General features: G+C 44.4%; 6 protein-coding genes across 11 annotated transcripts in view; 2 read left to right on the top strand and 4 right to left on the bottom strand.

Annotated features, from left to right (window-relative positions):
• Positions 1 to 603, bottom strand: part of LOC106604383 (uncharacterized) — a 9973-nt gene extending 9370 nt beyond the window's left edge. Inside the window, exon 1 of the mRNA XM_014198953.1 lies at positions 1 to 603. This exon is cut by the window's left edge and continues 975 nt beyond it. The gene's annotated coding sequence lies outside the window, so the exon portion shown is untranslated.
• A 1845-nt stretch (positions 604 to 2448) lies between these two features.
• Positions 2449 to 4591, top strand: map1lc3cl (microtubule-associated protein 1 light chain 3 gamma, like). The gene is made up of 4 exons (XM_014198957.2): positions 2449 to 2661; positions 2896 to 2951; positions 3042 to 3148; positions 3319 to 4591. Exons 1-4 carry the CDS (start codon positions 2604 to 2606, stop codon positions 3503 to 3505), a joined length of 408 nt encoding a protein of 135 aa, XP_014054432.2. The 5' UTR covers positions 2449 to 2603; the 3' UTR covers positions 3506 to 4591.
• A 6652-nt stretch (positions 4592 to 11243) lies between these two features.
• LOC106604384 (EH domain-containing protein 1) lies at positions 11244 to 23511 on the bottom strand. Of its 2 annotated transcripts, XM_014198954.2 has the most exons (7): positions 23346 to 23511; positions 22595 to 23027; positions 18292 to 18389; positions 15370 to 15611; positions 12879 to 13049; positions 12468 to 12632; positions 11244 to 12225 (listed from the first exon to the last, which is right to left on the bottom strand). In XM_014198954.2, the coding sequence occupies exons 2-7, from the start codon at positions 22981 to 22983 to the stop codon at positions 11686 to 11688; spliced, it is 1605 nt and encodes a 534-aa protein (XP_014054429.1). In that variant the 5' UTR covers positions 22984 to 23027; positions 23346 to 23511; the 3' UTR covers positions 11244 to 11685. The 2 variants fall into 2 exon arrangements, with proteins under 2 accessions (XP_014054429.1, XP_014054430.1); XM_014198955.2 differs by lacking the exon at positions 23346 to 23511 and having other exon boundaries at positions 22595 to 23229.
• A 4404-nt stretch (positions 23512 to 27915) lies between these two features.
• On the top strand, positions 27916 to 31612 carry saks1 (SAPK substrate protein 1). Of its 2 annotated transcripts, none has more exons than XM_014198907.2 (10): positions 27916 to 28000; positions 28624 to 28682; positions 28764 to 28817; positions 28960 to 29099; positions 29259 to 29343; positions 29595 to 29786; positions 30157 to 30208; positions 30321 to 30440; positions 30586 to 30769; positions 30991 to 31612. In XM_014198907.2, exons 2-10 carry the CDS (start codon positions 28624 to 28626, stop codon positions 31029 to 31031), a joined length of 927 nt encoding a protein of 308 aa, XP_014054382.1. In that variant the 5' UTR covers positions 27916 to 28000; the 3' UTR covers positions 31032 to 31612.
• si:ch211-114c17.1 (pre-mRNA-processing factor 39) lies at positions 31545 to 46175 on the bottom strand. Of its 2 annotated transcripts, XM_014198952.2 has the most exons (15): positions 46061 to 46175; positions 38375 to 38625; positions 38089 to 38214; positions 37799 to 37917; positions 37413 to 37580; positions 36614 to 36776; positions 36306 to 36410; positions 34808 to 35089; positions 34588 to 34714; positions 34192 to 34463; positions 33547 to 33731; positions 33246 to 33320; positions 32898 to 33075; positions 32680 to 32705; positions 31545 to 32535 (listed from the first exon to the last, which is right to left on the bottom strand). In XM_014198952.2, exons 1-14 carry the CDS (start codon positions 46122 to 46124, stop codon positions 32694 to 32696), a joined length of 2127 nt encoding a protein of 708 aa, XP_014054427.1. In that variant the 5' UTR covers positions 46125 to 46175; the 3' UTR covers positions 31545 to 32535; positions 32680 to 32693. The 2 variants fall into 2 exon arrangements, with proteins under 2 accessions (XP_014054427.1, XP_014054425.1); XM_014198950.2 differs by lacking the exon at positions 32680 to 32705.
• Positions 46176 to 46409: 234 nt separating this feature from the next.
• LOC106604381 (neutral alpha-glucosidase AB) lies at positions 46410 to 67933 on the bottom strand. Of its 3 annotated transcripts, none has more exons than XM_014198947.2 (22): positions 67650 to 67933; positions 66497 to 66598; positions 64591 to 64699; positions 64324 to 64451; positions 61775 to 61954; positions 57155 to 57266; positions 56875 to 56938; positions 56576 to 56672; positions 56164 to 56344; positions 55865 to 56018; positions 55492 to 55727; positions 53877 to 54003; positions 53705 to 53784; positions 50913 to 51053; positions 50553 to 50751; positions 50000 to 50308; positions 49790 to 49866; positions 49602 to 49676; positions 49323 to 49436; positions 49096 to 49208; positions 48903 to 49003; positions 46410 to 47947 (listed from the first exon to the last, which is right to left on the bottom strand). In XM_014198947.2, the coding sequence occupies exons 1-22, from the start codon at positions 67667 to 67669 to the stop codon at positions 47838 to 47840; spliced, it is 2829 nt and encodes a 942-aa protein (XP_014054422.1). In that variant the 5' UTR covers positions 67670 to 67933; the 3' UTR covers positions 46410 to 47837. The 3 variants fall into 3 exon arrangements, with proteins under 3 accessions (XP_014054422.1, XP_014054424.1, XP_014054423.1); XM_014198949.2 differs by having other exon boundaries at positions 57197 to 57266; positions 67650 to 67932; XM_014198948.2 differs by lacking the exon at positions 67650 to 67933 and adding an exon at positions 67528 to 67546.
• Between the last annotated feature and the right edge of the window lie 1552 nt (positions 67934 to 69485).

Raw genomic sequence — 69485 nt, 5'->3', positions numbered from 1 at the left:
ACAGTTGCATCAATCACCTATTTGGGTTGTATGGATAAGTTCTGCCCTTTTGGATTCGGACAGGTGCACCTCCCCCATCTCTACCCCTTGCTCTGTTATGTCAACCTTCAACCAGCAGAGAGCAGCCTTGTGACAACACCAGGTTCATTCCCAGAACAGTTTTGGTTTTGGCCTAGAGTAGTTTATTTGATCTCTAGATCTATTCTATAATTCATGTTTTCTCACAGCAAAACAAACCTGAGAGTATTTCAAAGGGGATTGTTCAAACTCTAATTATGTAAGTGGGGCAACATTCTCCCACCTAGAGAGCAAGATACACTAATCCATAAAGCCCCCTGTTTTTCAAAGTGCATACAATCCAAAGGGAGAGGGATAAAGCACCGCATAAAGATAACTAGAGCCCGACCGATGCATCGGTTGACTGATACTAGCCTTTCACATAAATATTTGTATCGGTCTTTATTCCACAGATAAAGCGCCGATATTATATACATATAATAAACAAATAACTCTGTTCTTTTGCGATCATTTTTTGACATTTTCAATGGTTGCCTGAAGAACTGAACATCATCCAGCCCTAGGTCACAACAGGATTGGTTTGACAGGTGAGTAGCTTGCCGTAGCCAGCGTATTTGAATAAGTAAATAATCAAAAGTCGACTTAACCAAGCAAGCAGCCCTGTCCTCATCACATTCTCACTTAGTTAACGTTAGCTGGCCAGCGAGATAGTTAGCTTAGCTATCTAGCCAGGAAGGTAGTTGTTACCTTAGCTCGCTAGCTAGCAGTCTGTGCTATTTATGTGCTAACACTGCCAAAGTGAACGCTCTTCGATACAAAAATAACGCTGTTATTGTCTCGGCCTATTTTTCCTATGTTTGCTGGTGGGCTTATTTGTTTAGTTTTCCGAAATATGCAATCGGCAAAAAGCAAAACATTTGGCGCAGATCTATCATTTCAGGCCCTGTGCTTGCATTCATGATGAGATAAGTAACGTTAGCAAGCTAAATGTGGTGTGCCTAAAACCAGTGGCAAGCATTTCCCTGCATAAAGTTTTCAGCCATCAGCACATGCCATTTGCAGTTAGTGTATAGCCAATACATTTAGAATTGATGGTTTCTGTAAGAAAACATTGTTGTAATGAACTTATGTAATGTAATGAGTTTATGCCCTTCATAGGTTGCCATTATTAATGGGATTGTTTGTTTACATTACCTTTTGTAAATCTACTCAAGACAAATGCTAGTGGTGACATTACGAACGGCATTTGTGAACTTGTCAACGCTTATTTGTGAATTTGTGAACAGTGCAGTTTCAGATTGACTTTGAGACCAATTTTATTTAATTCAACCAGCCACCCCTTGTGGTGGTTTAGCACAAAAACCTTTGCATACTTCTAATCCATTGCCATAGATAGGTACAACTTAAAGACGTGTCTAATTTAGCAGGCCGTCATTGTAAATAAGAATTTGTAAATAAGAACGGACTTGCCTAGTTAAATAAAGGTAAAATAAATAAAGCTCAACTAAACAAGTTTTGTATTTACTGTCGTATTTATAGAGGATATATAGATGCTTTTCGGTGAAAATCCTGTAAACAACAAATAAAATGTTTTTAAAGGTTCATTTTAATATTTTGTTAATAAATCATTAAGAATATTTGTTCATTCTTGTAATTCTTGTGTAAAAAAAAAAAGATTTTCATTCAACCTCTATAAAAACTATATATTGGCAGATATATCGCTAATCGGTGACTTTTGCCTCCCATCGGGCTCTAACGATAATGCACAAGATACTGCACAGACAATCCATGCCGGAATGAAGCATGTAACCTGACAACCAGCATTATGGGAATACTCTATTCAGGCCTTTGTTCCCTAATGGTCACGTGTGTGGTCAGATGGACCTGGCTATCAGTCCAACCAAGGGTCAAAGGTGTGTGTGTGTGTGTGTGTGTGTGTGTGTGTGTGTGTGTGAAAGAGAGAGGGAGGGAGAGAGAGAGAGATAAGGTGAAAGAGCGAGATCTAAAAGTTTTCACCACAACCCTTTGTAACAGAACTCTTGCAGACAACCCCTGGGGATTTGACAATATGGTGTAGGTATCCCATTCTCTAACTCTAAAATGATTGATTCTTTAAGAGTAAGTAGATAGTATAACATTTCATTATTCCTGTTAAAACCACAAAATAATCAAATATCAAAACTATTGGCTACAGTTTGAGGTTTACATCCTCTGGAGTTGTTTGTTATTGTTCAACAGTGAGCCCTTATGACACCAACGTCTGAGATATGCTGTAAGTGGTCTGAGATAACCAGTCTGTGTGAAGTGGATCTGAACCAATCATGAGGCCAGGGCCAATACACAACATATCATTAGGACGAGGAGCGGGTCCAAGCTTTGTTCATGTAAGCATTCCCATAGCTTAGCCACGTATCGACCCCTCCCAGGGTAGCCCGCCTCCCTATAAAAGCCAGCGGTGAACAGTGAAGTGTTGGGGTTTGTGCAAACTTCCACCTGAGGGGACTATTACCGTCAGCCTGGGTCAAGGACCGCCACCGGCACAACAAGCAGCCACAGCAAGAAGCAACACCACCCCAAGAAGAAAAATGCCTCCCTTCGAGAAATCTATGGAGCTGATGTCTTTCAAGCAAAGAAAATGCCTTGGTTGGTGCTTCTATTCTCGTCGATTGTTATATTCTGTAGTCATTCTTTATGATAGCTCTAGTCTTCCTGATCAATTATAATTATGGTGATTAAGATGATCATAGCCTGTCATTGAAGAGTGCATGATACATTTTGGTTGACTCACCTGGTGTTTTAGTCCATTCTACACCCTATATTATAACTTCTGGTGGTCTATAATAAAGTAGTAATGTTCTTCTGTTGTGCTTTTTCTAGCAACAAGAAAACATGAAGTGTGCAGTATTCGTACCAAATTCCCAAACAAGTTACCCGTGAGTAATTTTGCATTTTGGTAAATGATTGCCTTCAATCAAATGCAAGGAATGCTAACAGTTGTCTATCTGTGTTCTCTAACTGTGAAGGTGATCGTAGAGCGTTGCCTCCGTGAGAAAACCCTTCCCCTATTGGACAAGACCAAATTCCTGGTTCCATTCGAGCTGACCTTGGGTCAGTTCCTCTGTCTACTCAGGTGAGCACTGGTTGTGGGTGTGTGAAAAAGGATTTGTATTATGATAAAATCTAAGTAGATTTGCTGACAGTCTGTGTGTGTTTAGTGTGTGTGTGTGTGCATATGGTATTGACCATGTCTTCACAGGACCCATGTGATAACCCCTCTTCCTATCCTCTACCTCTCCTCAGGAGTAAGATTGACCTGGAGTCCACCCAGGCTCTGTACTTGTTGGTGTCGGAGAGGAGCATGTCCTGCATGTCGTCCAGTATGGGAGACGTCTACTCCCAGTACAGCGACGCGGATGGCTTCCTTTACATCACCTATGCCTCACAGGACATGTTCGGAGGGGATGTGGACGCTACCCCTCCCTGCTGAGCTCAAACAATGGGCTCATTCTCAATTTTCTGAAAGATCTGTCTTCTCCTCACTTCCTCTCTTTCACTGCACTGATCTGGCAGAAATGGCCAGGTGAAAGCCAGTCCAAGTAATGATGAGCTTCCACCATATTGTTTTCACCTGTCAAGTCTTTGACGATGAAGTGACAGTGAACAGGAGGAAACGGGGAGAGGTTAGATTTTCAAGCTCTTGAGATTGAGCTATTCTCCCGCCCTTCTGTTCTCCCGCCCTTCTACCTCACAAATGGACTGCGAATCACTGTACTGCACCTTCGTCCTTCTCTTGGTTCGTTTCTGACCACTTCCAGCTCTGCCAGAGCTGGACTGAGATGATTGGACTCTATTTCATTTATCAATGTATTCAATGAGATTTAAGAGATAGAAAGAAACCTCTCTAATAACTCTTTAATAATTTAGTAAAATATCTGTAGAGATCATTGTCGTAACACCAGAGAGAAATGGGTTGGCGAAGGAAGCCCTACATTGTGGGTACTCACCCTGACAAGTGAAATTCCTTCCTGTTGGGATATTGTATCACTTCCAGGAACCACTGAGGTCTGTTGGGTGCTCTGGGGTCTCCCCCAAGGGCCTATATCTCCTCTGTTACCTCCTCCGCCCCTCAAAATAAATATGTTGAAACTGAGGAAAATAAGGTCAGTGGGAAGATCTCAATTGCGTACTCCTCACGTTCTCTCTCCTCGTCTCCTCCTCAAAACCCATTGGAGGAGAAGACCAGAGGGGAGGGACCTCGAGCTTTCAAATCGAATGGGTTTTGAGATGGAGAGGAGAGGAGAGAGGAGTCTGCTGGTCTTACTTCTTAGTACTTTAAGCTCTCCTTTCTGTCTTCCTCATGAAACATAATTTCCACAAAATGTGAATTTGTGACCTTCAGGCACAGTGTTATTACACACAATGTTACAAGTCAGAAAGTGTTAGGCGTGTTATTTGGACTGTTTACACTCAATGAAGACTTAGATATGTTCATGTTGTATATCTAACAATGCCGTGCTCTGTAAAATCAAATGTAATCGACATTCCCAAATAAACTCCCTGTCCTTTTAATGTATAATATGGTTTGATTTTTGGCGAGTCAAACATTCTTGTAACTTACCATTCCCCATAGCATCATATAACCATCATAACAGCATGTATTTTCTGTTCACGGACAAAGTCATGAATGCATGACTTCACATGCATCACCCAAGTTCCAGTAACTTCAGAGAGTCATGAGTTACACTAGTCATGTATGATTACTGGAGTCAGACCTGTGCCCCATACAGACATACAGGCATGCCATGACACACACACACACACACACACACACACACACACACACTGTACTTTCACACAAAGCTGCCATGCTACTTCCCACCTCTGTCTTAGATGTGACACCCTTCTACACATAGTTGTGTTACAGAACCCCCTGGCTGCATTTAACAGTACGGGTCAGGAGGGGTCAGTGTGTCACAGGGCCATCAGGGGGGTGAGGAGGGGTCAGTGTGTCACAGGGCCATCAGGGGGGTGAGGAGGGGTCAGTGTGTCACAGGGCCATCAGGGGGAACAGGGGGTCAGGAGGGGTCAGTGTGTCACAGGGCCATCAGGGGGAACAGGGGGTCAGGAGGGGTCAGTGTGTCACAGGGCCATCAGGGGGGTGAGGAGGGGTCAGTGTGTCACAGGGCCATCAGGGGGGTGACGAGGGGTCAGTGTGTCACAGGGCCATCAGGGGGAACAGGGGGGTCAGGAGGGGTCAGTGTGTCACAGGGCCATCAGGGGGGTGAGGAGGGGTCAGTGTGTCACAGGGCCATCAGGGGGGTGACGAGGGGTCAGTGTGTCACAGGGCCATCAGGGGGAACAGGGGGGTCAGGAGGGGTCAGTGTGTCACAGGGCCATCAGGGGGGAACAGGGGGGTCAGGAGGGGTCAGTGTGTCACAGGGCCATCAGGGGGGAACAGGGGGGTCAGGAGGGGTCAGTGTGTCACAGGGCCATCAGGGGGGTGAGGAGGGGTCAGTGTGTCACAGGGCCATCAGGGGGGTGACGAGGGGTCAGTGTGTCACAGGGCCATCAGGGGGAACAGGGGGTCAGGAGGGGTCAGTGTGTCACAGGGCCATCAGGGGGAACAGGGGGGTCAGGAGGGGTCAGTGTGTCACAGGGGCCATCAGGGGGTCAGGAGGGGTCAGTGTGTCACAGGGCGATCAGGGGGGTGAGGAGGGGTCAGTGTGTCACAGGGCCATCAGGGGGAACAGGTGAGGAGGGGTCAGTGTGTCACAGGGCCATCAGGGGGGTGAGGAGGGGTCAGTGTGTCACAGGGCCATCAGGGGGAAGGGTGAGGAGGGGTCAGTGTGTCACAGGGCCATCAGGGGGGTGAGGAGGGGTCAGTGTGTCACAGGGCGATCAGGGGGAAGGGGGTGAGGAGGGGTCAGTGTGTCACAGGGGCATCAGGGGGAACAGGGGGGTCAGGAGGGGTCAGTGTGTCACAGGGCCATCAGGGGGGTGAGGAGGGGTCAGTGTGTCACAGGGCCATCAGGGGGGTGAGGAGGGGTCAGTGTGTCACAGGGCCATCAGGGGGAAGGTGAGAAGGGGTCAGTGTGTCACAGGGCCATCAGGGGGGAACAGGGGGTGAGGAGGGGTCAGTGTGTCACAGGGCCATCAGGGGGTCAGGAGGGGTCAGTGTGTCACAGGGCCATCAGGGGGGTGAGGAGGGGTCAGTGTGTCACAGGGCCATCAGGGGGGTGAGGAGGGGTCAGTGTGTCACAGGGCCATCAGGGGGAACAGGGGGGTGACGAGGGGTCAGTGTGTCACAGGGCCATCAGGGGGAACAGGGGGGTGACGAGGGGTGCGAGCATAGACATAGAGGACTCTAGTGCCCCAAACAAATGGATTTAACATAAAAGTCCTGTAACTTTGACATGGAAGACCATATTTATGTGATCGATACCTTGGCGTTTTACCTGTTCAAACTAAACACACTAGGTGGCAGTGTGCACCCCTTCACTTTATTTGCCAACTCATGGTAGAAGAAAACTGACTACTTCAAAATGGAGATGGCCTCAATGGCACTGTCCATGCTCTCACAAACGCCATAATGGGACAGATACAATGATGTGATGTCAAAGTCTATGGGGCCAAGGTATTTTCAGAGAATGACAGAATGACAGTGACCCAGAAATGGACTGATGGAGGTAGAGAGAAAGAGATGGAGACAGCTTCACAAACAGGTTTAGAGACATGTATACAAACAGACAAGGGGAGAGAGACAGGGGAAGAGAGGCAGTGGGAGTATAAGGGTTGAGTTAAGAGGGTATGCATACCCACTCACTTCACACCATCGTGGCCATTCTAGCACCCTTTGCACATGTTCTAGAACTGGTACTGCTGTTGAAGAGTGGTTTAAACCGGACAACTGGGTGGGTCTCTCTTGGTGGAGTCAATGTTACGAGTGGCAAGGTGCTCTATTTAATCACGTGTGTGAAGAACACAGAGATGGTAAGGAAGACTTGTGAAATGGCTCATTAGTGTCGTGTCACGGGGATTACATAATGTGTCGTTGGTTTACCTTAGGGTACTGATAGCATGATGCTTTCCCATCTGCCTTATACTACTACTGATATTATGAAGACTTTGAAGCATGTAAGCAAGATCATTTGAGCTGGAAACAGATTGTACAGTACACCAGAACAGATACTTTCAACACAGACATAGTCGTGGCCAAAAGTTTTAAGAATGACACAAATATTGATTTCCACAAAGTTAGCTGCTTCAGTGTCTTTAGATATTTTTGTCAGATGTTACTATGGAATACTGATGTATAATTACAAGCATTTCATAAGTGTCAAAGGCTTTTATTGACAATTACATGAAGTTGATGCAAAGAGTCAATATTTGCAGTGTTGACCCTTCTTTTTCAAGACCTCTGCAATCCGCCCTGGCATGCTGTCATTTAACTTCTGGGCCACATCCTGACTGATGGCAACCCATTCTTGCATAATCAATGCTTGGAGTTTGTCCGAATTTGTGGGTTTTTGTTTGTCCACCCGCCTCTTGAGGATTGACCACAAGTTCTCAATGGGATTAAGGTCTGGGGAGTTTCCTGGCCATGGACCCAAAATATCGATGTTTTGTTCCCCGAGCCACTTAGTTATCACTTTTGCCTTATGGCAAGGTGCTCCATCATGCTGGAAAAGGCACTGTTCGTCACCAAACTGTTCCTGGATGGTTGGGAGAAGTTGCTCTCGGAGAATGTGTTGGTACCGTTCTTTATTCATGGCTGTGTTCTGAGGCAAAATTGTGAGTGAGCCCACTCCCTAGGCTGAGATGCAACCCCACACATGAATGGTCTCAGGATGCTTTACTGTTGGCATGACACAGGACTGATGGTAGCGCTCACCTTGTCTTCTCCGGACAAGCTTTTTTTCCCCCAGATGCCCCAAACAATCGGAAAGGGGATTCATCAGAGAAAATGACTTTACCCCAGTCCTCAGCAGTCCAATCCCTGTACCTTTTGCAGAATATCAGTCTGTCCCTGATGGTTTTCCTGGAGAGAAGTGGTTTATTTGCTGCCCTTCTTGACACCAGGCCATCCTCCAAAAGTCTTTGCCTCACTGTGCGTGCAGATGCACTCACACCTGCCTGCTGCCATTCCTGAGAAAGCTCTGTACTGGTGGTGCCCCGATCCCGCAGCTGAATCAACTTTAGGAGACGGTCCTGGCGCTTGCTGGACTTTCTTGGGCGCCCTGAAGCCTTCTTCACAACAATTGAACCGCTCTCCTTGAAGTTCTTGATGAGCCGAATAAATGGTTGATTTAGGTGCGATCTTACTGGCAGCACTATCCTTGCCTTTTTGTGCAAAGCAATGATGACGGCACGTGTTTCCTTGCAGGCAACCATGGTTGACAGAGGAAGAACAATGATTCCAAGCACCACCCTCCTTTTGAAGCTTCCAGTCTGTTATTCAAACTCAATCAGCATGACAGAGTGATCTCCAGCCTTGTCCTTGTCAACACTCACACCTGTGTTAACGAGAGAATCACTGACATGATATCAGCTGGTCCTTTTGTGGCAGGGCTGAAATGTAGTGGAAATGTTTTTTGGGGGATTCAGTTCATTTGCATGGAAAATAGGGACTTTGCAATTAATTGCAATTCATCTGACCCCTCTTCATAACATTCTGGAGTATATGCAAATTGCCATCATACAAACTGAAGCAGCAGACTGAAAATTAATATTTGTGTCATTCAAAACTTTTGGCCACGACTGTACAGTACCCTAGCACAAAGACGCCAAACAAGCACTGTATTAGTCGTACAGTATCTCATCCATATCCATTACAACAGGAACTATATCATTTACAGGGCAGTGATTACTCTGTCAATAGAACAGTAACATGTATTGTATATAGTAATAACTAAAGACAAGAGATGGCTATGGTCCCAATCAAAATGAAAACCGGTGTAAACCGGTCTCAAACCTAAACCAGTCACACTAAGACATGTTGCGGGGGGATCATGTGGAACTGGGTCAGAACATGACAGAGTATCACACAGTCTGAGTTTCATGCTGGGCCCATAGGTGAGGGCTTGACATGAGGAAAAACGTGTGTCTGTCACAGGAGGTTGGTGGCACATTCATTTGGGAGGACGGGCCCATGGTAACGGCTGGAGAGGAATGGATGGAATGGTTTCCATGTGTTTGATGCCAATCCATTTGCGTAGTTCTAAAGGATGCAGAATGTTGTTTCTGTCACAGAGACGCAAAGGAAACATATAAAGAAGAAAACAGCCACAGTAGGTATAACCTTCATTGTATGTAGTGGGCATCAAGTTCAAATAGGTCACAGTAGGTATAACCTTCATTGTATGTAGTGGGCATCAAGTTCAAATAGGTCACAGTAGGTATAACCTTCATTGTATGTAGTGGGCATCAAGTTCAAATAGGTCACAGTAGGTATAACCTTCATTGTATGTAGTGGGCATCAAGTTCAAATAGGTCACAGTAGGTATAACCTTCATTGTATGTAGTGGGCATCAAGTTCAAATAGGTCACAGTAGGTATAACCTTCATTGTATGTAGTGGGCATCAAGTTCAAATAGGTCACAGTAGGTATAACCTTCATTGTATGTAGTGGGCATCAAGTTCAAATAGGTCACAGTAGGTATAACCTTCATTGTATGTAGTGGGCATCAAGTTAAAATAGTAAAAGGTGCAACACAAAGCACAAAAACAAGCTTCAAGGTGTAAACACACAGCTGCTTCTACAGATGTAAAACAACCCACCTGCTGCATTCAAACAGCACATGAGCCTGTTATACAGTGAACATGCCAACACACAGAAGACCAGACCAGGGAGCCTCTGCATAACTCACATTCCTGTCCCATTCGCTACGAGATAGATGTCATTTGAGTGCCATGTATGAAGAAAAATATCTATGATTACCATAGAGACAAGGCATTGTGGGCAAAACAACTAGGCAGGGTTGGGGGGGTAGCATGTCACAGTGATGGTATGTGAGTTGTGAAAAAGTAAACATTGTCAATTGCAATCAATCAAGTAAATAGTTTGAGTGTAAACATATGGTTACTCTTGTACTCTGTTTGAATCAAATATATGGAAGTAAGAGCATTTGAAATGGTGCAAAACAGGCACATCTAGACTTGCCAGTTTAGTTGTTTAAAACTTGTTTTTGAAAGCTTCAATGGTTTCAACTTTCAACTAAAAATGTCCGTCTCTGTCCGTTTATGATTTGTGTTAACATTCTGGAACTTTTTCAACTGTCCTTCCAGCATTGTAAATGATCTCCACATGTTCACTGTGAATGTGTTCCAGAATCTCATAATCCCTTCCTTCTCGCTCACGCTCTGTCAGTATCTTCAGTTGATCAATAGGCCTACAGCTGTATCTCTCCACCCTTGTTCAAAACATATTTCATAAGCAGTGTCCTGTCATCAGGTGTTTGCTTCCAGCCCAGCCGACTGTGACCAGTTCTCACCTACAGGGGGCACTTATGTATTCAATTCAATACAGTTTGACATTTCTAAATAACACTATGACCAAACCGTCTGCACATGTATAATCGTGCGTACATTGAGTTTGTCTAATCCCCACCAGATGCGATCAGGATATGCCGGTTGAAATATCAAAACTCTGAACCTACTATATTAAGTTGGGGACAGGTCAAAACACACATCAAACATCCAAAGCCATTTAGCTAGCTAGCTTGCTGTCGCTAGCTAATTTGTCCTGGGATATTAACATTGGGTTGTTATTTCACCTGAAATGTACAAGGTCCCTTTTTTCATGGATCTTTGTAGAATTCTGACCCATTTTGAGTCACACAAAATTGTGTGTTCTCTACTCCGACAATTAATCCACAGATAAAGGGGAAACCTAGGTAGTTTCTAATAATCTCTCCTCGTTCAGTCTTCTGTGGATTTTATATGGCAGTTGGCAACCAACTTTAAGGTGCATTACCACCACCAACAGGACTGGAGTGTGGACTTCATCTGTCAATCACCCACGTGGGTATACGCTCCTAAACACCAATGAGTAGATGGGAGAAGCAGGACTTTCAGCGCGTCAAGTGTCTAAAATAGAACCATGTTAAATTTTAGCGCCTGGCTACGCAGATGCTCGCGAGCAGTTTGGATGAAATTATTGAGCGTGTAAATTGCAACGCGGCCAGTATGTAAAAGTTTTCCAACATAGTAAATACTAGACTACCTTCTTGGGATAAATATTTCCTTTTAATTCATCTGAAAAAAATAATAAAATGGAAGCATTTGAATGCATCTCATAGTAAACAGACAGGAAATACAAAAATATAGATAAAATATTCTAATTTAGAATTGTTTTTTCTTCAAAAAGGATGAGTTAATTATGTCTCTTTTGGATCAACATATGGACAGTATATTTTTTGGATCTGATATATTTGGAAAACATTTATTTAGCAAGTTTCCCCATCCCATTCCCTCATGCAGAAATCAACCCATTCCGTTCCGTTAATGTCCATTCATAAGTACCAACTCTCCACCCGCCCAACCCTCCCTCAGCTAATCTTCAGAAACATCTTCCCCCACGCCTCAAAACAACCCCTCCTTAACCCAGCCCTCCCCAGTCTCTCCCTGGCTCATTAGATTGTGGTTTTCCCCCTTCCTCCCAGTCCCACATCACTCTCCCATGTCAATCTCCTGGTGGCGTTTAGAAGGTGGCACTAGGTGTTCCGGAAGCTTCCCCGGCAGCTCATGCCCCTCCAGCTTCACCTTGATCAGGTGATTGGCCAACGCAAACTCCTCGTCGTCCAGGTAACCATCCTTATCCACGTCGGCCAGCTTCCAGATCTTGCCCAGGACCGTGTTGGGCAGCTTGGACTTCACCATCTCCTTCTTGGCTGCCGCGCCCGACACTTTACCATTGATCGGCGACAGCGTGTAGAAAATCTCATCGTATGAGGGTTTGTCCCTGCCCACCACCCACTCCAGCTCGTCGATGCCTTCCCCGGCTCCCTCTCCGTAGCCGTGGCCGAAGGGGCCGGACATGGTGCCCTCGAAGGCACCTCCGTGGACAGCCTGGCTGGGCATGGCGGCTTCCTCCTGGCGGACCAGGATCATGAGGCGGGCGATGTCGTTGGCCAACATGTCCTCCACAGCCTCTAGCAGCTTGGGCTTCATGGTAGAGAACTTAGAGAAGTCGTGGCCAGCCAGGAGCTCCTACAGAGACGATGGAGAGGGGAGATGTGTTATATTTCTGAGGTCATTAACAAAGAATATGTTCATCATTGGATGGTCTTCATTTCTTCAACAACATAATATGGAGGACAGGATAACACTTCAGTTTGTAGAGTGACATTGATTAACCTCTGGTGTGGACGTGTGTACGGAAACTATACCATCAACTTTTTTCTGAGGAAACAAAGGCTAAACTATATATGGATTCAGATGCTCCATCTCACCTGCATCTTCTGGAGTTTAGGGAAGTCTCCAGGGGAGATCTGATGTTCCCTCTCTATCTTCAGGTACGTCTCTCCCAGGTTGGCGATCAGCTCCTTCTTCTTGTTCTCCTTCCCAAACACACTGGGCATCTCCTTCTTCAGAGAGCTGATGATGTAGGCATGGACCTGGACAAGGGTTCAAAGGTCACACAACCTTTAGAAACAAACTATTGACCAGACTGATATTCTGCCATAATAAACCTAAAGATGTAGGCATGGACAAGGGTTCAAATATCCTTTAGAAACTACCTGTTGACCCACAACAAAATACTACTAACTTTAACTCTGCTCCTCTCTGCTTAAGTGCCCTCTTGGATATTCCCTCACACCTTCCCTACACCCATCTGGGAACCCTCCCCCATCCCGTCTCACCTTAGCCAGCCGTGCCCTCTTGATGAGGTCATTGAGTTTCCGTATCGCTGCATTCCGGGGAAGCCCCTGGATGTCCTGGAACAAGTCCTGTTCCTCAGCCTCAAACAGCTTCCTGTTGTCAGGGATCAGGAGAGGCTGGGCCCAGAATGACCCGATGTACACCCTCACCACCTGAGGACCACAATACACTCACAAACTCAGCAAAAAAGGAAACGGCCTCTCACTGTCAACTGCGTTTATTTTCAGCAAACTTAACATGTGTAAATATTTGTATGAACATAACAAGATTCAACAACTGAGACAAACTGAACAAGTTCCACAGACATGTGACTAACAGAAATGGAATAATGTGTCCCTGAACAAAGTAACAGTCAGTATATGGTGTTGTCACCAGCTGCATTAAGTACTGCAGTGCATCTCCTCCTCATGGACTGTACCAGATTTGCCCGTTCCTGCTGTGAGATGTTACCCCACTCTTCCACCAAGGCACCTGCAAGTTCCCAGACATTTCTGGGGGGGGGAATAGCCCTAGCCGTCACCCTCCGATCCAACAGGTCCCAGACGAGCTCAATGGGATTGAGATCCGGGCTCTTCACTGGCCATGGCAGAACACTGACATTCCTGTCTTGCAGGAAATCACGCAGAGAACGAGCAGTATGGCTGGTGGCATTGTCATGCTGGAGGGTCATGTCAGGATGAGCCTGCAGGAAGGGTGCCACATGAGGGAGGAGGATGTCTTCCCTGTAACGCACAGCGTTGAGATTGTCTGCAATGACAACAAGCTCAGTCCGATGATGCTGTGACACACCGCCCCAGACCATGACGGACCCTCCACCTCCAAATCGATCCCGCTCCAGAGTACAGGCCTCGGTTTAACGCTCATTCCTTCGACAATAAACGCAAGTCCGACCATCACCCCTGGTGAGACAAAACCGCGACTCGTCAGTGAAGAGCACTTTTTGCCAGTCCTGTCTGGTCCAGCGACGGTGGGTTTGTGCCCACAGGCACTTTCTTTTGGTGTTGTTCAGAGTCAGTAGAAAGGCCTCTTTAGTGTCCTATGTTTTCATAACTGTGACTTTAATTGCCTACCGTCTGTAAGCTGTTAGTGTCTTAACGACCGTTCCACAGGTGCATGTTCATTAATTGTTTATGGTTCATTGAACAAGCATGGGAAACAAGTGTTTAAACCCTTTACAATGAAAATCTGTGAAGTTATTTGGATTTTTACAAATTATCTTTGGAAGACAGAGTCCTGAAAAAGAGACGTTTCTTTTTTTGCTGAGTTTATGTATATACACATACCCATACACAAAACCGTTCAAAAGTTGGGGTCACTTAGAAATGTCCTTGTTTTTGAAAGAAAAGCTCATTTTTTGTCCAGTAAAATAACATCAAATTGATCAGAAATACAGTGTAGACATTGTTAATGTTGTAAATGACTATTGTAGCTGGAAACAGCTGATTTTTGATAGAGTATCTACATAAGCGTACAGAGGCCCATTATCAGCAACCATCACTCCTGTGTTCCAATGGCACGTTGTGTTAGCTAATCCAAGTTTATCATTTAAAAAAAGGCTAATTGATCATTAGAAAACCCTTTTGCAACTTCGTTAGCACAGCTGAAAACTGTTGTTCTAATTAAAGAAGCAATACAACTGGCCTTCTTTAGACTAGTTGAGTATCTGGAGCATCAGCATTTGTGGGTTTGATTACAGGCTCAAAATGGCCAGAAACAAAGAACTTTCTTCTGAAACTCGTCAGTCTATTCTTGTTCTGAGAAATGAAGGCTATTCCATGTGAGAAATTGCCAAGAAACTGAAGATCTCATACAACGCTGTGTTCTACTCCCTTCACAGAACAGCGCAAACTGTCTCTAACCAGAATAGAAAGAGGAGTGGGAGGCCCCGGTGCACAACTGAGCAAGAGAACAAGTACATTAGATTGTCTAGTTTGAGAAACAGACGCCTCACAGGTCCTCAACTGGCAGCTTCATTAAATAGTACCCGCAAAACACCAATCTCAACAGTGAAGAGGTGACTCTGGGATGCTGGCCTTCTAGGCAGAGTTGCAAAGAAAAAGCCATATCTCAGACTGGCCAATAAAAATAAAAGATTCTCCAGTGTCACCTCTTCACAAGGACATTTCTAAGTGACCCCAAACTTTTGAACAGTATTCCATTTAGCACACCGTGGTCAAAAGCGAGTTACAGTAGTGTGGCTGACCCCAGAGAGAACACAATGGAAATAAGTTGTTAGACTTTACTGTTTCGTTTAACCTTAAATGTTGTTTTGTTGTCGTCCGACAGCTAAGGCAACTCTATATGTATTTAAAAATATCTGCATCTGATATGGCACCCTACTCCCAATATAGAGTTACTTTTGATTGTGGGAAAGTAGTGTAACATATAGGGAAAGTAGTGTAGTGAACTATATAGGGAATAGGGTGCGATTTCAGACACATCTTTATTGAAATAAATCAAATAATAAGTCACCTCGGGTGTGTTGATGATCTTCCCCAGCGACCACATGAGGGCGCCGTAGACTCTCATCAGCTGCTGTGTGTTGATCTGGTCAGCCTTGTTCAGCACCACGCGCATCTTGTCCTCGTGGTTCTTCAGGGCGCGGATCACCTCAGAGAACTCGTCTGAGATGTCCAGCTTGTGGGCGTCAAACAGGAGGATGATGCGGTCCACACGCTCCGCAAACCACTCCAGTACCGCTGCAAAGTCATACCCTGTAGAACGGCAAGGCGAGTTACGCTGGATTCACAGTCTGGACTGTGTCTATCAGCAAGACTTATGTTGAGGAGGAACCCCAAATGAGATTGTGGGGAGAAAGATGAGAAGACAAAATGAATAGGAAAAGTGGGTATTGGGTTGAGGGTTGTGGTGTATTGTGGCTAACATGACCCTATAATGGACAACACTACTGGTCGACATACTGAAAGTATAGACCCTATGCAGCATGTTTCAAAACGTCTCTGATAATGTCCAAATATTCAAACGTGTTCAGTGCCGTCCTCTTTAGCCTATTTAAAAAAACAACAGGAAACAGAGGAGTCTGAAAAGCAATAGGAACAGAGAGGCTTTTCCTTTTCTGAACAGAAGCCTGTGGAATCTGGCGCAGCGAGGCTCTTTAAAAAGACAAAGGAAGAGAAATAGAGGGGGAATTATGGTTTTGATTAGTGCCTGTCATCTGATCGGAGAAGAATGCAGTCAGTCAGTCTAAAAAGCTAATCTACGCAGCTGGCAACACAATCAGCACCAGATCTGCTGCACACGCATTCCAGGGGTAGGCTTTGTGCATGTGTGTGTCAGGGGGGTGGGAGAGGCAGTGGAAAGAGTGAGTGGGAGAGAACAAATGCGAGCAAGAGAAAGTGAGTCAAAGAGACAGAATCACAGACAGAGGAGAGAAAGGGAAATCATAACACTAGCATATCAAGACAGGAGAGACAGAGAGAGAGATGGGGGAGACAGAGAGAGAGAATGATAAGGGAATCTGAAAGTCAGAGGCCTGTGGGATTTAGAGGACATTCTTTTCATCAAATGGATAGTTTGAAACAACTGTCCCCACACAATGACTACTGCACCACTCTCTCCAGTCTACCAACAACTGTTGCTTCTAACACACACACACAACAGCAGCCCCCGGCACTGTCATACCCCCGATGAACAATACAGTCAGGTGTGTGTGTGTGTGTGTAATCATAGTGGTCTGAGGTATGCATGTGGTTTTGAAGTACGGCGTTTCCCCCAAGGCTAAATAGGGTCATCTTGACACACATAGATGTATGCATTTACACACACTTTCCCTCTGCTCCTCATCTCATAGCTCTTAGCTATGTTTCTCTCATATTTTCCCTCATCTCATAGCTCTTAGATATGTTTATCTCTCATACTTTCCCCATCTCTTAGCTATGTTTCTCTCATACTTTCCCCTCATCTCATAGCTCTTAGCTATGTTTCTCTCATACTTTCCCCTCCTCTCATAGCTCTTAGCTATGTTTCCCTCATACTTTCTCTCTGCTCCTCATCTCATAGCTGTTTATCTCTCATACTTTCCCCTCATCTCATAGCTCTTAGCTATGTTTATCTCTCATACTTTCCCCTCCTCTCATAGCTATGTTTCTCTCATACTTTCCCCTCCTCTCATAGCTCTATGTTTCTCTCATACTTTCCCCTCCTCTCATAGCTCTTAGCTATGTTTCTCTCATACTTTCCCCTCCTCTCATAGCTCTTAGCTATGTTTCTCTCATACTTTCCCCTCCTCTCATAGCTCTTAGCTATGTTTCTCTCATACTTTCCCCTCCTCTCATAGCTCTTAGCTATGTTTCTCTCATACTTTCTCTCTGCTCCTCATCTCATAGCTCTTAGCTATGTTTATCTCTCATACTTTCTCTCTGCTCCTCATCTCATAGCTCTTAGCTGTTTCTCTCTATCATACTTATCCATTTTGTCCCTTCTTTCCTTGTCTCTACTCTCTTGGGATCTCTCCCCAGCTCTCTAGCAGTCTTGTTTAACAGTCTTTTTGCTTGAGGGTAGATTCTGTTCATGTCTGGAACCAACAGAAACATGAACAGCTTCTACACCCAAGCCATAAGACTGCTAAATAGCTAATCCGAGTGCCTGCATTGACTTTTCTTTTAACCCACACACTCCGGACTCTACCCACACATACTTATAATGACACATACACATAACACGGGCACACATGCATACTGACGCCACACAGACACCATACACACTGCTGCTGTCGATCATGGATCCTGTTGCCTAGTCACTTTAACACTACCCATATCTACTCTACCTGGAACTCCTTGTATACAGCAATGTTCTTTTTTTACTCGTTATTCACTGTGTATTTACTTCTGGTGTCACCATTTCTTTAAAAAAAAGATATATATATATATACACTCTGCATTGTTGGAAAAGGACCTGTAAGTAAGCATTTCACTGTTAGGCTACACTTGTTGCTTATGAAGCATGTGACAAATACAATTTGATCTCTCAACCTTTCACTTGTAGTGGGAAAAAATGACCCAATAAGAAATGATATTACCAAATAGTATTAGCAGAATGAGCCAATAAGATAAGATATTGGCTGAGCATTATCAGAAAAATGTGCAACATAGGGATTGTGGGGAAACTCACAGTCATCTCAGTTCTACTCAGCTTCCCTTCCTAGGACCCCAAATGACATAAGAGTCTGTTGCATTAGTTGTACTTCTCTTAACAGAAAAGAGAAGTATTGCATACTATTCTCTCATCTTTGGTGAGGTTTAACTTGCCTGTGTTACCTCTGACACACTTAGTGGTTGACACAGTCAGGCTTGACACCTTCATAGAGATAACTGTGATAAATGACTGTGGAAAAAAACATAAAAGCAAGTGTTTTTGCGTGGGTGTGAGGCTGACCTCTGCTTATCCTCTGTTTCTCTCCTGACAGGATTCCAGGGGTATCAATGATACTGATGCTCTCCAGGACCGGGTTGGACATCTGAGCACACGTAAATCTGCAAGGAGATGGAGTAGAGATGGAGTAGAGCGAGAGAGAGAGACATTAACAACCAGTTCGGTGAGGATGTTGAAACAAAGACAGGAATTAATCTATGTCTAAACGATGCTTACAATCAACCTGTCACGGCTTGAAATGGGAATTTAATGGTTTGCCTGGAAGTGGAAGAAAACAAAATTCAAAAACAAGTTTGTGAGAGTTGAATGCTGCATCATTTATTCAATTGTCCAAAGAATAACTTATGAATAACCTTGACTCACTGGCAAGCCTAAACTATAGTCGTGCATTAGTCAGCCCAAACATAATGTTTTTCAGCCTAAAACTTCAAGTGGATAAGTGTATAATTGGGAGCAAATCATGACACACAGAAAACAACATGTTTTGTATCTGGAGAGAGAGGGCTAGGTCGGTCAAACAGAAGACTGCAGTTTCCTCAAGCAGGAACAACGATTGTTACGTTTGACCACTTATTTTCCTTCTCATCCCAGAACTCCGCTGCCCCACCGCGCGCCCTCAGAACTCCGCTGCCCCACCGCGCCCTTATGCTACAGGCATTAGGTCACAAGACTAGTAGAACTAAGCTCTTAGCTTACATTATCACACAAACACTCATAAGAGGAAATTTAAGGCCAAACAAGAAGTAAAAGAAACAGGGGGGTGAAATGTCCTGTGGTAGAGTAGTATCATATCACAATGGGAATATTTGCCAAATATACAACGTCTCCCCACAATGACCACATGTACAAATCCCAACCAGAAGCTATTGATTACAGGCAACATCTGCACTGAGCTAAAGGCTGGAGCTGCCGCTTTCAAAGAGCGGAACACTAATCGTGACACTTAAGAAATCCTGCTACGACCTCCGACGAGGAATCAAACAGGCAAAGAGTCAATCCAGGACTAAGATGGAATCCTACTACGCTGGCTCTGATGCTCATCGGATATGGCAGGGCCTGGAAACTATCACAGATTACAAAGGGAAAACCAGCCGCGGGAGGTCAGAGACCTGGCAGTGTGGTGCCAGGACAACAACATCTCCCTCACTGTCAGCAAGACAAAGGAGCTGATCATGGACTACAGGAAACAGAGGGCTGAACACGCCCCCATTCACATTGACAGGGCTGGAGTGGATGGACAGCTTCGAGTTCCTCAGGGTCCACATCACTAAGGAATTAACATGGTCCACACACACACACCAACACAGTCATTGAGAAGGCACAACACCTCTTCCCCCTCAGGAGACTGAAGATTTGTCATGGGCCCTCAGATCCTCAGAGTTCTACATCAAGACATAGACCAAGTCTGGAACCAACATCACCCCCAACAGCCATAAGATTTCTAAATAATTAACGAAATAGCCTCCTGGACTATCTGCAATACCCCCCCAACACACTAGATTGTTTGACTCATCACATAAACAGTAGCAGCAGTGTATCTATCCTGTTGCCTTGTGACTTCACCCCCGTCTACATATCGTCACTCACTGTGTATTTGTTCCTTGTGTTATTATCTTTCTATTATTTCTCAATGTTTCTCTCTGCATTGTTGGGAAGGGCCTGCAAGTAAGCATTTCACTGTCAGTCTACACCTGTTGTTGACGAATGTGATTTGAAAGTCCAAGCCTTCCCGTTTATTTAACATTTTCCACACAAAGCTCAGCACAACTGTGGTAACCTCAGAATCTCTCCTGCTCCACCAGACACTAATCAAACAGTAACTCCCATCCCTTCTTCCCCCTTCCTCTATGAACACTCCCTCTCTGAACAAGACACTACTCCAACAGTAACCCCCATCCCTTCTTCCCCCTCCCTCTCTGAACCCGTCATCAGGCAGACCCACAACTCCCCGAAGTGAAGAAATACTATGAGGCTTGAGGACATTGTGTGCCAGACAGGTAGGCCTAAGTTCTTAACACATTTCCCTTTGGGATGTTACTGGAAGACCCCATGCAGTAATGTGCAGAGTCAGTCAGTGTCCTGAAATAACAGGCTGGGTTCAGTAAAACGGAACCCCATCCCGCTGACTCTTACTACACCCATTGTGGACACACACACACACACACACACACACACACACACACACACACACACACACACACACAGAGAGCGGCCGATGGCTGGTTGTGGTAATTAAAGGCCAACGCTATGGTTATAGATCTAGAATCATCTCACCGTCTGTGCTGCTCCCTCAGACTAGTCAGTCTGGTTGTGAAACAGCCCTGTCTAATGGGCCTTGACGCCTTGTTCATCTCGTCAATTAGCCTCTAAGCGAGGCTAATTATCAATTGACCCTCATTGACTTTCTCTGCTATGAGCCAACAGAAATCAATTGTACAGATGCATCCTGGGCAATGTAGTACCCCAGAACAGGCGTGAGCAGCAGTGTAGTCCAGTATCAGTGGTGACCCATGTGTGTTGAATCAGCATATGGCGGTGTGCGAAGCACCACAGATAATCTGAGGGTGAGGAAATTACCTATTGCCAGGCTGAGCACATGACTTCCTGTAAAACCTGTCCAGTCAGTCTGTAGCACAGAGAGAGACAAGGCCAGGTTTATCTGACCATTAGTTTTGTGGTGCCAGCCAAGCTCTCACAGAGAGGAGATATCCATTAGTAAGAAGGCCTACTTCAGAAAAAGGACACTACAATAAACCAACCTTGAGGGATTCTGTGTTTAAAGTAGTGATGGGGGAAGAAAATAAAAAGTTACATATCGGGATAATATTTGACGATATTTCATATAGTATTGTTTTTGACACTTGTTGGCTGTACTGTACCTGCACCAAAACTCCACTATTTTCCCTTCATAGTTTGTTCTCCATCTTCTTCTTAAATAGGGAGCCAATTTGTTTTCAGCACTTTTATTTCCATGATCGATCAAAACTTGTTTTCTCATGGCTCTCGTCCCTCTGCAGCAGACGTATGGTGAGCAATATGTTTGTAACATTAAATCGCAATAAAAATCACAACATCGAATCTTAATACATGTAGAAAACGGGGAAAATCGCAATAGCCTACATATCCTATTGCACCTCAGTATTGTGATCATTTGGTTTATTTAGAGATTGGATATGATTGGGATCCCCATTAGCCAATGCATATCGTGAGGTCCCTGGCAATTCCCAGCCCTAGTTTGAAGTCTGAAAGAAAACAGAACACACATAAAGCCCCAGAACAGACAAACTCCCATTGATTGAACGTCATAATGCCATATAGAACAGACTAGAACAACTGACTGTGGTGTCAGAATGTGCCATAGAGCAGTCTGGATCACTGAATCACTTTGATTGGTCATGATAATGAGTCATTGAACACACAAGAAGGCCAGATGAGTACTGACTAGTCAACTGCGTTTAGACAGGCAGCCCAATTATGTGGCAAAATATCAGAATTAGGCTGCCTGCAACCATTATAGCCTAGATGCTGCCTGACTACTGTCACACTACCATAAAGAACATACCAGCACTGCACTTCCACTTTGCCTCATAGCAGGCAGAAACCACAGTGGGAGTTGGCCAGCTGTTCCTACTGATGTGGCAGCTGTAGCCTGCCCTGGGATGTCCATTCAACTAAGAGGAAGACATAACTCACTGTGTTGCCTGGCTACTGGAAACACAGTCATTCATATTTTGTTCATTTACCTTAAAGTGACATGAGCCCAAATCAATCTGCTGCAGTGTTGCCAAACTAGGATGTGACTCATCTGGTTCAGGCTAGGTGTTGTTACACACTGTTCAAATAGCCAAGGGGAAAAGGTTGTCTCTACTTGGCAAGGTGACTTTTCCAGGTGGGTTAACAAACAGGTGTTTGCAACAGAGACTACAATCTGTTGTGGTGATGAAATGAAGGTTAAACACCTTGGGCTAAATAACTGGAGGAATATGATGCAACAGTAGAGATTTTGTTTCAGAGTCCCTACATGGAGAGGCTTGTGCAGGAGGTAGTATATGGAATGCTGGGAGTGGTGTCACTGTCAATGACATTATGACTGTCACCTCATCAGATCAGGTGATCAACAATCAAGTAACAATGTGTCCTTGTAGTAACTTTAGTGGCATGTACAGTAACTAGTTATTCTTTCAAGTTATGAAATGAGCTGCTGGATATTAGTCCTACGTATGAGGTATAGCCTTTTTGCATACTGTACTTTACAAAAGGCATACGCTCTCCTACTGGTGCGTGGAAACTTGGAATGAGTATTTACCTGTTGAGGAACGCGTTACCAAATGCGTTGAGTTTGCGGAAGGGTTTTTTGGGGTCGACAACCAAGGCGTTACCAGGTATCATCCCTTCCTGGTCACCGTGCATCACAGCTATGAAAGAGTCTGTCGTCGGCTCGGGCCCTATCCTCATACCGGGGAAGTCTTGCTCCATCAGGTGCCGAATAAAGGTCGTTTTCCCGGTCGAGTACTGACCGACCAAGAGAACCATGGGTTTGTTGTCGAAGTCCGCATCCTCAAGCGCCGGTGAGTGGAAGTCGTGGAATTGGTAGCTGTCCTCCAGGGGAAAGAGTTTAGTCCGGTAAAGTTTCTTCAAACCTTGCGAAACATCCTGGAACGGTTCTGGCGTTTTTTTATCCCTTGAGCGGAACATGGTGGGCTGTTGAGCTGGTTTGACACAGCAGTGTCGCTTTGGATCTGAAAACAGCAGAGAGAGTTGGCGATGTGGCCAAGTTGTTAGTGCAACTCTTATCACAGATCACAGTAGTAGAGTAACGTTAGCTAAAGTAGGCGAGGTGTTGATTGTCCCTCCCTCCTGACTAGCCAAATACGCCCCAACTAGTTTGTACTACTAGTCAATCACGCACCAAGCACAATCCCTCTCCAGTAACTTGAGAATTAATGTATCTAGCCATCTACTGGCAATCTTTTATAGAAGTCGAGAGCGTAATTTCTCTTAAACGTTTGATAATAAACACACACTATCCTTTAAAAGGAGGAAAACATTACTTTTACCTGTCCTTTTGAGTTATGTGACCGCGTTCACCTGCTGGCTGACACTTGTGTGTGTGACACGCAGAAAGCGGAAGTGGAATGTGAACTTCAAAATAAAAGTCCCACCGAATGAATGAATGAAGTACGTAGGCCTATCATCGCTCAAAATGATGAAGGTAAGGAATGAGGATGAAGAAATACGCAATTGACTCCTCGTCATCTCACCCAGTCTTGTGACAGCTGCAGCACATTACTGGTTTGGCCTCACTATCCGGCAATTCCTTAAAAGTTGGACAGCTCTATAATGCCCTGTCTGATAAAAATGTGTGTGTGTTCATTGCTGGCCCAAATATGTGGTAGGCTGTGATAAAGACCAGACACACTAAACAAGAGAAACAATTACAGTAAATGCCAGTATCTTTATTGTGAAAAGAAACACTGACAAGAAACACTATATAAATACACTAGTATTAAAAGGCCTACTCAAGTACAGTACATACAAGTGCACAGACAACGTCACATTCAGTAGATTTAGGTCTACACAGTGCATCCAGGGTGACGACCAGAGGTGCCTCTCCGCCCATAACAGCAGCTCCACTGGAACCCTGAGCTATTCCATATGGAGTTGCTGTTACAGCCAGCGGACACCAGACACTGGAGTTATAGCGCACTTTATCACACAGCTGTAAAGCCACATGATTAATAGTAAACCATTTACGTACTCTTATCACAAGTCTCAAATTGTCTTGTCATATAGCGCGAGATTAGACTGCCCCCTGTTGGTGAAAGAGAATTACAACACTGTGACATAAATCTGAACATGTGATGACAATGCATAAAAAGCATGTGATAATGGAGCTAAGACACCATTAAGAATGATACATACTTTATTTTATTATTACCTTTGATCTACCTTATTGCTAATTTACAATTCAGATTGTGTATCACTCAATTGTAGCAATAAAATCATGGTGATTGTGCCCACCAGGGCAATGTTCTCAAAGGGTTGGTCCCGTTCAGCACATACAGGAGGCTGTCTGGTTGTCCTGTAAAGGGGGTCAGTTATTCAACTTCAATCAATGAAATACTTTTATATGGATTCATGATTATATTTCAATTACATTTGTTGAATTCAGAGGATATCAAACTGTATTGAACTTACTATGATAAAACAGTTTTTATTTGTTAACCCTTTATTTCCAGAATCCTAGGCCTTCTCTAGTTCCAAAATCCTAGGCCTCCTCTAGTTCCAGAATCTTAGGCCTCCTCTAGTTCCAGAATCCTAGGCCTCCTCTAGTTCCAGAATCTTGGGCCTCCTCTAGTTCCAGAATCCTAGGCCTCCTCTAGTTCCAGAATCCTAGGCCTCCTCTAGTTCCAGAATCCTAGGCCTCCTCTAGTTCCAGAATCCTAGGCCTCCTCTAGTTCCAGAATCTTAGGCCTCCTCTAGTTCCAGAATCCTAGGGCTCCTCTAGTTCCAGAATCTTAGGCCTCCTCTAGTTCCAGAATCTTAGGCCTCCTCTAGTTCCAGAATCCTAGGGCTCCTCTAGTTCCAGAATCTTAGGCCTCCTCTAGTTCCAGAATCTTAGGCCTCCTCTAGTTCCAGAATCTTAGGCCTCCTCTAGTTCCAGAATCCTAGGGCTCCTCTAGTTCCAGAATCTTAGGCCTCCTCTAGTTCCAGAATCTTAGGCCTCCTCTAGTTCCAGAATCCTAGGCCTCCTCTAGTTCCAGAATCCTAGGGCTCCTCTAGTTCCAGAATCTTAGGCCTTCTCTTTCTCGCTATCCTTCCCAGAATCTCTATAGACTTTGACTTACTGATCTTTACCTCACACCCTTCCAGCTTTGCAAAACAAAACAATAAAACAATTCACGAGAGAGTGACTTTGGCCCCTTATTTCCTCCTTCAACTTTGTTCACCTTTCTGTCTTACATGTTGCACTCTTTCTATGTTTTTTAATTCATTTAAGTTTCTTTCTCTGATCAGGGAATTCACACATCACTAAAGATAATCATTGAATCACTTATCAGCTGACTTTCTTTGTGCCTGCCAGTTACAAGAAGAGGAAACCGCAAGATGAAAGGCTACCAGTGTCCTAAATAAAACTGACTATGGATGGAATGATCTATTACAATTTATTACATTTCTTCATCTCATCCAATGGGATCTCATAATGTAGGCAGGTTGAGATTTAAACATAACAATTTAAAAACAAACTGAACCTACTCACCCTCAGGAACTGAAGTTCAGTAAAGTACTAGTCAAGGAAGTGAGCGAGGGCTGCTTAAGACCGTGAGAGGGAGAGAGAAATTAATCATTATACATACAGTAAATATGTAACAGGCCCTGTTCATAAACTTTGCATCCTGTTTGAACATCCATAGCCATGCAGTAAGACATTCGCAAGCACACAAAGCCGACACACATGTACACCACAGCAGGTTGGTGGCACCTTCATTTGGGAGGACGGGCTTGTGGTAATGGCTGAAGTGGAATGGTATCAAATACATCAAATACATGGTTTCCATGTGTTTGATGCCATTTAATTTGCTCCGTTCCAGCCATTATTATGAGCTGTCTTCCCCTCAGCAGACTCCGCTGACGTACACACAATACACACGTACACACATACACACATACCCGCACACACACACAAACACACACACACACAGTTTTGTACTGCTATCCTTGTGGGGACCAAAGATTTAGTTCCCATCCAAATTCCTATTTTTCCTCACCCCAACCCTAAATCAAACCCTAACCCTAACCTTAACCCTTAACCATAACCTTAACCTTAACCCTAAGTCTAACCTTAACCTTAACCCCAAACCCCTAACCCTGAAAGTATATCTAACCCTAACTCCTAACCCTAATCTTAACCATAACCCTTAACCCTAAACCTTACCATAATTATAATCCTAACCCGTATTCTAACCCTAACCCTAAACCTAACCCCTAAGCCTAAAATAGCATTTTTCCTTGTGAGGACCGACAAGGATAGTTAAACAAAAATATACACACTCAGACACACACTAAACCCAAATAGTAAAAGTAAACGCATGCTAGGGAATCAGATATACCTATAGATACAAAACAAACTACAAACAGAAGTGGAGCTTAATAATTACAACAAGGCAAAAGTAAACATGTTGTCCCCCACAAAGGATGCAGCGCCACCCTTGGGCCAATCAGTGTCATTTTGTAAATGACCGATGGATCTCTATGGCAAGAACCATCATTCACCCAAGTTTCGTCAAAATCGTCCCAGGGGTGTCTGAGATATTGCGTGGGTTAGCTAGACTCATATCCCTGAGCATGTGTGCCAAATTTCATCACTTTGAGTCAACAGATCAAGAGATATAAACATGTGCCCGTTATAGTGCCACCGTGAGGTCGATATGAATGTTTTTGCATATGTTGAGTCTTGACAGTGTTTGCAACATGTGTGCCAAATGTTGTTATAATATGAATATGCATTTATGTGATTCATATGCATTTATGTGCCAGACCACGCCGGACTGAACGTTTATTGCTCAATAACAGCCATGTTGTTTTAGGTACTAGTCTGGAAAATATTGCTTTGAGAGACCTTTGACCATAGATATCACATATCAAGTTTGGTGCAGATCGGTCATTAGGTGCCAAAAGAGTTGCATCAAAGATATTTATAGGTTTCCCCTTCTGTTTCCCCTTCTGTCGTTTTTTCACAAAATTCAAAATGTCAGAAAATCCATCATGAAAGACGTGTCCCAGAGGCAAATGTGTTTCTAGTGAGGGGAGGGGCCGTTCTTTATATACCTGAGGGACCTACAGTTTATACGAATTTCATGACTTTAGGTCAAACAGGGTGAGGGGCGTATCTTATTATTGCGTCACCATCTGCCCAATGAGTAACAATTTTGTAAATGCCGGATCTGTATGGCAAGACGCGTCATTCACTTAAGTTTAGTCAAAATCGGGCCAGTGCTGTCTGATATATCAAGTGTGAATAACGTAGGAAAGAACATCCTAACGGACGGAGACAGACCCACAGTCCCCTCCCAGATTTTATCTTCGGGGACGAGCAATAATGTATACAAACCCTGGATTGCTGTTGCAATGTATTGGCTATTGAGAGTCTTTGAAGCCACCGGTTGGTCATATTGGAACTCCAGTAGGAGCAGTCCTCCACAGGAATGAATGGAATTCTACAGTACTTCAATTAAATGTTTCTAGGACAAAATTACATGTATTTAAGTATTTTGTGTTGTAGTGGGGAAAGTAACATTAGTACAACAACTAAAAAAATACTTAAAGGAAAATGTTTTAATATATTTTTTATTTGTGTGTTTAGCTCACATAATGTAATTTAAAAATATGCATTAAGGTTTTCTGTAATATAATAAACATGTCAAAAACGAATCTAGACATGAATAAATGCATTTATATAGCTTCCCAGATGGCTGCGCGGTGGCTTCATTACAGCACCCCCTGTCAGTCATCCAGGGTTTATACACATGACTGGAGACAACTATAATGCAAACTGTTATACGGATACTGCTGGTGTAAGGTCCACTAGATGGCAGAAATGTGCTGTGAATGAGAATGTTTGGAAAATGCGGTCATTTTGTATCCTATTGGGCCTCCATACATGCTCGCATGTGACTAGATTGGAAGCGGTGTTTGTTGACTGATTCCGAATGTGAGTTGCTAATGTTGCTCAAACAAATAATGCTATTTAGTAAAATAACGTTTATGAAATGGTTGATCTCTATCATTTTCGCAAGTATAATGCAATAGTCGCCCTAGCTATATTGTACAGAGCATCATCAATTTACTTTGTAAACAGTTTTTCTTGTTACAGCTAGCAGAAGAGGCTAACTGAAATGAGCCATCTCATTCGTGCATCAAGCTAACGTTAGTTAGCTGGCTAACAAAGCTAGCTATATGTAAACATAGATAATACGGCAAAGTTACTGGGCAATTCTTTGGTTTATGAATGATATTCATGTGGTGGTCTGTGTAGATATTAAATGTTTCCTGCGGGACGTTACCTAAGGGATGCTGCTTTGTTATCTTCATAGCCAGTTCAATCCAGTCAAATAACTACACAGCTAGAATATTATGGAACTATGTAATAACAACCCATGTAACTAGCTAACGAGTTATTCGGGTAACATGTAATTGGTTCAACCTGATTCTAAATAATATAGACTAGTATAGTTAATACCTGTTTGGGGCTACTTTACATGCTCACCTCCTTGCCTACAGTATCTGACTCCAAAGTGAAACTTGTCTCCTTAACTTACATGTTCTCTCAGCAAGATGGCAGAACAAACAACGTTGGACAGCCTGCTGGAAATGGGCTTTGACAGAAACAGAGCGTAAGTAGCTAACTGAATTAATGTGGCTATTTTTCGACACACTAAATATCAACTCTGGTCCTGTCTGTCTACTGCTTTCAGGGAAAAGGCTGTGGCACACACAGGAAACCAGGGCATAGAGCGGGCCATGGACTGGTAAGTCAACTGGCAGAGGCTTTGGTGAGCTAGCCTCAGAGGCTTCTTCATCCACAGATGAATTTTACAGATGGTCAGTTGAGTTATTCACATGGAATAACTGATTCGTCATTCTTTCTTCCATTATGGCTTCCTTCCACAGGCTAATGGAACATGAGGGTGACCCAGACATTGACGAGCCCTATGTACCTCCTGTGGGGAACGTGCTTGGTGGAACTGGAGGAAGTGACCCACAACAGCCCAGTCCAGCAGCCCAACCCACAGCAGAAGGAACAGACCCTGGTAAGTGGTCAATGGTCATGGCAGCATATTGTATTGTTATTACTCATATTGTTATAACCTCATAACTATGGCTTGTACTTCCCATTACTGGTTAACATGGTTGTTGGTTTACATTGTCTTCTTGTCCCCCACCTCTTCTATGTCAACTCTACCTTTTAGCTGCAGACGGTAGTGATCAGATGATCCATGACGGGGATACCAAACGACCAATGACAGAGGAGGAGAAACGTGAGCAGATAAAGAGGTCAGATAATTCACCTCCACTGAGGTTCTGTTTACACACTTATCTTATTCTGTCAGTGGGGAAATGTCAGGTTTAGTCAATAGATGTTACTCAAAGAGATTTTCAAGTGTCAGCAAAAGCTTTCAGTGGAAAATCCAATGAGACAGCATACAATCAGCATACAATGAAGCCTGTGCCTGCGTTTGTGTCTGTTTCTTTGTGTGTGTGTCTATTTCTTTGTCTACCTCTGTGTGTGTTTCTGTGTGTACCAGGCTAGAGGAGCTGATGCGGGTGAAGCAGGAGGAGCGGAGAGAGAGGGAACGAGCAGAGGAAGTAGACAGAGAGAAGCAGAGGAGGAGGCAGGGCCAGGAGCTGCTGCAGGTCAAACAGAAACTGCAGGAAGATGAGATGAAAAAAATGGTCGACCTGCGCCAGAGAGAGAAGAACGATGACAAAATGGCCAAGTAAGCCATGAAGTCAATGGGCTTGTTTGACATTGCAGGCGACTGCCGATTAACTGATTTACAAAATACCTTCCATATAAGTATTATTATTTGTAGATCAGCTAGTCAGTCACAATTTACCCACAATGCATCTCTGATGGATTTGATGCTCTCAATTGGCCAATGGCTGTTGTCTCAAAGCACATTGGAGGAGAGGATCCTTGAACAACCTCCTTCAATGAGCTTTGAGAGGAATTGAGGAAACAAGAATAGCTAGTAACGTTTTCATACACAGTCAATAGTTAATTTTTGTAAATGTCTTAGTGCAAATAAGGTCTATTCCCACTCCACAACTCTTCTCTTTGTCCAATGAATGCCCTCTCTTTCTCAGGCAGCGGGTGCGAGACAAGATAGCACGCGACAGAGAGGAGAGAGCACTTAAGGTACTGACTGCACCTACAGCATCTGACTCGTATGCTGAACTGTTGCTAAATAATGTCTCCATATCTTTCATAGAAAGAGTTGAACTCACTAACCCCTTCTACTCCTCTCCAGTTTGGAGGCGGTTCTTCCAGTACAGCTCTAACCTCCCCTTCAGCAGAGGGCCCTCCCTCCTCTCCGCCCAGTCAGGGCCCGCCTCCCGCCAAGAAGGACTATAACGAGTGCAGAATCCAGGTAAGGGGCCATGGATGTCTACGGCCTAGTTCACATTCTGTTCATACTCACAACTGATGTACAACGCGTTTTGAGACAACAGATATTTTTGATGAGTTTGTCTCAACAGTCAATGTAGTTTATTGATTTATCCTCCTGTCCTCAGGTGCGTATGCTGGACGGCTCGGCGTTGACCTCCGTGTTCAAGGCACAGGAGCCGCTGGCTGCTGTGCGCGTCTACATCCAGATGAACGGCAACGCCCCCGAGGGCCAGGACTTTACGCTGCTCTCCCCATACCCCCGCCGCGTCTACACAGAACTGGACATGGAGAAACCCCTGCAGGAGCTGGGTGAGCAGACAGGATGCCCCTCTTACTGGGCTTGAACAGGGGGAATCGCAATAGTCTAAAGGGGCTTCCTCTGCACTAATCTGAAAGGACTGGAGAGGTCAAAACCAGCCAAAGACGTACTACTTTCATCTATCCTGTGTTGTCAGATCAGTTTTAGAGGAATCTAATCTGAGATTGAGGTTTGTGTTGTACTGTCTTAACTGTTTTGTGTCATTGTTCAGGTTTGGTGCCTTCAGCTGTGCTGGTCGTTGCCAAGAAATAAGGACCCTGAAGTAAAAACATGCTTTATGAGCCAACCTCAATTCCACACATAATTTATCACAACAGGACAGAGACCAGGATGTCAACTATGGATTGATTCTCCTTCAACAAACACTGAGCTTTAATCTTAAATAGCAACACAAAATGGATGACTATTGATCCTCATGGGGCCTAAAGTGTAAGACATGGCTCGTGTTGAGCCACTGCGACTTTCCACTGTATTGAAGTTGTAGTTTTTATAATTTAAACAATTTGACAGTGGTGTTATTGCATCATCACTTGGAGCTACATGGTGGACTGAACATACTTTAAAACTTCACATAAAGAATGTACTTTTACCACAGGAATAATTGGTTAGTTTTATGAGAAAGCCTCAAAACTTGATGACCTAAGTCAGCTTTGTATCTCACTGACTGGTGAGAGTTGCTTATATGTGCATGACAGTTAAGAAAGATACACTCTTAAGAAATCACATATGTCATATCAAGAGTCCCAAAAATACACATTAAGCACATTGTGCTTCACTCAAATGTTTTATTGAACAATGTAAAAGTGAAGATTAAAAAGTTACATTGTCATACATTTGCAGTGTATTTGTGCATGCCTTTTTTGAGTACGATGGATTGGATGCACTCTAAAACACAACAGAAATGGAATGGTATTTAAAAAAACTCAGTGATTAAAAAGGCTAAAGTTGTGTGGTGGATTTTGCCAAACATTTAACAGTTTTCTACTGTAAAGTTTGACCAAACATGACTGATGCTGTTGGTTTTAGACATGCCCACTAGGTACAGCACAGCGTACATTCAGTTATTATTCTTTACTTAACCTCTGAGTCCAGAGGCACTGGTACACCTGCATACAACAACATGGCTTCCCTATCTTCTGTCTGGAGGAGTAGGACTACACTGGAGGACTCGAATGGGAAGAAACTTGAATGAGGGACACAATAGATTGATCTTAACCTGCTCGTTAATGAAAAGAGCTTTGACTTCACAACTATAAAACACCATTATGTACATTAGAAAAAATGAGTAGCCTATACTTCTGGAATGACAATACAGGAGGTATGGAGAGACGGTTTTGCTTAAAATGAAAGGGGCTGCATGTAGAAGAGAATACAAAAATAGTTTATCATTAAAACAATGTACAAGAGCACATTTTCAAAGACCAAACGAGTAGTAGACGTCACAGGTCACACCCCTGTTCCTGATAAAAGATATGAGTTTGCACCCTATTCCCTACAAAGTTCACAACTTTTGACCAGAGCTCTATGGGCCCTTGTCAAAGATAGTGCACTATATAGGGCATAATGTGCCATTTGGGGTGCATCCATCGAGTTTAAACAGGTGAACACTAGGTCGTCAATGTTGAGTCATCTCTGGTAACCCCTGCTGTCAGATGGTGTGTCACAGGTTTTCTCTTCCCCCTTAGCTGGGAGGGTAGTAACCTTGATTGTAGTTCCAGGCTTGCTGGTAGCCTCCGTATCCCCCATACTGTGGTTGCTGAAAGAGAGGAACACTTTAAAAAAGAGCAAGTGAAGGAACACCCGCTCTCTAATCAACATTTTAGTGCAGGGGTATTCAGATCTTACCCTACGAGGTTCGGACTACTTCTGGTTTTCTGTTCTACCTGATAATTGCACCCACCTGGTGTCCCAGGTCTAAATCAGTCCCTGATTAGAGGGGAAGAATAAAATAAAAAAAAGCAGTGGAACTGGCTTCGATGTTCAGATTTGAATTTGAGAGCTTCAGTGTCTTTCCTCTATCTGGCTCAATTTCAAAAGAAGCACTGATCGTTTAAGGCCGTATGTAGCCGATATTTGGCTCATGTATCAGTTTGTACAGCGTAACAATCCCTGTCATACCTGATGCCAGCTTCCATATCCTCCGTAGCCTGCATGAGCTGCACTCATGTCCCCACCCATCATGGGTGGAGGTGGTGTCATCATGGGGACATGGGGCATTGTGGGAGGGGCCTGTGGTGGAGCGGGCACAGCAGAGCCGTCTTCTCCTTTACTCATCTTCTCTGGGTCCTCACTGTCTCTGCAGATCAATCAATACAACAACTACGTCAATAACCAATCCATCAACAGTTTATACATTTGCTTCTCCATGAACAGCTTCACATCAACAACAAAAAATGTGTCGCAACATCACACAATTTTACAGGTATAAACCCTTGCATGATATTGACAGATACGTTATAATCTCACCCGTTCTCAGCCACTCTCTTCTTGTTGCCAAGCTCTTTCAGTAGCTTCTGATGCTCCTCATAGACTGTTAGCACACTGCGGGCCAGAGAACAGCAACAGTAGTCATTTAAAACATGGTAAAGTGATGCTCCTCAGACTGTTGGCACACTGTAGGCCATAGGACAGCAACAGTACAGTCATTTCTCCTGGTTGGTTGATTTCATACCATCAAATCAAATATGGGCAGAATAAAATGCTTGTTTCATTTTCTCCGGGTTCCTGATTGTATCTAAAAACAACAAACAATCCTATGACCCCTGACCTATGCACAGAGGTCCCATAGTCCTCAGCGTACTGCAGGCCCCTCTGGGAGAAGAGGATCTTGGTCTGTGGGGAGAGGGGTGCGGCCAGCGCCCGCGTCACACACTGCTGCACCCCCTCGGCCGACCCTCTGGGGTCACCGGACACCTCCAGCTCTAGCAGGTTCAGGTGCAGCTTACCGTCATCCTGGAAAACAGAGGGGACATTAAAGAGGGAACAACAAACAATGATAAATGATGCTCTGACAGGTTACATTTTCTATGAGGTTTAGATCAAGACTATTTTCCATGTTCCATCCCTGATATTCAATCCCAATTGCATCTTAAATGTGATCCTTTCCTTTTTCAGTCGATGCTTAGAGCGTTGGGCCAGTAACTGGAAGGTTGCTGGATCGAATCCCCGAGCTGACATGTCAAAAATCTGTCGTTCTGCCCCTGAGCAAGGCAGTTAACCCACTGTTCCCCGGGCATCGAAGACGTGGATGTTGATTATGGCAGCCCCCCGCACCTCTCTGATTCAGAGGGGTTGGGTTAAATGCGGAAGACACATTTCAGTTGAATACATTGTTGGACAACTGACTAGGTATCCCCCTTTCCCTAAATCTTTTCCTTTTCGCCTCTCTAAGTTCTGTCTCCCCTCCTCTCACCGGGCTAATCTCCAGCGCCTCCTGCAGGACTCCCCGGGCCTTGCTGGGGTTCTTGCAGAGCTTCAGCAGCAGCCGGGCCAGTTTGATGGAGTAGAACGCATGGAGGTGAGGCGTCTCTTTGGCCTGGGCCACCGCGTCCCTGAGCAGAGCTTCTGATTCATCTAGACGGCCCGCCCGTCTCTCTAGCCCCGCCCTGCGCAGCCGGACCATGGCCAATCCCGGCACTGAGGTTTCCAAAGCCTCCAACACACGCCGTGCCTCTGTTAGGTCACCTGGGAGGAGATGGAGGGGAGGAGGGAGTGAGTGGGCTACAACACTGGGTAATGGTGTCCTGTGTATCACATTTGAGGTCAAAGTGAAAAGGTGAACACTGTGATGTGTCTCTTCCTCTCTCACCATGCCTCTCCTCGAAGGTGGCCCACTGCAGGTGCATGGTGTGTTTGTGGGCCAGGTGGATCTCACAGGCTCGCCTGAACACTCCCCGCGCCTCGTCCAGACTCTGAGGTTCCAGGTAGTGAACATACTGAGAAACATGCATACAGTATACATTAGTTACACTGACATACAAACATGTTACTGACACACACACACACACACCCCTGCAGCCCCTCCTTACCTTGGTCCAGAACTCCTCGTAGAGAGCGCAGGCAATCAGACAGCGCTCAAACAGGATCCGTACCCTCTGGTCTCCCCCGGCAACGATCCCACTGCTCTTTGACCCCTCCTTTGACTCCTTTTGCTTCTCTTCCTGGCCCTCCATGGCCTCTGGTTCTGTCTCGGTCTTCACCTCCTTTTCACCGCCCCCCCCCAGCTCGGTGAGCTCCCAGTCCAGGTAGGAGTGCCAGGCCCTCAGCTGGGTCCGGTCCAGAGGCTTCACATGGAAATATGGACGCTTGATCTGGAATTAAGGGAGGAATGGGAACAGAAGAGAAGATAAGTAAATGTTTCCAACCAATGAAAGTACACTACTTGACCAAAAGAGTGTGGACAGCTGCTCGTCAAACATCTCATTCCAAAATCATGTTTATAAATATGGAGTTGGTCCCCCCCTTTGCTGCTATAACAGCCTCCACTCTTCTGGGAAGGCTTTCCACTAGATGTTGGAACATTGCTGTGGGGACTTGCTTCCGTTAAGCCACAAGATTATTAGTGAGGTCGGGCGATTAGGCCGGACTCGCATTCCAATTCATCCCAAAGGTGTTCAATGGGGTTGAGGACAGGGCTCTGTGCAAGCCAGTCAAGTTCTTCCACACTAATCTCGACAAACCTTTTCGCTATGGACCTCGCTTTGAGCAAGGGGCATTGTCATGCTGAAACAGGAAAGGGCCTTCCCCAAACTGTTTCCACAAAGTTGGAGGCATCGTCTAGAATGTCATTGTATGCTGTAGCATTAAGATTTCCCTTCAATGGAACTAAGGGGCCGCGCCCGAACCATGAGAAACAGCCCCAGACCATTATTCCTCCTCCACCAAACTTTAGTTGGCACAATGCATTGTGGCAGGTAGCGTTCTACTGGCATCCGCCAAATCCAGTCTTCCGTCGGACTGCCAGATGTTGAAGCGTGATACATCACTCGAGAGAACACGTTTCCACTTCTCCTGAGTCCAATAGCGACAAGCTTTATACCACTCCAGCCGACGCTTGGCATTGCACATGGTGATCTTAGGCTTGTGTGCGGCTGCTCAGCCATGGAAGCCCATTTGATGAAGCTCCCGACAAACATTTCTTGTGCAGAGGCAGCTTGGAACTTGGTGGTGAGTCTTCAGCACTCGGTGGTCCCGTTCTGTGAGCTTGTGTGGTCTACCACTTTGTGGCTGAGCCATTGTTGATCCGAGACGTTTCAACTTCATAATAATCCATCATATGACAGTACCACGTTAAAAGTTACTGAGCTCTTCAGGAAGGCCATTCTACTGCCAATGTTAGTCTATGAAGATTACATGGCTGTGTGCTCGATTTTATACACCTGTCAGCAACAGGTGTGGCTGAAATAGCCAAATCCACTAATTTGAATGGGTGTCCACATACTTTTGTATATATAGTGTATAATGCTTCAATCATTGCTTCTGAGTTGCACATAGAAGGGATGTGTGTGTGTTCCAGGGGTAACTCACAGCTTCCTCAAAGTTCCACCTCTTCCTGACCTCTCCCTCCAGGTCTCGGTACACCTTCTCTCTGCGAGCCAATAGGAGCTCTCGCATTTTCGGAATCAGCTCTTCCTGATTGGGTGAAACATAACATGACAGTTATGATGGCAGACTTTTAAATCAGTGTTAACTTAAAGTTAAGATCCTATACCATAACCTTACTCCAGAGCTTGAAATGTCTCCACTTTATGCTATTTTGGCAGCATCTGAAACACGTTAAATCTCATGTTAAATCTTAATCCAACACTACTAGGGATTTGTCATTTGTAATCCACCTCTGTAGGTTCCTTCTCTTCCCCAGGTGGTAACTCCTCTTCCCCCTCAGCCAACTCAGACTTCTCAGTCTTGTGGCTCTGTTTAGATTCCTCAAGCAACCCCTCATACTCCACTGCTGAGAGGACGTCCTTGGGCGCATGGGCATTAAGATGAGTCTTGAATCTGTAAGAGAGTGAGAGAGGAGGAACGGAGAAAATGGATCAGATTCACCAGGTCAGCAAATATGATAAATAATGGGAAGTGAGTTTGATAATCACACAATTATCAAAATCTATAATTTAATAAAAGGTTACGATTTTATACTTTAGATATATTTTTTACCCCCTTTTTCGATCTTGTCTCATCGCTGCAACTCCCCAATGGGCTCGGGAGGCAAAGGCTGAGTCATGCGTCCTTCCGAAACATGGCCCGCCAAACCGTGCTTCTTAACACCCACCCGCTTAACCCGGAAGCCAGCCACATCAATGTGTCGGAGGAAACACCGTTCACCTGATGACCGAGGTCGGCCTGCAGGCGCCCGGCCCGCCACAACGAGTTTCTAGAGCTAGATGAGCCAAGTAAAGCCCCCTCGAGCAAACCCTCCCGACGCTGGGCCAATTGTGCGCCGCCCTATGATAATCCCGGTTACGGCCGGTTGTGATACAGCCCAGGAAACGAACCAGGGTCCGTAGTGACACCTCTAGCGCCTTTGACCGCTGCGCCACTCGGGAGGCCCCATAGTTTAGAGTTTTGCCTGATTTGAAGCTCTACTGTTTTTTTTAGAGAAAGTGTACTGTTTGTGAATGTGTATAGTCTCACTTCTCATAGTGGCTGCTGTACAGCTGAGTGGGGACTCTGAGGACTCTGTCGTAGACCCCAGTGGCAGCCTTCATGTCTCCCTGCTCCTTCTCCCACTCGATGTACAGCTCCCACAGACGGTCAGAGTGGAAGTCCAGTCCTGCTGCCGCCACCGCCTCCTCAAATGCACTGGGGAGAAGTGACAAGAGACAGGGATCAGGTTATCTGAGTTCTATTAAAAAAGAGTTAGGGCTCCTTATCTTTATTTGAACATTAATTCTGTGAATGAGAATAAATACTGAATTAAACCATTTGGAGTGTTCAGGCTAATATTGAAAGTAAAGGCTGGCTAGTGTTGAATGTGTATAAGTGTGGTACTGTGCGTTTAAGAGTATAGGAGTGTGTACCTGCGAATGCGCTGAGAGGACTCTGGCAGGTTCATGTTGAGCGTGCCCAGTAGCAGGTTAATGTAGTGGATCCACAGATCTACACTCAGGGGGATGGCCTTCAGACCCTGAACACACACCTGGAACAAAACAACATTACACGTGAATGTTATGGAACTAAAGCCATTGCATACTGTGAGAGAGAAGAATGTGCCGTTTTTGTCAATTATAAATGTCAGTCAGCAGACCACATAACAAGACACACATCCATGTGCCAAACACACTCCTCATCATCATCATCATCATCATACCTCCTGAGCTTTGTTGGTGTAGCCAGCACGTCGCTCCAGGTCGGCAAACTTCTTCCAGTATCCGTAGCACAGTGGGTACCGTGCCAGAAAGGCTACCAGTGCCCGACGTGACGCTGTCATGTGACTCTGGGGACAATTAGAAATCTGGTTAGCTGCAAATTCCACTTCAACACTGCACATCTGAACAACAGTGGTATAGTTAGCTTTGCATTATTCATGCAGAAGAGCTTTAGGCGTATGACAAAATGGCAATAGGAGTCTTGTCTGTCTCCTCAGCTCTTCTCACCTCTTGCTCACAGTACTGCAGCAGGTCAGTCCAGCTAGAGAAGTCCTGTGGATTGTCATGGGCCAGCTTCCAGAGTCGGTCAAAGTCCGCCGGAAACTCTCCGTCTTCTTCCTCCTCATTCTCTGCCAGAGGCATGTTGTATGCTGTCACAGCTGCTGCTTCTGGAGCCTCAGAGGCTCCTCCCCCACCATTCTCCTCTGATGCCTCTTCCTTCTCTGTTGGAAGATGGACAGCCTCCATGGCTTCCGGAGCTATTAAATGAGAAATTGAGAAGGTTACACATGGAAGAATTTGTTTTATCTATAACACAAAGAAATGGCTGGCCTGCTCAATGACGCATAGGCCTAATCAAATGTAATTTACAGATTAAATGTAGATTACTGCCATTATAAGGCAAATTCCAATCACTGATGGTGTTTTTAGCCAATCATTCATTAGTATTTCTAGGTACTACACAGAGATCACTACACTCATAATAATGGCCGGAAACGGAGCAGCAGGGGGCATGATGCGACTAATGTCTGCATCTACAGTAGTTAGATCAGCTTACTATACCATAATAAAAGACCCGGCCTGGCAAGTACTAGCTAGTGCAGGGATGGGTAACTGGCGACCTGACTGGAACTCAGTCAGGGTCTCAACCTACTGTTGAGAGTTACAATAGTAGAATACACAAGGTGACATTTCAAAAGGTGGTTGTGCATCAGCAGTTTTTCTTGTTATGTCAGTCACTCAATTAGCCCATTTCAGCTAACATGTTTTAGATTGGTAAATTAGTCTAGTGGCAAGCTATCTAAATTTGTAGTAATCGTGCCTGAAGACTGACTCAACGTTGAATTGCATAGAATTCTGTGTCGGGCAGAAATTAGCGTTGGAATCATAAAAGTTCTCTCTCACGACCTCTACAAGCCTGAATGTTGAATAAAATGATACTTCCGTGTGGTTGGTCCGTTTGCAGGTAGGAATGTTAGACAAAATATCCACAGAGTAGTATTATCAACCCCACCTTGGGTGGTCTGTATATCATTTGTATTTCTGGTTCATATTTTCAATACTATTGCAATTCGCATGTGACCAACACTTGCACAATATGGCCGAGACTAACCGAACAGCAAACACTTCAAGCGTATTGCGAGGAAACGTGCTTTTGTTTACATATTGTGCATCACATGCAATGCGTCAACAGATTGAAAATACAAGTAATAACCTACTGGCACCGCAAAGCTTTCCTGTGGACAGCCTATCCCCACCTCCTACCGCCTAAAGCTTTCCTGTGGACAGCCTATCCCCACCTCCTACCGCCTAAAGCTTTCCTGTGGACAGCCTATCCCCACCTCCTACCGCCTAAAGCTTTCCTGTGGACAGCCTATCCCCACCTCCTACCGCCAAAAGCTTTCCTGTGGACAGCCTATCCCCACCTCCTACCGCCTAAAGCTTTCCTGTGGACAGCCTATCCCCACCTCCTACCGCCTAAAGCTTTCCTGTGGACAGCCTATCCCTCACCTCCTACCGCCTAAAGCTTTCCTGTGGACAGCCTATCCCCACCTCCTACCGCCTAAAGCTTTCCTGTGGACAGCCTATCCCCACCTCCTACCGCCTAAAGCTTTCCTGTGGACAGCCTATCCCCACCTCCTACCGCCTAAAGCTTTCCTGTGGACAGCCTATCCCCACCTCCTACCGCCTAAAGCTTTCCTGTGGACAGCCTATCCCCACCTCCTACCGCCTAAAGCTTTCCTGTGGACAGCCTATCCCCACCTCCTACCGTCTAAAGCTTTCCTGTGGACAGCCTATCCCCACCTCCTACCGCCTAAAGCTTTCCTGTGGACAGCCTATCCCTCACCTCCTACCGCCTAAAGCTTTCCTGTGGACAGCCTATCCCCACCTCCTACCGCCTAAAGCTTTCCTGTGGACAGCCTATCCCCACCTCCTACCGCCTAAAGCTTTCCTGTGGACAGCCTATCCCCACCTCCTACCGCCTAAAGCTTTCCTGTGGACAGCCTATCCCCACCTCCTACCGCCTAAAGCTTTCCTGTGGACAGCCTATCCCCACCTCCTACCGCCTAAAGCTTTCCTGTGGACAGCCTATCCCCACCTCCTACCGCCTAAAGCTTTCCTGTGGACAGCCTATCCCCACCTCCTACCGCCTAAAGCTTTCCTGTGGACAGCCTATCCTCACCTCCTACCGTCTAAAGCTTTCCTGTGGACAGCCTATCCCCACCTTCTACCGCCTAAAGCTTTCCTGTGGACAGCCTATCCCCACCTCCTACCGTCTAAAGCTTTCCTGTGGACAGCCTATCCCCACCTCCTACCGCCTAAAGCTTTCCTGTGGACAGCCTATCCTCACCTCCTACCGTCTAAAGCTTTCCTGTGGACAGCCTATCCTCACCTCCTACCGCCAAAAGCTTTCCTGTGGACAGCCTATCCCCACCTCCTACCGTCTAAAGCTTTCCTGTGGACAGCCTATCCCCACCTCCTACCGCCTAAAGCTTTCCTGTGGACAGCCTATCCCCACCTCCTACCGCCAAAAGCTTTCCTGTGGACAGCCTATCCCCACCTCCTACCGCCTAAAGCTTTCCTGTGGACAGCCTATCCCACCTCCTACCGCCTAAAAGCTTTCCTGTGGACAGCCTATCCCCACCTCCTACCGCCTAAAGCTTTCCAGTGGACAGCCTATCCCCACCTCCTACCGCCTAAAGCTTTCCAGTGGACAGCCTATCCCCACCTCCTACCGTCTAAAGCTTTCCTGTGGACAGCCTATCCCCACCTCCTACCGTCTAAAGCTTTCCTGTGGACAGCCTATCCCCACCTCCTACCGCCAAAAGCTTTCCTGTGGACAGCCTATCCCCACCTCCTACCGTCTAAAGCTTTCCTGTGGACAGCCTATCCCCACCTCCTACCGCCTAAAGCTTTCCTGTGGACAGCCTATCCCCACCTCCTACCGCCAAAAGCTTTCCTGTGGACAGCCTATCCCCACCTCCTACCGCCTAAAGCTTTCCTGTGGACAGCCTATCCCCACCTCCTACCGCCAAAAGCTTTCCTGTGGACAGCCTATCCCCACCTCCTACCGTCTAAAGCTTTCCTGTGGACAGCCTATCCCCACCTCCTACCGCCTAAAGCTTTCCTGTGGACAGCCTATCCCCACCTCCTACCGCCAAAAGCTTTCCTGTGGACAGCCTATCCCCACCTCCTACCGCCTAAAGCTTTCCTGTGGACAGCCTATCCCCACCTCCTACCGCCTAAAGCTTTCCTGTGGACAGCCTATCCCCACCTCCTACCGCCTAAAGCTTTCCTGTGGACAGCCTATCCCCACCTCCTACCGTCTAAAGCTTTCCTGTGGACAGCCTATCCCCACCTCCTACCGTCTAAAGCTTTCCTGTGGACAGCCTATCCCCACCTCCTACCGCCAAAAGCTTTCCTGTGGACAGCCTATCCCCACCTCCTACCGCCAAAAGCTTTCCTGTGGACAGCCTATCCCCACCTCCTACCGTCTAAAGCTTTCCTGTGGACAGCCTATCCTCCACCTCCTACCGCCAAAAGGATCAACAGCATGTACAACCAGTAAAGTAAGTGGAAATATCATTTTATTCAACATTCTGTCTTGTAGAGACTATTGCGTCTTTTTTACAGCGACTTATTTCAGATTGATATTCATGGGATAACCATGGTAACAGGCTGATGTTTAGGCAAGTAGTAATCATGGTCGAATTATCGACCCGGGGCCACAATTGAATTTGTTAGTCACTTGCACTCAGATATCATATAAAAACTGCAAACATTTTCTCACCACCGCATGGCAAAATGCGAAGATTTGCAGCAAAGTTGCTTTCAAACTGCAACATTTTCTATATGCCCCCATGGCAAAAATGTATAGAGTTTAGGGCTGACCCCAATTAGTCGACTGGTCGATAGGCTGTTGGTCGACCAAAATATTTTTAGTCAAGCAGTAACAAATATACAGTACCAGTCAAAGTTTTTTTCCCCTACATTGTAGAATAATAATGAAGACATCAAAACTATGAAATAACACATATGGAATCATGTAGTAACCAAAAAAAGTGTTCAAAGTTGCGTTTGAGTCAATCAGTTGTGTTGTGACAAGGTAGAGGTGGTATACAGAAGACAGCCCTATTTGGTAAAAGACCAAGTCCATGTTATGGCAAGAACAGCTTGAATACGCAAAGAGAAACGACAGTCCATCATTACTTTAAGACATGAAGGTCAGTCAATGCGGAAAATTTCAAGAACTTTGAAAGTTTCTTCAAGTGCAGTCGCAAAAACCATCAAGCGCTATGATGAAACTCTCTCTCATGAGGACCGCCACAGGAAAGGAAGACCCAGAGTTACCTCTGCTGCCGAGGATAAGTTCATTAGAGTTACCAGCCTCAGAAATCGACAACTGCACCTCAGATAACAGCCCAAATAAATGCTTCACAGAGTTCAAGTAACAGACACATCTCAACATCAACTGTTCAGAGGAGACTACGTGAATAAGGCCTTCACAGTTGAATTGCTGCAAAGAAACTTCGACTAAAGGACACCAATAAGAAGAGTCTTGCTTGGACCATAAAACAGGAGCAATGGGCATAAGACCGGTGGAAATCTGTCCTTTGGTCTGATGAGACATTAGACCGACTAAAATGTTAGATTTGGGGTTCCTACCCGCTGTGTCTTTGTGAGACGAAGAGAAGGTGAACGGATTATCTCTGCATGTGTCTTTCCTGCATGGAGGAGGAGGTGTGACGGTGTGGGGGTGCTTTGCTGGTGACACTGTCTGTGATTTATTTAGAATTCAAGGCACACTTAACCAGCATGGCTACCACAGCATTCTGCAGCGATACGCCATCCCAACTGGTTTGCGCATAGTGGCACTATCATTTGTTTTTCAACAGGACAATGACCCAACACACCTCCAGGCTGTGTAAGGGCTATTTGACCAAGAAGAGAGTGATGGAGTGCTGCATCAGATGACCTGGCCTCCACAATCACCCAACCTCAACCCAATTGAGATGGTTTGGGATTAGTTGGACCGCAGAGTGAAGGAAAAGCAGCCAACAAGTGCTCAGCATATGTGGGAACCCCTTCAAGACTGTTGGAAAAGCATTCCAGTGACTACCTCATGAAGCCAGTTGAGAAAATGGACAGTGTGTGCAAAGCTGTCATCAAAGGCAAAGGGTGGCTACTTTGAAAAATATAAAATATATTTTGATTTAACAATGTTTTGGTTACTACATGATTCCATAAGTGTTATGTATAGTTTTGATGTTCTACAATGTAGAAAATAGTAAAAATAAAGAATAACAGTCAAAGTTGTGTCCAAACTTTGACTGCTACTCTCTCTTTCTCTCTCTCATATATATATATATATATATATATATATATATATATATATAGACCCATATTATATTATATATATAGGTGGGGGCAGTACATCCTGTATAAACACAAACTCACTTCCTCGACAAACAACAGCACTGCACTGCTCAGCGAAGCACAAGAAGTATGAATACCCAGACTTTCTGCTGAGGCCGTATCACAGTAAATGCTGCATGGCCAATGCAGACGTCGGATTCACAATGCGCCTAGATGCACAATGCACTTCTATCTCCAGAATGCGCTCTCTCCCACCAATTTGTGAACATTCATTGTTTCATAACGTCATTGTGTGAATTGTTTGCATTTGATTGTTAGTGTCTGTCAATTCCCCATCACATATCACCAGTAGTACATTTCCCGATAATTCCTAATCTACATTTCTTACTTTCGTTATGGTCATTTCTGTTAATGCATTCAATATTATTCCAGTCTTACAGTTCATTGTCAGAGTGTACACTGTAGAGTGCACAACCTATGCTACACATGTGAACAACACAATTTAGTCATTGCCTTTTGTTTGGAGCGCTCATGTCAATGTTGAGTAAGGACGTGCACGCATAGATGTAGGCCTATAGGCTACCTGGCCTGCGCGCAAATGTAGGCATATAAATGTGCACATTTGGGGATTTGATACTATTTTTGACTGGCTTCAAGCACCACCACTAATGAGCTGTGGAGCTTCTCAAAGTAATGTTTTCACCTCAACTAGTAAGCAAACGAAGACTGTTTTTACATCCATTGAGAATTACACTAGTTCCTCAATGTATTTGAAAAAATCTTTCCAGCCCTCTCCCTTTCGATAACCACTCAGCATGTAAGGGAATAAAAAGTCATATTCTGATCCAGTGGAAACGTCATAAAATAGGTCTACCTGATTATTATCAGTGCTTGTCTTGGACTGAAATAGGTTCAGGTACTCATTTTGGGTGCTGGTATTGTTTATATGTAGTTGCAGGATCTCCACAATACTTTTGAGCTAATATTCTAGAAGAGGAACAGGAGCTCAAGCAGTAAAACAGTTGAGGTGCTGGTAGTCAGCTATGGTGAGCTCCTGCCCAGGTCGAGCACTGCTTCTTATCCCTTGCGCAAATAGCTTACAGCTGTGTCTGTCCTGAGCTCACTGGTGGGAAACTGAGGGCCCTGAATATTTTATACAATGTTGCAGGTTCGCTCGTGCAAGCTTCAGGCCAGACCCAAGGTGATGCAATGTTTCAAGTTTGTTGCAGACAGGCCAATATGATTTATAGGATTTGTATTTTTAAATCAGGATATTTTCTACCTGCAGGATGTAATGTTTTTGTTGGCTTTATGTAGGCTATTTTTACATAGTTGAAAATGGCAATAGAAGTGACTTTTTAGGTTATCATTTTCATTTGGATAGAATTTTGATTAACCACATGACAATGATTTAGAAATATGAAGACGTTATTATAAATTAAATGTAACTGTTCAATGAAAATGTGCATATGAAAACCATAACTGGCACCCAGATCGGTAGGAATGGTAAGAAATTGCCATCCCACATGAGAAATGGTTGCCGACTCCTTGTGTAGCCTATTACCGGCAACTTCAGGAGAGTAATGGCAGAATCGGTGAAAGCCAGCAGGAACAGAAAGAAATAGTTGGGGTCAGCTTAAGGTTACCTAGATCTCTGGTTCCCTCAAGGCATTTGTGTCTTATTTCATCAAAAGCTTAAAGCATCAGACAAGCTCAACGCATATAGTTGAGTTATTTAATTAAACACATATGGAAAAATATGTTCTAAAATTGACTAATCAATTGATCTAAAAAGATTGAAAGTTACCAATCTACCAATATATGTTTTAACAGGGGCCAGCCCTAGTGGAATTGCAGGAAATGTATTTAAAAACGTCATTTTCCCCCCCTCTATCCGCTGTCAGAGGGTAAAAGTTTAAATATTTTGCTCACAAGGTGGGGGTAACAAAATGTAGCTTAGGGCCCCCAAAAGGCTAGGGCCGGCTCTGACTACATGTGTAGGTATGGATGTGTGTATGTAGACCCGCGAGCCACTGAGGCCTCTTGTGGACCCCCACCCCCCAACAAAGTTGCCCAACCCTGTGCATTAACTCTGGTACTTTCAAGGGGGAGGCAACTTTCGGTTTCGCCAGTTGGCGCAACGTAAACTCATATTAGCCATGTCGGCTAGTTAACGTTAGCTAGCCTGCCGTCTTTTCACAGGCGTAGTTGCGACCGTTAGCTGACTGTAAAGATACAAACGACTATACATATGATCCCCGCGTAACCATTGAATAACTTCGTCAATATATTTTGATTATTTCATGTTTTTACAACCTGAAGGAGCCTCCATTAGCCCGTTGGTGTTCAGGTCTTCTGAATCCGAGCCTTCTGCCGCCATGATAAAAAAAAAAATACGTCACTTCCATGCGACAAGTACGGTCTGCAAGATAACCGAATAACATTTTTGCTGAGCGCTGATTCACGGTAAATTCTGCCAAATATGTATTCTACAGACAGTATTCATAGGGAAAAGGATACGCGGATCCTTGATCAGTGACTTTTCTTTAAAATGGCTGGCATTATTGTAGGCCAAATTCGTAATCTGTATACACACACATTGCAAAGGAAAGCTTTGGGTTAACATATCTTTGGTACAATAAGAACAAAACAAGGACTCATTAGATTGGGAATATTGTTATTTTATTACCATCCCCATCTACGTAAACCGCATTAATTCATAATTAAAAACAATGTCCTCTCACATTTGGTCAGGTTTATTTTCACTTGGTCTGTCATCTTATCACATACAACTGGCCTCCTTGGTTCCCAGTTCCAACACTCATCCTGAGAATGCAGCAGTACGTTTTTGAATTCAACCACAAAATAATGAACAAAAACTCTTCAAAATGCTTGATTACCAACGACAGTAGGGAATACAACAACCCCTTAACGATGCTTTGACCAACCAGGACCGGTCGCTTGTCTCCAGAGAGCTCACTGCATCTTAGTAAACATATCTTTCCTAAGTCACATTTAGACAATTAAATCAACACTATAAAGAGCATATGACACTCTGAAGACAGTGGACCATGACCCTGTAACCCAACCCACAATCTATTCCCAATGCATGGCCCTAACTGCTATTAGGATGAGCATCCACAAAGTCAAGTGGTTTTGGAATAATTCCCAAATATGACCCAACTTAAAAAGCCAAATCCTCTCCATTCAGTAGTTCAGACCATACTTTGTGTCTTTTCTCCAGCACATTTAAAAAAAAATGGCATAATAATGACTGAGGTAAGCGCGCACAATCTTGTCAGAAACTAAATTAGGGGCAAAATAAGAAGGAATGACTAACCTTAAATTAGGAATATCAGAGATAAGACTCAATACACCTTATGGCAATTCGAGAGATGCACATGACATTTACAGATCTTGGATCAGTGCAGCATTCTTGATTGGTGGGGAGTTTCTAACCCCCCCCTAATAAAACCTGAATAGAATGTGGCACATAAGCTGAAATCAAAGGGAACAGTTTGGCTTTCCTGTCGATTTCTCTTCAGTAATTACAGGGGGAATATGTCATGGAATAAAAACATGAAAAATATAAGAATTTAAAGTCATACGAGATGGCCAGATACAGAATTAAACAGATACTAACTAAAAACTTTCTGAATGAGTGCTTTAATTTTGCAAACTTATTCAATGATATTTTACATCTAAAGCATACTTGATGGAAAACTCAAAATAATCATCCATCAGACTTGAACATCTGAGTACTCCCAAAATATTAACAACAATGATACTATGATTTGAATTGAAGCATTTTGCCCTAAATGCAGCTAACAAAGAACAATCTAGTAACCAGTTCAGATCTACAGAGCAAATCCCTGTCCACATGCGTTTGTGTGCGCAAGCTTGTTATGAACATGTGTGTGTGAGAGAAATAGTCCTGTATCACCTGTCCAGTCTGAGTACCACAGAGCAGTCGTTCCATTATCTTGCTTGGTGCGTTACGATTGCAGCCGGTGTCCACTCAGTTCCTCCATCTTTCTCATCCTTTCCTGTTCAGTCGGGTTCAGCACCCCCCCTCCATTTCTCATCTCCATGGTTACTGAAGCACCACAGTCCAGTCCACCCCTGCGTTGACGCCCGGCTTACGAAGGGTTAACACCGACATAGAGGCATCAAACTCAAACTCCAGCAGACTCTCCTTGCCATCTACAGAGAAAGACATCAGAACATAGCAATAACAGTCATTTGAGTATGACCTGCCATTATACACACAGTGAGAGACAAAAATGACAGAACAAAAATATAAACAACAAGTGTTGGTCCCATGTTTCATGAGCTGAAATAAAAGATCACATACATTTTCCATACGCACAAAAAGTTAGTTTCTCTCAAATTTCAGTGCATTCATTTGTCTACATCCCTGTTAGTGAGCATTTCCCCTTGCCAAGATAATCCATCTACCTGGCAGGTATGGCATATCAAGAAGCTGATTAAACAGCATGATCATTACACAGGTGCACCTTGTGCTGGGGACAAAAAGGCCATTCAAATGTGCAGTTGTCACATAACACAATGCCACAGATATCTTAAGTTTTGAGGGAGCGTGCAATTGGCATGCTGACAGCAGGAATGTCCACCAGAGCTGTTGCCAGATAAATTAATGTGCATTTCTCTACCATAAGCCACCTTTGTCATTTTAGAGAAATTTGCAGTATGTCAACCGGCCTCGAAACCGCAGACTCCGTGTAACCATGCCAGCCCAGGACCTCCGCATCCAGCTTCACCTGCAGGATCGTCTGAGACCTGCCAGCTTATGAAACTGAGGAGTATTTCTGTCTGTAATAAAGCCCTTTAGTGTGGAAAAACGAATTCTGGATTGGCTGGGCCTGGCTCCCCAGTCATGTGAAATCCATAGATTAGGCCTTCACTTATTTATTTAAATTTACTGATTTTGTTATGTGAACTGTAACTCAGTAAAATAGTTGAAATTGCTGCATGTTGCGTTTATATTTTAGGTCAGTATAGTTCATTGACAAACTGTTTCCGTCTCAATTGCCTACTTGGGTGTGAAAACTGGAAACATTCAAACACACAATGACTTACTAACAACTTCATTTGGCACACTAATCCATAGTATTAATAAGACACTGGAAGAACTCACCAGGAGTCTTCAGAGTGGCCTTGCTGGGTTTACTGGCCCCCAATATGACAATCTTCTCAATCCAGGAGGGAGTGATAAACTGGGAACCAGGGGCCAGGTTTCTGCAGGGAAAGAAAGGGAAATCTGAGTTAGACAAAAAGCAAGGAGAGTAATAATGAATAAACAATTTGGAGAGAGAAAAATTCTGACAGACCTGGAGGACAGGGCGTTATTGGCAAAGGAAAGTCTTCTGTGGATGAACTGTTTCTGTTTGTCAAAGTTGAAGGTGTGGCCGTCGTCTATGTAGAGCTCGCCCTGGGCAAATCTCTGTAACGGATGTAAAAAAGGTCAAATCCCAAATCCCACTTCTCCTGCTTCAGAAATCCATCTAAAAATGGGGAACATTTAGTGTATAAGTGACTATGTCTGAGTTTGTTTTACCTTGGGGCTGAGTGCAACGAATAAGGTGTAGGGGTCATGTTCCATGCAGGATGATGACCTTCGAACCCGGGCCTTCCTGGGAATAATTGAACCACCGCGCTGAAATACCGGAATCTGGTAACGAGAGAGCGAGTCAAACAGGGAGTGTCTTTCCAAGCTTACACAATTCTCTCCACAGCACTTACAGGATGTAATCTTAACAGTATGTGACTGTTTAACTAAGCATGTAACCCCCTGGTCATGACAGGCTGGTTGTGAGTGTGTTGTAGAGTTTCTTACAGAGCTGATGGTGACAGGGATGTAGAGGTTCTGGGCTCCGTTGTATTTCTGGAACGTGTGGACGTCAAACCAGACCTGAAGGACACAGAACAGAGCAGCTAGGCGAGGGTTTCAATTAGACGGCTGACATATAACCTACATAAGACATAATAGTGACAATGTTATGACAGTTCCTGAGAGAGACTCACCTCTCCTTTTCCAGGCAGGTAGGCAGTAACACCACTGGCCCCCTCCTCAGTCACAGGGTGCACCAGCAGATCTCTCCCTGAAACAGCAGGATAGATGGAATGTGACTCAGTCATGGCATCAGTCATAACAGATAAGCAAAGAAAGGAATATCTATTGACACAGAGTTATTACTAGGGAATAACAGAAAAATAAAACACGATCGCACTCACCAAGCAGGAACTGGTCATCCGTGGAGAACGTGGCCGTATCGTGAGGATACTCCACCCACAGAGGTCTCATGACAGGCTGGCCAGAGTGGTGGGCGTGGTAGAACAGCTGGTACCAGTAAGGCAGGAGGGCGTAACGCTGGCGGACAGCCTCCCTGATCAGAGCAGTGTTCTCTGGGCCAAACAGCCAGGGCTCCCTGCGTGGGGTGTCCAGATGGGCATGGGCCCGGAAGAACGGCTGGTACGCCCCCGTCTGGTACCAACGCACCAGGAGCTCAGTACTGGGAGACTTGAAGAAACCACCCACATCAGCTAGGAGGGGGAGAAACAAGGACAGGAGTGGTACATAGATTTAACAGAGGGAGAATAACCAATAACCATTTACAATGTGGTGGGGGTTAAAGAAACAGGCAATGAACCATAATAAATGTAATGTAAACAAGCCGATAACGCCAACATAAAATTGTGCTAAATATTTCTGATGTATTAATTGCTTAGCTGTGACTTTTAGTGGAGAGGAAAATAGAGGTTTTCACTAAGACTGAGTCAGACTCACCTCCACAGAAAGAAACACCAACCAGGCCCAGACTGAGACACATGGGGATGGAGATCTTCAGATGGTCCCACTCAGCAGTGTTATCACCTGTCCACACAGCACCGTAGCGCTGGGAGCCAGCGAAGAAGGCTCTGGTCAGGACAAACGGCCTCTCCACTCCCCCTGAACGCTCAATAAGACCCTCTGCTGTGGCCATTTGCTGAGGGAGAGAAGAGAGGGTGGTTACTGCAAGTTCAAGCAGCAAAGCTCAGTAGAAACAAACAGTCCAACAGTAATTTCGTCAAGAAAAAGTCTACCATTGCAAGTCCCAGTTCTACTAGAGTGAAGATGAGCACATACAACACAGTCACACACACTCACGACATAGAGTCCGTAGAGGTTGTGGAGGTCACGGTTCTCCCAGTTCCCGTGCAGGGCGTCTTTATGCATGGTGACCTCGGGTCCGTTAAACACTGACGGCTCGTTCATATCGTTCCATGTATACATGTTCTCCATGGATCCCTGAGATCAGAGATGGGGGAAGAGATATTTCAGCAAAAGAACGACACAGGGAATGAGACGACATGGCAAAAGTCAAACCCGGGCAGAAGGGACTAGGGCTGTTACGGTTGTTAAGTTCATGTTTTAAGTATCCCTATATTTCTGTTATTACGGGGCTATCACTCAGTCAAGAGTGCGCCTGCGCAGGAAATTAGTTTCGCGGATGGACCTAGCCGTGAGTGTAATGGCTACCTTGTAATGTGTTCATACAGTATAGTAAACTTTGTTAAATTGGAACCTTGTCGTTGTGTCATTTCGAGTTAACAACGGTGACCACCCCACACTTCATGTAGGGCTGTTATGGTGACCACCCCACACTTCATGTAGGGCTGTTATGGTGACCACCCCACACTTCATGTAGGGCTGTTATGGTGACCACCCCACACTTCATGTAGGGCTGTTGCGGTGTCCGTATTACCGCCACACCAGCGGTCACGGGTAATGAAGGCAGTCAAATTCCACGTGACCGTTTAGTCGAGGTAATTAGGCTTCTCCAAGCTCTGATGCTGCTGGTCATTAGTAGCCTACCAAACTAGCTAACTGCCTGGTACTCAGCACTCTATTGTCCCTCTAATCCCTCTGACATCAATACAAATCTAATCAAACACTTCGTGAGAGTCCATCAGCTCATGTTGCGCAAGATTTCCACAGGCTATGCAACTGCGTGAAAAAAACAGTGATGGCCACTAATAAAAAGAGGATCCAACAGCTTTCTATAGGCTAGGCCTACTATATTTGTTTCCAAACTTTCCTCATATTAAGCACATTGCTTCTCTTTACAACAGGAGTATAGCCGACCTGGCTGGCATGAAACTATTTAAGTGCAGAGATATATTTTTCCCCTGTGCCTGTTTCAAGAGGTGCATGTTAATGGTCTATTCTAAATCAAAACAAATTTCACACATATTTTAGTATATGTAAAGACAAAACTAAATCAAGAAGTCTGATGGGTGACAATAATAGCTGATCACTTGTGAAATATATATTATCACTTGTGAATGATGGCCAGTTTAAGGCAAGAAACAATGCCTTGTGACTTTTTCAAATGATAGTCCAACAGTCATTTCTTCAACACCTCATGTAGCCTAGCCCTATATGTTTTGATAAGGCTTGTATCACAACTAAAGTGGCCAAATAACTTCTTAAAATTACGCACATTAAACCGCTTTACAACTGTGTAAAGCCAAACTGGCATACATACTGAATGCATGGCCTGAGTTTCAAGTTTGGGGAAGATCATTTTCACCATAAAAATGTACCTTCATAGTAAAAGCATTACATACATAATTGCATTTGCAGATACTTTTGATAATGGTGTTTTCTGCTAATGGAACATTCACGCTTATAGCCTACTACCAGTGTGCATTGCTGTGCTTATAATGTGAAGAAATAGCCTAATAGTTTATCAACATTTTAAGCTAAATTTTAAGTTCTGATCTGTTGTGTCAGCCTCATTGCATAAAAAAGTTTTTGATGATGCTAGTGGTTGTATTAATTTGGAATCTATTGCAGCCCACAACTGTCCCAGACGGGGTTTGAAATATTTATTTCTCGCACAGAATAGGTCAACTTTTGTACTATGGGGGATAGTATATAGACATAGGCTAGTTATTTTGCTGTTCGTTAGGCCTACTCATCTTGTTGGCTGACAAAAAGTAAATGTGGACAGTTCTTCCAATATCTTCAATATGCACCACAGAATTGGATAAGGAAGCACGCAGTTGCGTCCCCGATGTGTCTGTCCTCACTTGCAGCCTATGAGAAAGACCCGATCACGTGATGGAGAGCCATGTGAGTGAGATGAGAGGTGCTTCGGAGCAGGCAGCACACAGGGAGAAGGGCTGCAAAAGGCATGGATTATTTTAGGGTGCAATATGGCCACACAAAGGGGATGCTGCTGGGAAATTCTAGGCATTATCAAGTGCTTCTCAGATTGTGAATGAGAGACCATTGGAGTGTGTAGAGGCTGTGTAAAAAACAAAGCAGAGCTCACGCCTTTCAAGAATTTTTTTTCCCCAAATCAGTCACATCATATAGCTTTACAAAGAATTTTAAATCTAAACATACAGCCCAACGTTTGGAGAACGAAGGTTACATTGATAACTCTAAATTTAGCATATAGGAGTACAATTTTCTTTGTTAACCGCCTAACACAATAGCCGCATCTGCGCATTCCCTCAAATAATAACATTTCTATTTTATTCAGCTTTGTTCTACAGTATTCTTCATACTATAAAATAATGCCACGGAATTCTAAGCAAATCTTGCCTGCTAAATGTGTAGCCTACAGCCATATGGCAACTACGAGTATGCTACTCTTTTCTTATGAAATAGACTACATTTTCTTCATATCATGTTTCTTTAGAGCCGTCTAAAATAAATAAAAGGATTTTTTGTGAAGGTGTAGGCTATATTACATGGATTTATTAGGCTTTTAAAATGTAAATATTCCAAAAGGTCTGCATCAGTGACTGGTAAGCTGTGTGTGGAAGCCAGGAGATGCTAAATGTGTTTGTTAATTAACAGTCAATTACCGTGAGACCGACAGTTATTTGCTTGACAATCACCGTCTGAGGAAATTACGTAACCGCCACAGCCTAAAACGGACTTACCTCATACTGATCGTAGGCGAACATGCTGGCCCACCAAGCTCTCATCTCAGGGTTGGTAAAGTCTGGGTAACCAGAATTACCTAGAGTAGAAAAGGGAAAGATTAGAGAGAGATGTTGAGTAACTGCAATGTGTTCTTTGATTGTGGGTCAGACTAATTTCCCAGTCTCTTACCAGGCCAGCACCAGCCCTCGTAGTCTCCACCATCTTTGTTTTTGACGTAGAAGCCTTTGGAGCGTATCTCATTGTGGATCTTGTAGCTGCTGTCCACCTTGATGTGGGGGTCCACAATGGTCACCATCTAATGGTAGAGGGGGATAATGAGGGAGGAGGAAAACATAAAAATTGAGATTAGATAACTTGTCAACTTGTCTCAGAACCTTTGGCTTTTTTCATTCTTCAACCATTTAAAACCAGTGGTCACCAGAGTCAAGATCACTGGGTCAAAATGCATGCCGAGATCGACCTCAGATTTTTTTATTAACATTATAAAAAAAAAATGTAAGCCCATGCAACATTAACCAATTAAAAACAGTACTGTAGCAATGAGATTTGTGCAGTAAGCTATAGGCCCAATACATTATCACTGCATACTGGCTTTGCTTGAATTGCCCTGCCAATGCATTGTTGTTCGAGACATGTTTAAAAATTAGATTTCAACATTTGAGGTAGGCTATATGATCCCACCGGTAATAGATCCATTGTTGTATTACTTGTGAGGCACAGCTGAGTGACCAGGGCTGATCATTTTATGGCTTATAAATAAGTGTTTAACACAAAGTGTTGACAGTGCTGAGTAAGAACTTAAACATGAACTCACTCAAAAACAGCAGCTCTTTGCTGTATTCGTTGACAGTCTCTCTAGTCATGGTTTTAACAGTTTTGAAATCTCACAGTATCAATTTTACCGTAGCTTTATGTGGAAGGACCACCAGAGGGCAGGCTGGACTCACAGATAGTAGCCCAACAAGGCATGTGAGACAAGGTAACCAGAGGCAATTAAGCACAGCTGATGGTACTAATGAGATATTCTCTTTCCCCTACAAGAGAGAGGATGGAACCAGCAAGAAAGGGGGAAGATAAACTATCTCTGGAGAATGGCTACGGAGAGAGAGGTGCTATCCATGAAGAGCCATTAAGACGGTGATGAATATGTGATTGTTATAGTTTGAAGATAATCGTAATGTGATCCTGTGTCATCTAAAGAAGATGTATGTTGTTCCTTTGGAGATTCTCATTGACTGTGTTGGAGTGTTTGTATTGTCAGAAATCCCTCAATAGAGAACTGTGTTGAATCAAGAAAACCTACTCTGGACTCGTTTATTCCACCTTTCCACTTTAGAGTGACACCAAATGACTTGGTCCGCTCACATTTATTTTATGCCTGCTACGTCACTGCAGGCTCAGTCATCTGAGCAATCTGATTGGCCAGCAATGGCATAGTGCACTTGATTTCCTCTCCAGGCCCACCGGGAAGGGAGAGTTTGTCCCTTCAGACACATGAAATGGCAACAGTTTGCCTACCCGGCGCGCAGGGCAGCTGAATTGGCTGCACCTACTATCAACAGCCCGAGACTAATTAAAAAATAGAAACACAAGGCTTTATCTTTGTTTTTTTTACAGAAATGTTTGGCGATCGACTAGAAATGCCTTGGAGATGGACAAGTCGATCACGATCAACCCGTTTGGTGACCACCGATTTAAACAGTCAAGTCCCAATAAGACAAAACCCAGAAATGTCTACTACAAGGGAGCCCTGGCCAGACAGCTGTAACATACATGTGCTCACCTTGCGTCTCTTGTCTATCAGGCCCTGCAGCATGTCTTTGGGCTGGGGGAACTTGTGAGGGTCCCAGGTGAAGTAGCGCTTGCCGTCCGTGTGCTCTATGTCCAGCCAGATAAAGTCGTAGGGGATGTCGTGCTCATCAAAGCCCTGGTCCACAGCCGCCACATCCTCCTGGTCATTGTAGTTCCAGCGGCACTGGTGGTAGGCCAGTGCAGACAGGGGAGGGAAGGCCTGGGTACCTGGAGCAGTGTGTGAGGGTGATATGAGGGAAGTGGCACAATCTGCAACACTAACCTCCACAGGGACTTAGAAAATAGACTGGTGAACTGGCAACGCAGACAGGGAATATGAACTGGGTTTCTGTAGTGAGTCTGACCTGTGAGTGACGCGTACTGGGAGAAGACATCAGTGGGAGTGGGTCCCAGCATGATGAAGACATCGATGATGCCGCTCTCTGAGATCCAACGCACGTCTGTCTGTGGCGTCTCACTGGAACCCTGAACATAGTCCAGCATCTGGCCAAACACAGTCTATACAACCAGAGAGAACCAGAGTAGGGGGGTGTTTGGTTTCTCTCTGACTGTACCCTTCAATGTCTATACACAGGGTGGTTGAGAGGTGTCTCACTGGGAACAGTGGAGAAAAGGATTTACTGACTAACTGTGTGTGTCTTACCTTGCCGGCAGTGTTGGAGCTGATGTCCACCCAGGTCTCAGCAGCGTTGAGCCAGAAGATGCCCATGGTGCGCTGTGCACTGTGGGACAGCATGACAGGGATGGCACCGTACAGGGCCATGGGGTTGAACAGCTCATACTGGAACACGTCTAGGTTAAACAACCGGTATGGATCCCCTCCACTGGAAAACACATACATTATTGTAGAAGTCATATAGTCTAATTTCATCTTATTTAAAAATCTTCAACCTACAAGGTTTAAAACAAAAGAAAATGCATAAACAGAACTAATTAGGAGGAACTGCCACGTCAGAAAATACATACGGTGGAAAACCACGTGAAAACATGCAGTAGTCTTAATTAACTACGCTCTCAATTAACCAATGTAAGGGGCCAATGTCAGAATCACTCACTCAGTGGTTTTGAGTTTAAGACTATCTGCGTGTTCCGGGATGCCGTAGACGTGCTCTACCCCTGGCAGAGAGAAGTCCAGACTAATGGAGGAAGGGCCTGCGGGAGAAAACAGCCAACCAGGACTACATTCAAAACCCATTCAGCCACTGTGCCTAAAGCAAGTCATAAAACTCATCCAATCAAAACTCATATCTCCAGGAGATGAGGACCCAGGATCAGAATACCAAGTATTTGACTGCAAGCCTCTTTCACCTGTCCATTTATCTGAAACAACAGGTCGACAGAGAAGTATCCGTACCATTGGGTTTGTTGTCTGTGTGCGACTTGAACGTCTCCTCCCACATTCCATCCTCCTTTGCCGTCTAGGAAGGAAGGAACAAAAGAACCAACGTGCAGACCGATGGAAAGAGCGGGAGAGGAGCATTGTGGTGGAGAGAGAGAAAACAAATGGGAAAAGCAACGAAAAGGGGGTTGATTTGAGTTTCAGTCCGTTGGCAAGGGCAGTAAGCAGTGCTACAAAACCTTTAACTGCATCCCTCGTTCAGTTTACTGATCCTAATCAAAAGCCTGGGGGCAACCTTGGTTCTAGTGTGACTTCTCTCTTCATCCCTCCCACACACCTCTCCTTCTGCCGGTTCGTTGGCAGCATCAGTTTCTTCGTTCTTCTCAGCTCCTTCTGGGTCTACCTTACTGTGAGAGAGAGAGAAACGTCCCCAAAACACACACAACTTCCTGACAACTGAGTAATTAAAAATGAGGTACAAGAAGCACACAGGGAAGAGGGAGCACACACACCGGAGCACCAAGTCTGGGTCCAAAAGGCTCCTTAACAGCTTCTTCCCCCCAAGCCAAAAGTCTGCTGAACAATTCATCAAAATGGCCACCCAGAGTATTTACATTGACCCCTCCCCCTTTCTTTTTACACTGCTGATACTTACTGTTTATTATCTATGCATAGTCACTTTACCTCTACCTACATGTACAAATTACCGCAATTAACCTGTACCAACGCACATTAACTCGGTATCCCCTGTATATAGCCTCGTTAATGTTATTTAATTGTGTTAAATTGTTTAACTATTTCTTGAACAGAAGTGTTGGTTAAGGGCTTGTAAGTAAGCATTTCACACCACGGTCTACACCAGTTGTATTTGGTGCATGTGACAAAAACAATTTGATTTGAAATAAGGAAAATCATGATGACCCCACACACACAGCCTTCTCACTAGTATCAAAATAGAGCTAGTGTCAAACTACTTAACCCTCTAAGATTTCACTCTAATGACAAAGGGGAACAACTCCCTACCTTGTGGTTATTTTTTTTAGCTGAACACCCCAAGTGACAACCAGTACCCTGCCTTACACACAGACCTCCTCTGAGAAGACACACTACCCCAGTGAAAGCACACTCTGACTGGAACAAACAAGCCTTGAGGAGGAGATTGTTGTCTACTCGGTGCTATGGGATTAGAGTAGGCAGCCACTACATACAGCACCTTCGGAAAATATTCAGGCCTCGACTTTTTCCACATTTTGTTACGTTACAGCCTTATTCTAAAATTGATTGAATAGTTTTTTCCCCCCTCATTAATCTACACACAATACCCCTTAATGACAAAGCAAAACAAGTTTTTAAACTTGGTTGCTATTTTATAAAAAAATTTACTGAAATATAAACTCAGCAAAAAAGAAAAAAATGTCCACTCACTGTCGACTGCATTTATTTTCAGCAAACTTAACATGTGTAAATATTTGTATGAACATAAGATTCAACAACTGAGACAAACTGAACAAGTTCCACAGACATGTGACTAACAGAAATGGATTAATGTGTCCCTGAACAAAGAGGGGGGGGGTCAAAATCAAAAGTAACAGTCAGTATCTGGTGTGGCCACCAGCTGCATTAAGTACTGCAGTGCATCTCCTCCTCATGGACTGCACCAGATTTGGCCCTAGCCCTCACCCTCCGATCCAGCAGGTCCCAGACGTGCTCAATGGGATTGAGATCCGAGCTCTTCGCTGGCCATGGCAGAACACTGACATACCCGTCTTGCAGGAAATCATGCACAGAACGAGCAGTATGGCTGGTGGCATTGTCATGCTGGAGGGTCATGTCAGAATGAGCCTGCAGGAAGGGTACTACATGAGGGAGGAGGATGTCTTCCCTGTAATGAACAGCATTGAGATTGCCTGCAATGACAACAAGCTCAGTCCGATGATGCTGTGACACACCGCCCCAGACCATGACGGGCCCTCCACCTCCAAATCGATCCTGCTCCAGAGTACAGGCCTTGGTGTAACGCTCATTCCTTCGATGATAAACGCGACTCCGACCATCACCCCATGTGAGACAAAACCGCAACTGGTCAGTGAAGAGCACTTTTAGCCAGTCCTGTCTGGTCCAGCGATGATGGGTTTGTGCCCATAAGCGACGTTGTTGCCGGTGATGTCTGGTGAGGACCTGCCTTACAACAGGCCTACAAGCCCTCAGTCCAGCCCCTCTCAGCCTATTGTGGACAATCTGATCTCTGATGGAGGGATTGTGCGTTCCTGGTGTAACTCGGGCAGTTGTTTTGCCATCCTGTACCTGTCCCCGCAGGTGTGATGTTCGGATATACCGATCCTGTGCAGGTGTTTACTCGTGGTCTGCCACTGCGAGGATGATCAGCTGTCCGTCCTGTCTCCCTGTAGCGCTGTCTTAGGCGTCTCACAGTACCGACATTGCAATTTATTGCCCTGGCCACATCTGCAGTCCTCATGCCTCCTTGCAGCATGCCTAAGGTACGTTCACACAGATGAGCAGGGACCCTGGGCATCTTTCTTTTGGTGTTTTTCAGAGTCAGTAGAAAGGCCTCTTTTGTGTCCTATGTTTTCATAAGTGTGACCCTAATTGCCGACCGTCTGTATGCTGTTCGTGTCTTAACGACTGTTCCACAGGTGCATGTTCATTATGTGTTTATGGTTCATTGAACAAGCATGGGAAATAGGGTTTAAACCCTTTTAAAATGAAGATATGTGAAGTTATTTGGATTTTACCAATTATCTTTGAAAGACAGGGCCCTGAAAAAGGGCCGTTTCTTTTTTTGCTGAATTTACGTTTGCATAAGCATTCAGACCCTTTACTCAGTACTTTGTTGAAGCACCTTTGGCAGCGATTACAGCCTCGAGTCTTCTTGGGTATGACACTACAAGCTTGGCACACCTGGATTTGGGTAGTTTCTCCCATTCTTCTCTGCAGATCCTCTCACTTTCTGCCAGGTTGGATGGGGAGCGTTGCTGCAGCTATTTTCACGTCTCTAGAGATGTTCAATCGGGTTCACGTCCGGGCACTGTCTGGGCCACACTAGGACATTCAGAGACTTGTCTCGAAGCCCCTCCTGCGTTGTCTTGGCTGTGTGCTTAGGGTCGTTGTCCTGTTGGAAGGTGAACCTTCACCCCAGTCTGTGGTCCTGGGCGCTCTGTAGCAGGTTTTCATCAAGGATAGCGCGGTACTTTGCTCTGTTCATCTTTGCGTCGATCCTGACTAGTCTCCCAGTCCCTGCCACTGAAAAACATCCCCACAGCATGATGCTGCCACCATGCTTCACCGTAGGGATGGTGCCAAGTTTCCTCCAGACGTGACGCTTGGCATTCAGGCCAAAGAGTTCAATCTTGGTTTCAGACCAGAGAATCTTGTTTCTCATGGTCTGAGTCTTTAGGTGCCTTTAAGCAAACTCCAAGTGGGCTGTCATGTGCCTTTTTACTGAGGAGTGGCTTCTGTCTACCATAAAGGCCTGATTGGTGGAGTGCTGCAGAGATTGTTGTCCTTCTGGAAGTTTCTCCTATCTCCACAGAGGAACTCTGGAGCTCTGTCAGAGTGACCATCGGGTTGTTGGTCACCTCCCTGACCAAGGCCCTTCTCCCCCGATTGCTCAGTTCGGCCAGACGGCCAGCTCTAGGAAGAGCCTTGGTGGTTCCAAACTTCTTCCATTTAAGAATGATGGACACCACTGTTCTTGGGGACCTTCCAAAACTGCAAAAATCTTTTGGTACCCTTCCCCAGATCTGTGCCTCGACACAATCCTGTCTCTGAGCTCTACGGACAATTCCTTCGACCTCATGGGTTGTTTTTGTCTCTGACATGCACTGTCAACTGTGGGACCTTACATAGACAAGTGTGTGTCTTTCCAAATGATGTCCAATCAATTGAATTTACCACAGGTGGACTCCAATCAAGTTTTAGAAACATCTCAAGGATGATGAATGGAAACAGGAGGCACCTGAGCTCAATTGACATTTTAGTCATTTAGCAGACGCTCTTATCCAGAGCGACTTACAGTAGTGAATGTATACATTTCATACATTTTTTGTACTGGCCCCCCGTGGGAATCGAACCCACAACCCTGGCATTGCACACACCATGCTGGAGTTGCAAACACCATGCTCTACCAACTGAGTCTCATAGCAAAGGGTCTGAATACTTAGGTAAATGGGATATTTCAGTTTTTTATACATTCGCAAACATTTCTAAAACCCGTTCATGCTTTGGCATTATGGGGTATTGTGTGTAGATTGAGGATTTTAATCTATTTAATCCATTTTAGAATAAGGCTGTAGCGTAACAAAACGTGGATAAAGTCAAGGGGTCTGAATACTTTCCAAAGGCACTGTATAACATGACTGTGTTGGGTCAACAGTGTGGTGAAATGGCTGTATCATGAAGAAGTTTGAAGTCAAAAGAGAAGTATGGGAGGAAAAAGGCTTGTGAACATCTCCTCTGAAGACAGGTAGAGAGCTTAGAACTGGTTTTCATGCCTAGACAGGAAATCATTTAAGAAAAAGCTACCAAGCCAAGTCACCACATCCTTGAGTCATTTGGGTATGTCATTTTTGGATGTCTATCTAAACTCTTACACTCGACTCCAAACTCCTACTCAGCACAGACAAACACAAACCTACAAAGCTGAAGGAATTTACCTAGAGAATACCCACTTGATATTTTTCCACGCGCTATAAACTTTGTTTTTTATCTTATAGGAGATGCTAAGACGTTGAACATAACAGGAGAGAATGGAGGAAAATTATTAAATGGATTAACAGAATACCAAGCAGTGAAAAAGAAAAACAAAGAAACATGTATACTGTGAGAACATGAATACAAACTTGCATTTTGTATTCATGGGATATGTGGGATACGCGAGTGTATTGCTGTCACTTACGTATCCTTGCGGATCCGGAGGTGCTCGAAGGCCAGCAGACCACGGGAATTAAGTGACAGAAGAACCTCCCGCCCCTCCATGATGTCCAATCGGAACGGTTTAGCGCTGACGATCAGCCACTGAGAGTCTGCCCCCAAAGACAGAACCACCCCATTCTCATCCTGCGACAGGAGAGACAGACTGAGGAAGGAGAGAGATGAGTGAGAGAAAATGGGTGGAATCAATACACAAATCACTTAGATGACATTATTCTGTGCCATCTTGTCTTCACTGTCTATTCATACAGATGCATTCTCTTGGTGCTGGTGGCTATAACATCATCAACAAATCTACACCACTTCCTGAAAGCCAGGCCATTCATCTACTGCATGCCCTCAGGTAGTCTTTCACTGGGTCCTCCACTAACTATATTTCATTTTAACTCCCTTGCTGGTCTCTGTCCTAACCAATTCATTCATTCTCCCCATTTCTCCTCAAGGGTTTTTACATGACATGTTCTATTCTGTTTTAGCCACCATTTCCTGTATTCCTGACACCGAGTTGGCTCTAGAACATTTCTCCACCATATCCATTCCTCTGGCAGTTACACACGCCCCTTTTAAACAATTCAGAGTCAAAGATAACGCTGAAGAAAACCAAAGGTTAGATGTGAGCTCATTTAGATGAGAAATCAGGCCTGGGCCAAAGCAAGGAAAACTGACCAGGTAGTGGACTGGCAATCTTTCAGACAATTGAGAAACCTATGTATTATCTTGATTAAGAAGCTAAATCAAGATACTTTTTAAGCTCCATCTCTGACTCTGCTGGTGATTCTTCTCAATTCTGGAAAACAGGAAATGCACTAAAGCGTACAACTTCCTCCTGTTCCCTGCCTATGCACATTCTGTCTGACTTGGGCATAATAACTGAGAAGAATGGAATAAGTGCTTTTAAATCATTATTTTATCTCGCCAGGCTTTAAGGGGTGGTTTAATTGACCCTGGCCAGTCCATCGACTGCTCTTCCCTCTGCCAGGCTCTAGCTGACTCAACGGTTAATCCGGCAACTTCTAATCAATCTTTGTTTTCACTACTGTAAGTTGCTCTGGATAAGAACGTCTGCTAAATGACTAAAATGTAAATGTAAAATGTTTTCATTTCAACAATTTACTATCTGTAATGTGCTAGATGCCTTGCTTAAGATATGTAAAATCCACTGGGGCTGAGTTGCTTGATCCATTTTTACTTCAGCTCTCCGCCCCCCCTGATTGCTGAATCATTAACCCATATTTTTAACCTGTATGATTGTATCTGGTACTATGCCCAAGGTTTGGAAGGTATATCCCCTTCACAAAGGTGGATATAAATGTGGTTAACTATGGATAAAAGGCAACATTGTGCAGCCCTCTTCATTGACCTGTCAAAGGCTTTCAATAATGTTGAGCACTCACTACTAATTCAGAGGCTTTCCTCAAATTGGCCTAGACCAGGCTGCATGTAACTGGTTTAAAAGTTACTTGACATATAGAACTCAATGTGTATCTACTGATGATGTTAAATCAGGTTTCCTGGATATTACGAAAAGTGTCCCGCAAGGGTCAATTCTAGGTACTTTTACTGTTTACATTAACAATATCGACTAGTCCGTAAAAAACGAACCTGCACTTGTATGCCGATGATAGTGTTGTGTATGCTATTGCCCCCATGGTTGACCAGGCCCTATCTGAAATACAGTCTGCCTTCATTGTATTACGATCATATTGATCGTGTCCCTGCTTACAAATATCTGGGCATTTGGATAGATAAAGCTGTATTTTAAAAAGCATATTGATGAGTTAGTTAAGAAGCTGAGAATAAAAATGGGCTTCTTCTATAGAAATAGGTCCTGCCTCTCGCTAAATAGTAGAAAGCAGATAATTCAGTCGATGTTCCTATCGGTCCTAGACTATGGCAACATCTATATGAACGGAGCTGCCACTTCATTAAAGCCGTTAGATGCAGTTTATCATAGCGCACTGCGCTTGACTATGAGCGACAATGTAAGTGCTCATCACTGCACTCTCTACCAGAAAGTTGGTTGGCCCTCTGATGCCACTTGGGTTGATACATTGCTTTTTTCATTTATAAAGCCCTTTTACAAAAAGTCCCACTGTACCTAACATCTTTACAAAATTTTTGACAAACAGGTTAACACACCAGTTCACAGCGACGGTTAACTCTGGAAACTCCTTTGGTCTCTACTGAGTTAACTAAAAGCTGATTTACCTTTCTTGCACCTTATTTGTGGACAATCTTCAAAATGTTCTTAAATGGAATGTTTTGGTGCCTCTAGGGAATTCTGACGGCTGATTGAGGACCTTGTCATTGATGAATGTGGTTTTTTTAATGACCATGTTCTTTCCATTTATAGTGATGTGTGCATTTTCTGTAATTCAGGGCTCATCTGTAAAAGAGACCTTGGTCTCAGTACGACTCCCTGATAAAATAAAGGTTAAATAATTATCAATAAAATCCACATGGCTCAGTGTCACCCATCACCCACCCACTACTGCAGATGGCTCTGAGACTTACGGCTCTGTGGGAGGGTCGTTGATGAGCACATCGGGGACCTCAAAGCGAGGCTTCAGCGGCTTCAACTCATTTATCTTCACCCTGGTCATGTTGCCCTGGAGACGATAGAGCTCGAGCAGCAGACGCACCTGCAGGGGGAGAGGGAGGGGTAAAAAAAAACGAAACAAGAGACCAGATCCCAAAGGGGTTTCAAGCACACCTGTTAATACATGTATGGACATGTAATAACATATTACATCTGCCGATTAAAGTGCGAGTGTAACAGACCTTGTTGTTGTCATTGATGAGCTGCAGTGTGAGTTTAGTGTTGGTGAGCTCCAGGGTCTCCAGCAGGGCTCTGTACGGGGACTGGCCAGGCTTCAACGCTCGCTGACGCCTGAGTGCACAAACATGTTCTATTTGCATGTAAAAGTACATATTGTCAACATTCTGGATCATAAGTGAGGATAGACTTGTTGAGGGCTTACGCGTTACCGTCACTTACTGAACTAAAATATTAAAAAACGCAACATGCAACAATTTCTAAGATTTTACTGAGTTACAGTTCATAAGGAAATAAGTCAATTGAAATAAATTAGACCCTAATCTATGGATGTCACATGACTGGGAATTCACATATGCATCTGTTGGTCACAGATGCCTTAAAAAAGGAAGGGGCCAAGATAAAAACATTTTAACTCAGTATCTGATGTGACCACCTCATGCAGCGTGACATCTCCTTCGCATAGAGTTGATCAGGCTGTTGATTGTGGCATGTGGAATTTTGCCCCACTCCTCTTCAATGGCTGTGCGAAGTTTCTGGATATTGGTGGGAACTGGAACACGCTGTCGTACACGTCGATCCAAGGCATACCAAACTGGCTTAAATGGGTGACATGTCTGGTGAGTGAATATGCAGGCCATGGAAGAACTGGGACATTTTCAGCTTCCAGGAATTGTGTACAGATCCTTGCGACATGGGGCCGTGCATTTGCATGCTGAAACATGTGACGGCAGCCGATGAATGGCACGACAATGGGCCTCTGGAGCTCGTCAATGGGCCTCTGGAGCTCGTCAATGGGCCTCTGGAGCTCGTCAATGGGCCTCTGGAGCTCGTCAATGGGCCTCTGGAGCTCGTCAATGGGCCTCTGGAGCTCGTCAATGGGCCTCTGGAGCTCGTCAATGGGCCTCTGGAGCTCGTCAATGGGCCTCTGGAGCTCGTCACGGTATCTCTGTGCATTCAAATTGCCATCGATACAATGCAATCGTGTTCATTGTCCATAGCTTATTTCTGGCCATACCATAACCCCACAACCACGGTGCACTCTTCACAATGTTGACATCAGCAAATCGCTCGCTCACACAAAGTCACACACTGTCGGCCATCAGCCCAGTACAGTTGAAACTGGGATTAATCTGTGTAGAGCACACTATTCCAGCATGCCAGTTGCCAAAGGTGAGCATTTTCCCACGAAGTCAGTTATGACGCTGCACTGCAGTCAGGTCAAGACCCTGCTTAGGAGGACGAGCACGAAGATGAGCTTCCCTGAGACGGTTTCTCGCAATTTGTGCGGAAATTCTTCGGTTGTGCAAACCCCCAGTTTCATCAGCTTTCCAGGTGGCTGGTCTCAGAAGATCCCGCAGGTGAAGAAGACGGATGTAGAGGTCCTGGGCAGGCGTGGCTACACGTGGTCCGCAGTTGTGAGGCCGGTTGGACGTACTGGAAAATTCTCTAAAATGACAGAGGCAGCTTATGGTAGAGAAATAAACATTCAATTCTCTGGCAACAGTTCTGGTGGCCATTCCTGCAGTCAGCATGCCAAGTGTACACACCCTCAACTTGAGACATCTGTGGAATTGTATTGTTGACAAAACTGAACATTTTAGTGGCCCTTTATTGTCCCCAGCACAAGGTGCACCTGTGTAATGACCGTGCTGTTTAATCAGCTTCTTGATATGCCACACCTGTCAGGTGGATTGGTTATCTTGGCAAAGGAGAAATGCTCACAAATTTGTATTAGAGAAATACGTTTGTGAGTATGGAACCTTTTATACCAGCTCATGAAACATGGGACCAACACTTTAGATGTGTTTATATTTTTGTTCAATATAAATATGTAGTCTACTTTCATTACTTGTGTTTCATCTCCATCAAGGTGCTAAGTGGTGTAGCTGTGTATCATCCAGGACTTACTTGCAGAAGGCACTCTGGTCACAGGTTTTGAAGTTCCCACGGTCCACCGCCCAGGTCCCACTGAGGAAGACAGCCAGCCATAACACTAACAGAGGCCCCATCCTGAGAGGGCAGAAGAGAGAAACAGAAAATGGAAAGAAAGGTTAAAAGGAGAATGAAATACTACATACATTAAGCCATTGTTTACCAACCCTGATCCTCAGTACCCCCAACAGTACACATTTTTGTTGTAGCCCTGAACAAACACCTCATTAAGGGCTTGATGATTAGTTGACAAGTTGAATCAGGTGTTCTTGTCCACGGTTAAAATACAAATGTGTACTGTTGGGGCTACTCGAGGACCAGGGTTAAGAAACACTGCATTAAGTTCTGCAAAGTTAGTGATTGATAATGATGCTGACAAGTCAAATGCCTAGACCGGTGTTAACCAACGTCGGTTCTCGAGTATCTAACAGTACATATTTATGTTGTGGCTCCAGACAATCATAACTGATTATATTTGTCAACTAATCATCAAGCCCTTGAATCATGCGTTTTTGTCCGGGGCTACAACACAAGTGTGCTGTTGTTGATACTCAAGGACCGGAGTTGGGAAATACTGGCCTAGACGGTGAAATGTATGTGGGAATTTACACTACAATGGACTTTAACCTAGTTTTGCATCCTCAAAGGTTGAGACATTTGCCACTTGCTGATAGGCTGCTGCTGTTTCCAAATCCTGTTGATTAAGCTCATCTAAACGTGTATAATGACTCACTAACGCTAATGACTCACTAACCTAGCCAAAACCATAACCCAACTAGCTAAATCCTCGTCGTAATACAACTAGGACAGAGAGACAAGACACAAGCACGTGTTATGACACTTCACCGATCGAGTTAGTTAAACGTATGTAGAAAATGATATAATTAGAGATCTTGAAATGTTAACTAAGCTGCATAGAGGGCTCTCAAACCGCTAACTTAATTCAATTCAAGGGGGCTCGAGCTTCTTCCTATGACTGCTACTAACTAGAGACAGTTAAAAGATACCCGAGAGTGGACTGGTCGAGGTATGGCGAGCGAAAGTCCCTGGATCACCGTACATGCGAAATATTTCTCGAAATCAATAGCTAGCTAAATGCATATTTAACCGTCGAATTGGTTTGTCTTACCTTACTATGAAGGCGGCCATCTTGGTTTAGTTCCAACCTTGGCCCAGCCCCGTTTCACATTGAACTAACAAAGACCGCGGAGACCAACAAGATACCCGAAAAAGCTGAGGGAGAGTTTTTGGAGTCTTTAAATATGTAGGACCTCATTCGATATTGGTGGATTCTGTTCAATATTTATAATGATCAATTATCATAGGCAATTAGATTCGAAACTATTTTAGTCTTCTGGAATGTGTCCACACGGTTTATATCGCTCCTTGTATTTATTTATCCTCTCAGACACGGACACATCAGCTTGAATTGGTAGTCAGATCTGGAGCAATCCACTGATTTATTTGTACTACTCTGGTTGCACTGTGCTTGCTGAATTTCCCTTCAGGGACAAACACACTTACAGGCTCTACCAATATAAAAACACTTTGTGAAACATCTACACAGAGAAAGTATGGTGGTTCAAACAAATTGTCCTGTTTGTAATCACATACAGCATATTTGAGTGATACCTCATGATGTACCTGTGGGATGTGTTTGGTGTAAAATTATAATATAATCAATGTACCTTTACAAATAAATATAAATATATTTCTTTGTCAGTTCACAAAAATCAAGGACACAGACCTGCAGAAACTTAGCCAAGTACAAAGGCCAAATAGTTGAAATAAAAATGTGCTCAGATCTCTTTTTCTGGTTATTTATTTATTGTATACTACATGTTTTTATCCCTCTACAGTAACAGCTAGATACAAAATCCTACTCACTCTAGAAAATGATACAAAACAGGAGAGATAAACAGTAGATGTAACATTCTCAGCATTTGGTGAACTAAGGTGCCTTCAGAAAGTATTCACACCCCTTCACTTTTTCCACATTTTGTTGTGTTAGCATGAATATAAAATGGATTACATTTAGATTTTGGGTCCCTGGCCTACACACAATACTGCACAATGTTAAAGTGAAATAATTATTTGGGACATTTTTACAAATTAATAATAAATAAAAAGCTGAAATCTTTTGAGTCAGTAAGTATTCAACCCCATTGTTAAGGCAAGCCTAAATAAGTTCAGGACCAAAAATTTGCTAAACAACTCAAATAATAAGTTACATGGACTCACTTGATGTGCAATAATAGTGTTTAACATGTTTTTTTGGTGTCCTCCACAACATACAATTATCTGTGAGGTCCCTCAGTCGAGCAGTGAATTTCAAACAGATTCAACCACAAAGAACTGGGCCGTTTTCTAATGTCTTGAAAAGAAGAAGGGCACCTATTGGTAGATGGGTAAAAAAAATAAAAACAGACATTGAATATCCCTTTGAGCATGGTGAAGTTATTAATTACACTTTGGATGGTGTATCAATACACCCTGTCACTACAAAGACAGGTGTCCTTCCTAACTCAGTTGCCGGAGAAGAAAGAAACTACTCAGGGATTTCACGAGGCCAATGGTGACTTTAAAACAGTTAGAGTTGAATGGCTGTGAGAAGAGAACTGAGGATGTATCAACATTGTAGTTACTCCACAATGCTAACCTAATTGACAGAGTGAAAAGAAGGAAGCCTGTACAGAATATGCATCCTGTTTGCAACAAGGCACTAAAGTAAAACTGCAAAAAATGTTTAAAAAAAATGAATTTCATGTCCTGAATGCAAAGCGTTATGTTTGGGGCAAATCCAACACAACACATCACTGAATACCACTCTTCATATTTTAAAGCATGGTGGTGCCTGCATCATGTTATGGATATGCTTTAAAAATAATAATGTGCAAATATTGTACAATCCAGATGTGCAAAGCTCTTAGTCTTAACCAGAAAGACTCAGCTGTAATCACTGACC

The sequence above is a fragment of the Salmo salar genome, chromosome ssa05, assembly GCF_905237065.1.
Source record: "Salmo salar chromosome ssa05, Ssal_v3.1, whole genome shotgun sequence".
Classification (NCBI taxonomy): domain Eukaryota; kingdom Metazoa; phylum Chordata; class Actinopteri; order Salmoniformes; family Salmonidae; genus Salmo; species Salmo salar.
This window is presented reverse-complemented; position numbering and strand designations above follow the sequence as displayed.

What these genes read in the sequence shown, in the direction of transcription:
- saks1 (XM_014198907.2), top strand. Translation starts at nt 28,624, where the DNA reads ATGGCAGAACAAACAACGTTGGACAGCCTGCTGGAAATGGGCTTTGAC. An exon ending in GGCTTTGACAGAAACAGAGC is followed by an intron (nt 28,683 to 28,763) that starts GTAAGTAGCTAA and finishes TACTGCTTTCAG; the next exon opens with GGAAAAGGCTGTGGCACACA. An exon ending in ATAGAGCGGGCCATGGACTG is followed by an intron (nt 28,818 to 28,959) that starts GTAAGTCAACTG and finishes TTCCTTCCACAG; the next exon opens with GCTAATGGAACATGAGGGTG.
- si:ch211-114c17.1 (XM_014198950.2), bottom strand. Translation starts at nt 46,124, where the DNA reads ATGGCGGCAGAAGGCTCGGATTCAGAAGACCTGAACACCAACGGGCTA. An exon ending in GCTAATGGAGGCTCCTTCAG is followed by an intron (nt 38,626 to 46,060) that starts GTTGTAAAAACA and finishes CTCATTTAATAG; the next exon opens with CTCCGGAAGCCATGGAGGCT. An exon ending in TATGGGACCTCTGTGCATAG is followed by an intron (nt 33,321 to 33,546) that starts GTCAGGGGTCAT and finishes TCTGGCCCGCAG; the next exon opens with TGTGCTAACAGTCTATGAGG.
- LOC106604384 (XM_014198954.2), bottom strand. Translation starts at nt 22,983, where the DNA reads ATGTTCCGCTCAAGGGATAAAAAAACGCCAGAACCGTTCCAGGATGTT. An exon ending in GAAACAGAGGATAAGCAGAG is followed by an intron (nt 15,612 to 18,291) that starts GTCAGCCTCACA and finishes GCCGTTCTACAG; the next exon opens with GGTATGACTTTGCAGCGGTA. An exon ending in CTAAACTCCAGAAGATGCAG is followed by an intron (nt 12,226 to 12,467) that starts GTGAGATGGAGC and finishes TCGTCTCTGTAG; the next exon opens with GAGCTCCTGGCTGGCCACGA.
- map1lc3cl (XM_014198957.2), top strand. Translation starts at nt 2,604, where the DNA reads ATGCCTCCCTTCGAGAAATCTATGGAGCTGATGTCTTTCAAGCAAAGA. An exon ending in AATTCCCAAACAAGTTACCC is followed by an intron (nt 2,952 to 3,041) that starts GTGAGTAATTTT and finishes CTAACTGTGAAG; the next exon opens with GTGATCGTAGAGCGTTGCCT. An exon ending in CAGTTCCTCTGTCTACTCAG is followed by an intron (nt 3,149 to 3,318) that starts GTGAGCACTGGT and finishes ACCTCTCCTCAG; the next exon opens with GAGTAAGATTGACCTGGAGT.
- LOC106604381 (XM_014198947.2), bottom strand. Translation starts at nt 67,669, where the DNA reads ATGGCCGCCTTCATAGTAAG. An exon ending in CTCCGGATCCGCAAGGATAC is followed by an intron (nt 57,267 to 61,774) that starts GTAAGTGACAGC and finishes TCTCTCTCACAG; the next exon opens with TAAGGTAGACCCAGAAGGAG. An exon ending in GAAGTCACACTAGAACCAAG is followed by an intron (nt 56,939 to 57,154) that starts GTTGCCCCCAGG and finishes CTTCCTTCCTAG; the next exon opens with ACGGCAAAGGAGGATGGAAT.